This window comes from Periophthalmus magnuspinnatus, chromosome 16 (genome assembly GCF_009829125.3).
Source record: "Periophthalmus magnuspinnatus isolate fPerMag1 chromosome 16, fPerMag1.2.pri, whole genome shotgun sequence".
NCBI classification, from domain to species: domain Eukaryota; kingdom Metazoa; phylum Chordata; class Actinopteri; order Gobiiformes; family Gobiidae; genus Periophthalmus; species Periophthalmus magnuspinnatus.
The window spans coordinates 4345196-4417284 of record NC_047141.1 but is presented as its reverse complement, the minus strand read 5'-3'; the positions used below and the strand labels follow the sequence as shown (position 1 = coordinate 4417284).

General features: G+C 39.6%; 3 protein-coding genes across 3 annotated transcripts; all 3 read right to left on the bottom strand.

Moving 5' to 3' along the window:
- Positions 1-5028: 5028 nt before the first annotated feature.
- Positions 5029-16527, bottom strand: LOC117383584 (uncharacterized). The gene is made up of 5 exons (XM_033980784.2): positions 16360-16527; positions 16035-16174; positions 13147-13369; positions 11054-11223; positions 5029-8953 (listed from the first exon to the last, which is right to left on the bottom strand). Exons 1-5 carry the CDS (start codon positions 16517-16519, stop codon positions 8804-8806), a joined length of 843 nt encoding a protein of 280 aa, XP_033836675.2. The 5' UTR covers positions 16520-16527; the 3' UTR covers positions 5029-8803.
- A 10301-nt stretch (positions 16528-26828) lies between these two features.
- Positions 26829-36494, bottom strand: LOC117383582 (uncharacterized). The gene is made up of 5 exons (XM_033980783.2): positions 36423-36494; positions 36177-36316; positions 32544-32766; positions 31386-31555; positions 26829-29946 (listed from the first exon to the last, which is right to left on the bottom strand). Exons 1-5 carry the CDS (start codon positions 36448-36450, stop codon positions 29797-29799), a joined length of 711 nt encoding a protein of 236 aa, XP_033836674.1. The 5' UTR covers positions 36451-36494; the 3' UTR covers positions 26829-29796.
- Positions 36495-47567: 11073 nt separating this feature from the next.
- Positions 47568-71448, bottom strand: zgc:113232 (uncharacterized protein LOC541546 homolog). The gene is made up of 25 exons (XM_055227737.1): positions 71367-71448; positions 71222-71278; positions 70849-71003; positions 69689-69796; positions 69323-69376; positions 69161-69214; positions 68811-68864; positions 68681-68734; positions 68181-68234; positions 66062-66115; positions 65697-65750; positions 64772-64825; positions 63915-63959; positions 59626-59679; positions 58262-58315; positions 54166-54219; positions 53612-53683; positions 53395-53430; positions 50233-50277; positions 50124-50156; positions 49049-49195; positions 48608-48784; positions 48073-48163; positions 47920-47997; positions 47568-47776 (listed from the first exon to the last, which is right to left on the bottom strand). The coding sequence occupies exons 1-25, from the start codon at positions 71446-71448 to the stop codon at positions 47571-47573; spliced, it is 1926 nt and encodes a 641-aa protein (XP_055083712.1). The 3' UTR covers positions 47568-47570.
- Positions 71449-72089: the final 641 nt, after the last annotated feature.

Sequence of the window (72089 nt, the reverse complement as noted above, 5' to 3'; positions counted from 1 at the left end):
TGTATATATATAGATAGATATGTAGATATATAGATATATTATATATATATATATATGTGTAGGGCAAAGTAAAAGAAAAGGAATACTTGCTAAGCCATCACTGGGTGTTTCGCACAGGGTGATGGACCCCATTACATAAGCTTTACAGCTTCTTGGGGGTTCCATGTTTTTCACAGGGTCAACTGGGAATAGGTGAACGATAGACACTTCCATATGTAGCATATAAACGCAGAATTGTAGATAGTATGTTGATACATGTGTGTATGTATGTATGTGCCTTACTAAACTTTGACCATTGTGAAAAATAAATTGAATTGAAATTGAATTGAAATTGGTGGAAACACTTTTCCCATCATCATAACATATTTGAACAATCTCTTTGCAGGAAATATGGACAAGCTAGACAGTATGACAACTGAAGTGATAAACTATGATCTCCCATGTCACCCAACACATTACAAGTATACAATCAAAAGTGAACAAGTAAAACAAGAAACAAATTAAAAGAAAAAAAAAAAAAATCCCCCTCAATCCACCCTTGTCTTTTTGTAGGGAGGGGTAACATCCTTGTCATGTAACTCATCCCAGAGCAGCTCAGTTTGCATTACTGACAAAACGGATGCGATGCATTTGGGGTATGCAATGTAGACCATAATAGTATGCCACTGTGTAAATGTGCAATTGGACTAGATCCTGCACACACAAAGTACTCATCCTCATCTATGAGCAGCGCTGGTAAGAGGCTGCAGATAAACCGCTGCATCCTCCAAAGGCTAAAAAGAAAAACAAATTCTTTTTAGTTTTATGATCACTTTTGAATTATAATATTTTTCAGTTAAATGAATAACGCCCTTTGGAAGGGCGGCGTTTAGTGGAAACATCGTAGGAAGGCAGGTAAGCCATCCAATAGCTTGGTCCTCTGGGGAAAGAAAAAAGATTGAGTTCAAATAATGTGTAAAATAAATAAATATGTAAAAAAGATGTAACAACACTTGCCTTCAGAGAGTGAATGGGTGGCTTTCTTGCGTTCTTGAAAACAGCATACAATAATAATTTTAGCTTGACGACCTGCCACGGCTGTGCAGGGTGCACGATGGTGTAACTACTTGGTGCTTTCAGACCTGATGTTTTTCAGTCTTTTGTTGAGCCTCTTGTAGATTTGGGACCAACAGAAAAAAAAAAATCCATAATGCAATTTCAAAATATACATTTTAACTGTCCAATATGCATTATTCTAAATAATTTTGAATTCTTATGACCTGATATTAGCAGTACTGCATAGTAATTATACATGCCCATGGACAGTAAGAGTCTGCCCAGTCAAAGAGCAGTGGGTAATAGTCAAGGGTTTGCCTTGCCATGACCTGCAGCCCTCACTGTAGACACCATGCTCACTATAGTTACTATAGTAACTATAGAAGTACTATAGTATAGTACTTCTGATGAGCCTGCAGTTTAGCTCCTTTAAAAGCCTACAGTCCTTTTCTCGTCCCGTGCGTTTGAACTCAAAGTACTCTTTCCTGACATGATATAACTCACTGTCAGTGTAGACCACGTGTTGCAGACTTGGAAGCTGAACTATCTTGATGGGGCTGGTTTAAACTCCGTGAGAATTACCCTCAGGTTTGTTTCTGCTGTCTGCACAGACAATACATTACCATGAGAATATAGTACTTGGACAAACCAAAATTTCATTCACTCTTAGCAAATCTTACCACTGGGTGAATCAACTCCCAAATGACTTTTCTTTAAAGAAAATTTGTGGCACCAGGGAAGAGTTCTTTTAGGTCTTCTCTTGATAATATATGGAAAGAGACTGAATCAGTGTTTGCAGCTGACGAATATACAAGTGATAGAGTTGATAAATAACATAGGAAAAACATAGTGATAATAATAGCAGACAGTCAAAAATACATCAGAAGAGCAAGTCAATTTAATTAATTATGGGTTATTTTTAAAATTTCAACATATGGATTTATCACAATGGGGAAATGTTTACTTCATAGAGACAAGCAAAAGGCACGCAATGACCAGAGCTTCAATCTGCTGCCAACATCCACCTCTGGAGTTAAAAAGGACAGGTATGGAGAGAGCAACAGTGATAATCGCAGAACTGTGTCAATGCAATAAACTAATGTCACATTCCCACCAACTGAAGAACCAGATAAACACCGTCCCGTGCATAACAAACAACACACCTTACAACAATGCAGAGGCTTCAGAGAAAAAACACTGTAGGAACGAAAGACAATATTAAAGCAACATAAAATCTGCTTGAAGTGCTGTGCATCCAACGAACATGTGGCTCGTGACTGTGAAGCAAATGTTCAATGTTCTCCTCGCTTCCCCAAATCTGACAACCTCCAGCCGAGACAAGGCAACTTTATTTGTACAGAACAATTCGTACACAAAGTAATTCAAAGTGCTTTACACAATAAGAAAGACATTAAAATCACAAAATCCAAAACATGAATAATCACAAATAATAATCATATAATTAACATTAAAAAAGAAGAGTGCAGAATAAAAACCTTTATAAAAAACATTCAGTCGTATGCACAGCTAAACAGAACCGTTTTGAGCCTGGATTTAAACATTGTCAAAGTAGAGGCCTGTCTCACATCTTCAGGAAGACTGTTTCAGGTTTTAGCTGCATAAAACTGAAACGCTCATTCCTCATGTTTAGTCCTGACTCTGGCACCAGCAGGAGGCCGGTCCCTGAAGTCCTCAGAGTGTGAGATGGTTCATGTGGCTCTAACATGTCAGAGATGTGCTTTGGTGCTGGTCCATGGAGAGACTTATACACAAGCAGAGCTGCTTTAAAGTCTATTCTCTGAGTCACAGGAGCCAGTGCAGAGACCTGAAATCCACTGGTCCATATTCACCTGCTGCCAGTGACACATAGATCTTCATGCCATCCACATAGTTGTGGTAGGACACATTATTGCTGCGTATTAGCATTTGTAGAGATTAAACAACAGGGGTCCCAAGATTGACCCCTGGGGAACTCCACAGATCATCGATTGAAGATGTGTGCTTAGGCAGCACTAAGCCTTCACACGTCACCACTTTCAAAACTCACATTCTGACAGATGGGAGGCCTACCCATTTTCCCCCCATGTAAAAATGACTTTACGTTCAGGCCACACGCCAGTCTCTCAAACAGACAATAATGTTCAGTGACTCAAACATGAAAGGCAACACACAATGAAAGTATGGGAAACAATCTGTTCTGCCAGACCAAAGATGACAACAAGCTTGCACCTTCAATGGAAGATCTGCTGTTCCTCAAAATAATGGACGAGTGTTTCTAGGACGAATCACAAAGCTGGGTAGCTCCACTACCATTTCATCACCGAAGGGCACTGCTGCCAAATACTCGCCAGTACGTGATCAGCCGCCTCAAGTCACTTGAATGAACTCTAAACAAAAACCCTGAAATGAAAGCTCACCTGATAGACTTTATGCAGAAAATGTTGGACAATAAGCATGCAGAGCTTACACCTGTACAAGAAGATAAAGAGTACTAGTACTTGCCCTATTTTGGAGTATACTGCCTACAAAAGCCATCACAGATACAAGTCGTATTTGATTCAGTGTGCAGTTTGAAAGTACATCACTAAAAACTGCGCTGCTCTCAGGGCCTAATCTAAGCAATAGTTTATTACGTTCAGGAAGCCCGCAGTCGCAGTCACCGCAGACATCCAGCGGATGTTCTATTGCTTCCTGGTATGTGAGGACTGCAGAGATATACTCAGGTTTGTCTGGCATACGACCCACAGAAAGAGCTTGTAGAGACAGGCTTGTAAAATTTGTGTGCAGGGGACAGACGTCCGCCTCCTCAAAATGGCATCAAACAAGGTTGAGGTGATGGATGCATTTTCAGTTCAGGACTGAGCCAAACACCACAAGGATCTGGATCTGTTCAAGGACAACCTCCCATATCAGTGCAGCCTTGGAGTAAAGTGGAACTTAATGAAGGGTTATTTCACTTTTTACAGTCCTCACACTGAAAAGCTTTACTGAAAAGCTTTACACCTGCTAGGGTTTCTGTCCCCAGTCATCATTCAAGGATGACTGCTTGTCAGAGAACTATCATTACACACAACAGAGTGGGACTCACCTCTTCCAGAGGATGTGAAAGGCGGCTGAGTAAAATGGCAACTGTCCCTTCAATGCCTCAGCAAAGTCCATCTCCCACGCACATACACTAAAACATCACTGTGTCAGTCTAAATGTGTAGAACTTTGTATCTTTTCAGACAGTCTATGAAGGGGATATGTGCAGTTTCAAACCTCAAGGTCAATGCTCATGATAGCACAACAGAGGTTGGTTTCATCTTGGGTAAGGCACGACTCACTCCACAACCAGAGCTTACAGTTATTAGGTTTGAACTCTGTGCCGCAGAAATGGCGGTCGAAATGGCAGAGGTCATAAGTTAAGAGATTGACCACCATCTACACTGATGGCAAGGTGGTCCCAGGTTATATCCTCAACCAGTCCAGGCGCTTTTATGTGTATGTAAACAATTGTGCGTCTTATTAGAGAGTTAACTACTCCAGAGCAGTGGCAATTTGTCAATACAGATCAGAACCCTTTTGACAACAGCTCACGGTCTGTCCCAGCTGCAAAACACAATGTGACTCACAGGTCCAGCCTTTCTTCAACACTCTTCAGAGATCCAGCCAGTGTCCACTGGATTTGTTCTACTGGACCCAGGTAGTGATGCAGAGTTACCCCCAGAGGTAAAGACATTTGCACTAACATCTCCAAAAGCATTATGGGCATGACCCAGACATGATTTCCTTATGTTTGAACTTTACAAACATATCTGCTGCTAAACAGGCACGTGTCGCCAAACTTCATGACCTCATTCATTCAAAATATATGATTCAGTATCTTAGCAATGTTATTAAAAGTACTTTAGCTAGTTTAATTAGCCTTCAAATGATTTTAGTTTTGTATGTGACAAAAGTTAAATGTTTGTCTTATCTTTAGAGATTTTATGATATTCAACAGTTTGGACTACAGCTTTTTACTTCTTTATTCAATTTATTTATTTGTTTACTGTGCATTTTGACCAGTCCTGGTTTAGTCCTGGTTTAGTCCTGGTTTAGTCATGGTTTAGTCCTGGTTTAGTCCTGGTTTAGTTCATATAGCGCTTTTCCACCTTACATCAAGGAACCACTCACCCATTCACACACACGTTCATACACCAGTGTACACAGACACTGGGTTAAGTGTCTTGCCCAAGGACACAACAACAGCATTCATCTGTGAGAGCTGGAATCAATCTTCTCTCAAACAGAAAACACTCTGTTCCACCTTGTGATGTCATGTGGTGATACAGGAAGTGCTCCACTGTGGTTTTAAACTCCACACACCTTCACTAGAATCATTTGGATCATTTCAGTCTTGGTATTGTCCATCTCTAGTGAACAAAAGGTAAAAGGAGCTGTTAACTTAAAAAAAAACTATCTCTTCATGACATCACAAGGTGGAACAGAGCATTTTGAGCTTTGGAGATGTAGACAGACTAATAATAAAGTGTTACTCAAACATGTGTGAATGAAACAAAACACAGGAGGTAACAACATTATAACATTGCTCTATTTTTCTGTAATATAGGATCTCACACAGTGCACAAGAGATTTCACAGGGTAGCTTAAAGGCTAAAGGCTAAAATATAACATGTGAAAATCATAAAAGCATATTCAGAAGATAGAGCTCAATGCTGCCCTCTGCTGGCCACTGAACACACTTTCTTTATTTATCTTTATTTATTCCAAAATGTTTTTTCTAGTCTAGAGGTGGACATGAATTGTTTAAGAAGGGGGTATTTTAATAAGTCAGCAATCATTTAGGCAAAATACTTACAGAAAAGATACCACCAAGGTTCTTTCAAAAGTAACTCTCCCATTGAATTAAGAATATTTGCTTGTTGTTATTTTGAACAGTGGGTGAGGAGGTGGTAGTAGTAATAGTAGTAGTAATGCTGATGGTGATCACCAAAGAGAAGTCAAATAGAAAATTGCCGACTCTAAACAAGCCGCTGAACTGTCTGCGATTTGGATTTCTACAAACTAGAAATGAAGATGTCCCTGTAGTGATGAGCGTTTTGTTGTATGGATCAGAGACATGGATCATAAAGACAGCGCTACGTGACTGAAGCATTTCAAAACTGTCTGATAGGATCACGGGGGTTCCCATAAGTGCTCATCTAACATCAGAAGAATTAAAACTAAGATGCATGTGCCCAACAATATTGAGCACCATCTCCAAAAGATCAAACAAGTGTTGACGAAGAATAAGAAATATGGAAGATTCAAGCATTCAAAAGGTCAAAAGGTCAGACTTCACTGGAAATCAAAAGGGAAAAAACAGGAAGCCAGGCAACGAAAGCAATGGATAAAACAAATGGAAGAGGAGCCAAGGCTTGAAATGTGTTGCTAAACATCTCAAAAAATCAAACAAATGAAGAATGGATCACATTTCTTTAAGAACTGTAGCAGAACCCTAAGCCCGATCCATAGAGCTACTCCACAGAGCCCCAGTTTTTATTAGCAGGTGAGGCCATTTAAGAACTCCAGGCCAAGTCCTGCGTATCCGGGCTGCTGCCCCTCCACGGGACTGCTGCCCCTCCATGGGGCTGCTCCTCCACCAAGCTGCTCCTCCACCGGGTTACCCCTCTACCGGGTCGCTCCTTTACCAGGCTGCTCCTCCACCGGGTCGCTCCTCCACCAGACTGCTCCTCCACCGTGTTGCTCCTCCATCGGGTCGCTCCTTCACCAGGCTGCTCCTCCACCAGGCTGCTCCTCCACCGGGCTGCTCCTCCACCGGGCTGCTCCTCCACCGGGCTGCTCCTCCACCGGGTCGCTCCTCCACCAGACTGCTCCTCCACCGGGTTGCTCCTCCACCGGGTTGCTCCTCCACCGGGTTGCTCCTCCACCGGGTTGCTCCTCCATCGGGTCGCTCCTTCACCAGGCTGCTCCTCCACCGGGCTGCTCCTCCACCGGGCTGCTCCTCCACCGGGCTGCTCCTCCACCGGGCTGCCCCTCTACGAGTTTGCTTCTTCACCAGTTCGTTCCTTCACCAGGCTGCCCCTCTACTGGGTTGCTCCTTCACCAGGCTGCTCCTCCACCGTGTTGCTCCTCTTCTTCTGGGTCACCTGTCTAGAAGCTCACACCTACATTCCACTTGTACAGGTGAGCAAGGGGGGGTTCTTTGGCAAACTCTGGGCTAGGATCTTAAAAAAATAAAAAATTGTAGTAATAGTAATAGTAGCAGAAGTAGTAATAGTAATAGTAGTCGTACTAGTAGTGGTAGTGTTGGTGAGAGTCTCTCCAAGAACCATGAACACTAAAGTTGTCAAAAATGTGAAGTCAGTAAATTTTCACTTTATTAAAAATATAACAGAATAAAATGAAAAATTCCACATTTAAAACCACTTCAATGTTCAGTTTAGACCAGGTTAGTCTCTGATTTAGTCCTGTTTTAGTTCTGGTTTGGTCCTGGTTTGGTCCTGGTTTGGTCCTGGTTTGGTCCTGGTTTGGTCCTGGTTTGGTCCTGGTTTGGTCCTGGTTTAGTCCTGGTTTAATTAAAAAAAGGTCTCTTATATTGCTTTCAATGCTTCATGCAAAATCTCAAAATTCAGTTATGCCTCTTATACCTCCACCTATTCATATTTGCTTTTTTAGTATAATGTCAAAAACAGATTTGGAGAGACTTATCCATGCATTAGTCTCCAGTAGATTAGACGACTGTAACAGCCTCCTCACTGACTTCTCCAAAGACAGCTGCAGTAGATCCAGAACACTGCTGCTAGAACCAGTACTCAGGACTTCACACATGTGTCCTGTGCTCAGGTCTCTGGCTCCTGTGGCTCAAAGAATAGACTTTAAAGGAGCTCTGCTTGTGAACAACTCTCTCCATGGACCAGAACCAAAGAACATTTCCCACATGTTAGTGCCATATGAACCATCTCACACTCTGAGGACTTCAGGGACAGTAGGGGAAGTATTAAAAACAAAGTACTGAGTAGCTATGACTCTTGCTTCGCAGCAAGAACGTTCTTGGTTCAATTCCCAAGCGTTTCTGTGTGGGGTTTGCATGTTCTTCCTGTGTCTGGGTGAGTTTCCTGAGAGCACTACAGTTTCCCCCATCAACCCAAAACATGCACCATAGGTGCAAATCCTCCACCTAAGGTAGTCCTAACCAAGACCAGCTCAAGACCTGGAGATGGGTCCCACTGCTCCTGGGAAGAGTGACACTGAATGGGTCAAATGCAGAGAATGCATTTCCCTACAGGGACAGTAACGTGTACCTTAACCATAATCATTTGGACGTAATATCAAATATATGTTTCAGTACAACTATGCCCTACTTATTAGTATTCTCTTAAGAACAGACCACAAAAGTGAAAACAAATAAGCTATCTCAAAGTCTTCTTAAAGTCCTCGTGGTCTACAGATTTTACACTGGGCTGTTAATTTAAGTCACTACCCACGTTAATTTAAGTCACTACTACCAACCACCTCTAGGAACTGACAAAGCCTGCAACACGGCCCTGGTTTAGTCCCTGGTTCTTAGATTACTCCCTGGTTTAGATTTAAAGTGCTTTTACAGCGATAATAGCAATACAGCTATTAGCCAATGCACATTTTTTTAAGAATGTTATTAAGTGCAAAATACTTTGCAAGGGCAGCATTTAAAATATGCTAAATTAAAAGTGGGTGCCTGGCGTTATACATTTCTACTGTAGCAGTTTGACAGTAAAGAAAAGTAAAGTTCAAATTTGGCGCCTTTAAGCTGCTGTGGGTTCTAATTTCTTTGGCGGAGGACCCAGCATCCGGATCCAGAGTAAATCTTGCTTTTCCGGCAGACAGTTCGGATCCGGGTACAGCCCTTTTCCCGGAGTTTTGTTTTGGGTCCATAATGTTTTCTTCAGGCTTCTCTGTGGATGACAAAATAAAGACCATTCATAAAAACAGAAACAGCTGCTAATGTGTCAGAGGAGAGTTAATATCTTAAAGGGGGAAAAAGCCTCAAAACATTGGACTATTTATGTCATGAGTTGAGTGGAAAGATCTTACACCAAAATGATGTTAAAATACTCAAATGCTAAATTAGAATCACAACCAAATTGAAGACACAAATTCAAAGTCTTCAAAGTCCGCTCTGGTTCTGGAAGCTTATTTTCCATAGATTCTTCTCATAGACCTTTCAAAAAATTAAAATATTAAGAGTTCAAAGACCTTGCAGAAGCTAACCAGCTACGTGCTAACTAATATCTTGCCTGGTAAATCCAGACTCATCAATCAATCTGTATAAAAATACAGAGAGATATAGCTCCACATTCGCTCTTTCGCGTCTCGAGCCAGAACCAAATATGATCGTCCAATCAGATTAGTTTAGATTTGTTTTTCAGTGACACATGTGAAACAAAGGAGCTCATTGGTCACCATCATTTACAAATACATTAACAGTCCACTCCTCAGATTAACAGAGTGTAGTGCTTCGCTCATTGATTCTGCAGAAATCCACCATGTTTTCAGTCCTGTGATATTTTTGAACTTTCTCTTCATAAGCAGCCATATTTATGTTGATACAGACCAAGCATGTCCCTGACTGGCTAATCCACCTGTCAATCACAGCCATCTGAATTCTGGGAGATTCACCAGTGACCAGACATTTTCTTAAAGTAAAGAAGTGTGTATTATGGATCCCTGGCAAACTAACATCCATAACGTGGCTCTTTTAAGTCCAAAAAGCAGGTATAAACACAAAATTCTGCTAAATGTTTTAATAACTTTAAAGTCTGTTTCTGAAACTTTATGAACTGCAAATACAATGACAGATCATTAGTTCACACAGAACTGATTAGCCCAGAGCTTTCAAACTTTTTAATTTTTAATTTTTTTTTTGGAAAGTCAATGGGAAAAATAAATGGGGAATTTACTTCTGGAACCAGGGGTGGATGGTCAGATCAGTCTGGTCACCTTTTCCCTTGTCTTGCCTCGAACCAGAGTCAAACACACCCATCAAATCAGATGTGTGTTTTTCAGTGATACAAGTGAAATAAAAGAGCCCAGATTAACACAGTTTAGTTCTTTTTCTTTTCTTCCTCGTAAGCAGCCATATTTGCTTTGATACAGGTGGACTATGTCACTGTCACTGATTGGCTAATCCATCTGTCAATCACACCCAGAAGTGTGTATTCTACATCCCAGGCAAAGCAAAGAAGTAAGTCATTACAGTAAGTATTCTACAGTCAGTAGTCGTAGTCGTAGTCTGGTGTTTTTTATGTGATCTCCTGTCACATTTGAGAGCTAAAGGTTTCTGTGTGTCAGATGCCCTCCCTGTGGTTTAGACCTCTACAAACATGTTCTGAAACGCATAGGATTCTTAGAACCTGGAGTTGTGTTTTGTTTCATTCACACATGTTTGAGTAACACTTTATTATTAGTCTGTTACATCTCCAAAGCTCAAAATGCTCTGTTCCACCTTGTGATGTCATGAAGAGATTTTAAGTTAACAGCTCATTTTACCTTTTGCTCACTAGAGATGGACAATACCAAGACTGAAATGATCCAAATGATTCTAGTGAAGGTGTGTGGAGTTTAAAAATACAGTGGAGCACTTCCTGTATCACCACATGACATCACAAGGTGGAACAGAGTGTTTTCTGTTTGAGAGAAGAACTCAGCCTAAATATGCAGGGTTTGTGTGTTAAACATGTGTTAATGAAACAAAACACAACTCCAGGTCTGTTTGTGATGAGGAAACAACATTATAACATAGTTCAGAAAATTATGTTATTGTGATTTTTTGACTGATTTACCTTTAAGGGCCCATATTACACAATTTTCTTCCAAAAATCATGTAGCACTAATAAAAAAGCAGGTAAGGCCAATGTATAATCAGCCCCGCTCACACTGCTGGTTCTGTTTCTTTAAAAATGAAACTCGTGCACAAAGCGCTGTGTGTTTCTGAATGAGGGAGACTCAGATCATTTAAATGCTGGTTAAATGGATTCACGAGGAGCTACACTTACGAAGCTGAAAAGAGCAACCATGAGAGCAGAGAGCAGCAGTCCCATGGCTCCACACAAGATGAGGTTCTCTCTCCTTAGCAAACCCTGTGGCTCCAGTGGGGTGCTCTCTATGTGAGTGCCTCTGTGCTGCTCTGCTTCTACTGTGTGGGCTGGTTTAACTGTGGGGCAGCCTGAAACATACAAGAAATATGTGTTAAACAGGAACTGGAGCTGAGCAGTGACCCGCTCTGGTTCCAGAAGGACATTGCCCATTCATTTTTCCCATAGACTTTTGGAAAAATTCAGATATTTAGAGTTCAAAGTTTTAATATAAAATTTTTTCAGAACCTCTATATGGGAAAAATTAATGAGAAACTTTACTTCCAGAACCGCAGGTAATTTCCCACCAAACCAAGCCATAATTTAAAAAAATACATGAATCTGTCAAAAGCACTATAAAACTGTCCACATGCAGTATTATTTAAAGGGACAATACAATTCTATGTATCCACGTCCCCAGATAAGAGCGAGGCATGTCCAAATCAAATATAGCTTTTACTGACAACTATTGAAATGCAGATTTATTCTTAATAACAAAAACACCAGGCAAGTTGTTTATGAACAAATTAGTCATTTTTGCTTCTCAAGATGATTATCCAATCAGAAAGCAGAATGAGCCTCACATGAGTCTCTGAAATCTGAAGTTGGTTTAAACCTAAAAGGATTCTCTCTAATCTGAATGGTCTAAGCCCCAGCACCTGCAGCCAATCATGACTCAGTGCTAGTGCAGTCTCTGCAGCTCAGTGAGTGTCAGTTTATGGACAGGCCTCATGTGAAAGAACCTCCAAAATGCAATGATACTTATATGTGACTCTATCTGCAGGCTCAGGACACACAGGTTCAGTTGTGATTGTAATACCTTCTTCAAAACTGTAACAACTGTAGTTCCTTTAAGTGCATTTTGATATTTATAATTTAAAAATGAAAGACAACAACAACATCAAAGTCATGAGGAGAGAGGCTGATGCATGCCATGTGAACCATGTGACCATGTGAACCATGTGACCATGTGAACCATGTGACCATGTGAACCATGTGACCATGTGAACCATGTGACCATGTGAACCATGTGACCATGTGAACCATGTGACCATGTGAACCATGTGACCATGTGAACCATGTGAACCATGTGACCATGTGAACCATGTGACCATGTGAACCATGTGACCATGTGAACCATGTGAGCAGAGCCTTAAGTAAATCCTGTGACAGTCACAGCATGCTCTCATAATTTAAGGACTTTTGTTTGTTATAAATATCTTCTTGTGGTCAGGTTTAGGTAAAGGTCAAGACCTTCTGACCATAGCTATGGCTACGGTTAGGATTATGGTTTGGTTTAGTCCACAGATAGCCCTCACCCTCATCCTAACCCTAAAGTTTTGTTTTGGTTAGTTTGGTGGATTTTTCTCAGTGATCAGTGATTTTCTCCCCTGATCGACCCCTTAGTCCCTCCACTGAGCAGAACAGAAACTGTGTTTTAAAGAACAATTTAGCAAAACAGAGCAAAATTAAGAAACGAAGGATATACATTAACATAAACATAATGGGAGACAATGGGGGTGGTGGGAGCTCCATGGAAAGAAAGGACTGATGCAGAGAGAGTAGGGAGGGACGCATCCATCCCACACTGGAGTCAGATATCAGAGCCAATATTGAAAGATCTGCTGAATGGGACTTCACCAGGACTACACCAGGACTACACCAGGACTACACCAGGACTACACCAGGACTACACCAGGACTACACCAGGACTACACACAGGGAATCAGTGTTTCAGTTTTGTGCAGCTAAAACCTGGAACATTCTTCCTGAAGATGTGAGACAGGTCTCTACTTTGACAATGTTTAAATCCAGGCTCCAAACAGTTCTGTTTAGCTGTGCATACGACTGAAAGGTTTTTATTCTGCACTCTTCGTTTTAATGTTCATTTTATGATGACTGTTTAAGATTATTTATGTTCTGATTTGTTGTATTGTGAATGTAATGTATTTCTTATTCTGCAAAGCACATTACTTTGTGTATGATCTGTGCTGTACAAATAAACTTGCCTTTACCTGTTACACTGAGGCGTACTCTCCCCTTCCTGTTCTGTTCCCCCACAGGTGCGGCCAGGTAACACTGGTACACTGCCTGGTCAGAGCACGTCACTGTGGGCAGCCGCAGGTTCAGAGTCTCCTCCTCCAGAGAGACCCGCGTGTCTGCGTCCACGTACCACATCATCTGACCATCAGGGAGCGTTTTGGACACCAGCCCGCTCAGGCGAGGGACTCCAGTCTCCTGCAGAGCAAAAACTTTAGACCCGGAACTGGGCAAAACTGGCAGTGACCATTCAGAGAAAGTCATTTTAGGTTTAAACCAACTTCAGCTTTGAAACTGGCAACCCAAATGAGAGACTCGTGTGAGGCTCATTCTGCTTTCTGACTGGATAATCGTCTTGAGAAGCAAAACATGAAATAAATGGGAGATCATGTCCAATGTTTTTGCAATTAAAAATAAATCAGCATTACAACTGTTATCAGTAAAAGCTGTATTTGTTTTCAACCTTGTATCTGGAGACACTTAGAGGTCAAGTTTATGAAACTGAAAATCAAACTCTTACTTACAGTTCCTTTAACATATTTTTCCTACGCCATATCTGGTTTTACAGAGTGTTTAGATATAGATGCAATGTGCCGGTGTGTTTGTCTGAGGTTGTGACATCAATAGTAAAGTGGGCTATGGTCTTTTGTGTTAAATGTTGGGTGTGTAATGTCAACAACTGTCATGACGCCTGTGGAAACAAATGTCTCTCTGGCACAATAAAGTCATCTATCCATCTATATGGATTTATATAGATCTATCTATAGAGCCCCAGTTTCTTAATGTACCTATATGTTGATTTATTCACATTTATAAAAGCCTGACGTAAAAGCACAAACACTATTATCTGCACAAGCAACACAAATTACCCGATGGCCAGACACTTTCTGGATTTCCATAATAACAGCCCAGCTAGCCACCAAGCACAAGGAACAGACCACATATCGCACAAAAAGTGATGGATTCAAAATATATATTCAAGTTATATTATGTTATCTCACTGTTCATTTTAAAGGTACTGTAATGTAATGTTCACTCTTTATTATAATCATTATATTCAGCTATGTAAACTATGTAATCTGCACTAATGTTTGTTCTTGAGTCTTGCAGAAAATATCTTTTGAAAGTGCAGGATCCCACGGTTAGAAGGTCACTGTGAAACCCTAAAACAGAAACATCATGGGAGAATGTTTGTGCGAAGGGGAAGAGTGACCTTCTAGAAATGCAAAAACAGAATATATTTCTCTGTGAATTTCGTCATATGTTTTTTACACTGCTTGCAAAGTGTATGTCCCCCCATCCCTTGAGAGTAAGCAGTGCATTTGTAACTAGGGTTCCTAAGTTAATAAAGGGAGGAGAAAAACGGTGGGGGCCTTCAGAAAAGAGGGTGCGTGGTGATTTGTAACTGAAGGTTTTTTGCCTCCCCGCTCTTTCTCCTCAATATTGAGACAAAATAATCTCTCTTGTCTTCTCTTCTCTTCTCTTTTGAACTGTAATATAGGTTAAAAAGGGTGAACCTATCAAAAAGAATACACTTAAAAAACTCTACAATGAGGAACATTATGGATCTACACATTTCAAGCCACTAAACACCCTGTACTGAACAAGCACCTTCGTTTGAATGTTTTTGTATCATATTTTATACTTGTTTGTATTATTCACTGTCTTTTTAATTGGGCCATTTGGTTCTGGGGTCAACACCGCCATCTAGTGGTGTTTTTAGTCACTGTTCTCATAGATTCACTTCCCACACTCTCACTTTTATGTGTATATTCTGTCACTGAGGTATTTTTGAATTGTGTTTGTCCCCCTGATTAAGGCCAGTGGGATCAGGTCTATTAAGACATGTCACAATAAATAAGGCACTGTCTCATGAATTTAAAATGCCCTGTTTTTGGTATTTTTGTTCATATGGTAAAAGTTATTTATCTTTACAGTTCTTCAACAAAACAAGAAAGTGTAATGAACTCCGCCCTTTGGACTGCTTATATGACTAAAACCAATTTGCAATAAAACAAAAGAGGCTCTGTGTTGTTTGTGCTGCTGGTGCTTTAAATGATAGACATGTTGGGATCCGCCCCTTTTTTGCACACAGCCAATCCTCCTTCTGTGGCGTATGTTTTTATTCAAAGAGCCAGGTCCCTTGAGGAGATGAGTATCTGCAGAGTAATTCTACTTAATCCTATTACAGTGACAGCTGTTATTCAGAAATTATAGGTGTAGTCATCCACAAGGACTTAAGTAAAAAATACAAACAAATAAGAGGCAATGTCTATTTTATAACAGAATAATAAGCGTAACTATACAACAACAAATGATACCAAAAAGATCTGGTAAAGAACTCCACTTCTCTACTTCTGAAACTAAGTCAGGCAAAGACAAACTAACTGCTCATAACCTAATCCCAATCATAACCATATATATGTCAAAAATAGACATATGAACAACTAGAGTACTAAGCTTCAACTCCATAGTGAGCACACACCAGCACCTGAAAACATCCACACTCAAACTGCCTCCACCATAACATGTCTGATGAAAGCAGTCACTGTTTTTAGCCTTATTTTAACTGTTTTGGCAGCAGTAAAATTGTGAAAAACATTACAATTGTACAAAAAGGTCTAACTATATTTATGCACAACAGAGGACACGTGAGGAATTTTGTGACGTGCCACCTCCACAAATGCATACTGCAGCTTTAAAAACTATTTAATATGTCAAAAACAAACACACAGACCACATCCGGATTCAAGGGTTTTGTTTTGACTCTCAGAGGAAAGAAGAACAGGAAGAGAACAATCGTGAGAGAATGTAAACAAGAGTGGAAAAAAATAAAAAATCCTGCAGAAATATTGTGTTTTACCTTGTACCAACGGACTGCGTAGTACTGGAGCCCCGGCTTCATCTTTGCAGCGCAGTTTAAAGTCACGTTCACGTCAGGAACAGATGTTATAACAAAAATGTTCTCTTGGGCTGCAGCTGGCGTCCACAAATGGCTCACCACTGAAACGCAAAAAACAAGACACTAAAACAGACGTAACAGCATAACAGACATAAAAACAAATACATTCCAACATAAAAATCCGCAAAATGCATGAAAAATGTGCAGTCATCATGATGTTTTTGCAGGTTTCTATGCATACATGGTCGTCCTGTCCTGTTATCCAATGGGAAATCGGGTAACTTACGCGAGACAACGACAACAACAAACATTCTGCAAAGTGTCAAGCGTCTGATTAAAAAAAAAAACGGACTGCACCAGAAAAACGTCAAAGCTGCAGCTGTAGTTGCAGTTCTCGTTTGTTTTTGCTGAGGGCCACAGAGCTCAAATGCGCCCCACCCCCACATCCTGGAACTAAGTCAATGTTTTGTTTTGTTTTTTGGTGTTTTTTTTATTTTATCGGTAATAAAAGTATACAACATTTGTGGCATAATAGAACAGCTCCACAATTAAAAGTCTGATTATTATGAAGTAATACAGAAACAAATAAAAAAAGAAAAATAAATAAATAATAATAATAATAATAATAATAATAATAATAATAATAATAATAATAATAATAATAATAATAATAATAATAAATAAATAAATAAATAAATACTAGCAATTCTCCATAAGATTTAGATCGTCTGTTACATTTTTTTTGTTTTTTAAGAACCTACACTTGTGGATAAAGAATTTACCCATAACAAAGATTACATTTAAAATCATTTCACATTTTTTTGTCATGCATAAGAGAACCAAAAATGATGTCCTTGCTGGTAAAGTCTCTTAAATTTGGAATCCTGGAGAAGAGCCATTAGTGTATATCGTCCCAAAAGGCTTTAGAAAACTAAGTGAAAGTTAAAGGTTTGAAAGCTTGCTCAGGGATAATCAGCTACGTGATAACTAGTGACCACAAGAGATGTAATTGTATCTAAAATCTGTTTCTGAAATATTATAAACCACAAAGCTATAAAAAAAAAAAACCATTTAATTAATGTGCTTTTTGAAATGCTACTGCAGTGCCATGTCCTGTGTCACTCTTCTGGTGATGTTGAGTTTTATATTAATGAGCTGAAAAGTAGAGGTAGGGGGGATCTATTTGAGGTTGTCTATGAGAGAATTCAGAACATTTACTCAGATTTCACTGCTGTTTGCACTGACAGTTCCAAAGATACTGGATCTGGGGAAACATTTTTATAAGAAGCAAAGAACATTGGTTCACCTGGCAGTATATACTGTAGAAATAGTAAAAGCCAAATTTAAATCTGTCAACTGGAAAAAAGCTGTAGAAGTGAAGACGTTTCGTTGCTCATCCAAGCCCTGGACTATTTGAGCCACTTCCCTCTGCCAGGAGGCTGCAGTCCACTGGAACCAGAACATCTCATCATAAGAACAGTTTCTTCCCTTCTACTGTTGGTCTCATGGACACTTTATAATATCTGCACTAAACTGGACATTTTACAATACCAGTCACCTTAATAAGCCTTGTTTGCACTGTTGTTATGACGTTGTTGTATATATCTACCTCTAAGTATTTTAATCATATCTTTTTTAACTTTGTGCATGTCCTTATTTGTACTTATTCAGTGTTTTTATGTTGCACTTTATAACCAAAGAGACTTCCTAGTTTGTGAGCTGTGTTCACTGACAATGGCAACAAAAAGTCTTCTGATTCTTGTTCAGCTTCATTAGCATCACTAACTTCTATTCAGACCATTTCATCGTAGAGCTGGCCAGGCCTTCTCCTTGAAATATATCAAGTTTTGTCTGTGTAATCCCTCAGTCGTCCAGGTCTGATCCATAATAAAAGCCAGTTGACAGATTTAACTTTGGCTCATTATTTTATTTATGTGGGTTCCGAGATAGCCGGTAAGATAAAGAGGTAAAGGCCATAGTCAGAACTCAAATTACATTGGAGTGGCAGCTGTGCTGGGATGAAGGGCTCATAGATAGACACACTGTACCAAATCCAGAAGAGAGCAGGTAGGGATCACAAGACTCAGACTAGGACACACGGGATTAAATAGAACAATGTTTTTAATAGGTAAACATCCCTCTGGATTATGTGAGTGTGGACTACAGCTAGAAACAGTAGAGCATGTTATTGTAAACTGCAACAGGTACAAAGAGACATAATTTTAAACTAGAATTTCAAAAAGAGATAAGGGTTGTAAATAATTTGAATAATATACTAAATGATTCGCAGGAGATTTTGGACACAAATCTTAAAAAAAGTTGCTTCACTACAATAGTTTATAATACCCTGGCCCACACTCCAGCACAGTAGGTGACGGAAATGCACCTAAATGTAACGCCCCCTGCTTGCTTCACGGGGAAATGAGCCGTGGCGTTTACAAACAAACTCAAAACTCGTAAAAGCGTAATTGTCATATGTGTACGTGTAAAATTAGTAAAATTGTACATGTAAAATGATATTTGTAAGTGTAAAACGATATTTGTAAGTGTAAAAAAAACAAATATTTTTTTATTTACCGGTGTACAAATCAAAATTTACACATTCAAACGTTTTGGAACAATTGTACCTTCATAGTGTGCCTTCATAAACTTCAAACGTATTAGATTTTCTCAAGACCAATTTCGAGTACGATTTGAGATTTTACCGGAAGTGACTTATAGACCGGAAGTGATGTATAGACCGGAAGTGCCGTACAAACCGGTCGCAGCTGATTCATTCGGGCTTCAGTCGGTGTTTAGAGAGGCTGTTTCACCCCAGAGCCATGTAGCAGACCCCTCATCCTCTCTACCGGACAGCCACATCACGACGAACGATCAACATGCGTCTTCTTCTTTGGAAAACTCTTATGCTCCTGTTAGGTACGTTTAAGGTGATCATAGTTGCGGTCAATTCGTTTGCATCGTTTGCAGCGCAGTGTAAAGTGCGTCACATGTGTCCATCAGTCTCTCTGAGTCTCTCCTCGAGAGCATCTGAGCTCTGAGTATTTATACGTAAATAACAAAGCTACGCATCAAAGCAGAGTGACTTTTGTTTCACAGCCATGAGTTAATCAGCTTTTACACTCAGGCAGGTAGAACAACACATGGTACGTTCACACCGGTGCGTCAGGTGCGTCGCGTTCACATGTAAAGTCAATGGTGGACGCGCGTCTTGACTACGCTGCGTTTAACACGCGCGTCCACCATTGACTTTACATGTGAACGCGACGCACCTGACGCACCGGTGTGAACGTACCGACAGAGTTTGTTGTGAGATGGGGACACTCATGTCTCTGGGACAGACTGACACAGGGCAAATGCATTTACTCAAACACATATGATAACAAGATTTTCCTCACAACATGTATATCCATCATAATGCCATGCTGTGCAATATTCTAGACAAAGTAATAGTAACTCAGTGGACACAAGCAGGTGACGGACTCTTTACCAGAAATGTTACATAGTACTTCTTTAAGTGTCAGCATTGTTGTCATTTGTCTTCTGTCTGTCCACAGTGAGTGTGTGTGGTGTGGACTTCACTCCGGGGGTCCAAGAGTTCAATCGCACGTACTGCTCCAGGAACCCCACCATCCACATGAACCCCCACTGTGACAACAGCTTCCTCATCGGGGACGAGGTAAGACCTTTCAGAATACTAGAGAGATGCAGTACTAGAGACAGAGAGATGCAGTACTAGAGACAGAGAGATGCAGTACTAGAGACAGAGAGAGATGCAGTACTAGAGACAGAGAGAGATGCAGTACTAGAGACAGAGAGAGATGCAGTACTAGAGACAGAGAGAGATGCAGTACTAGAGACAGAGAGAGATGCAGTACTAGAGACAGAGAGAGATCCAGTACTAGAGACAGAGAGAGATGCAGTACTAGAGACAGAGAGAGATGCAGTACTAGAGACAGAGAGAGATGCAGTACTAGAGACAGAGAGAGATGCAGTACTAGAGACAGACTGATGCAGTACTAGAGACGGGGTGAGATGCAGTACTAGAGACGGGGTGAGATGCAGTACTAGAGACGGGGTGAGATGCAGTACTAGAGACGGGGTGAGATGCAGTACTAGAGACGGGGTGAGATGCAGTACTAGAGACGGGGTGAGATGCAGTACTAGAGACGGGGTGAGATGCAGTACTAGAGACGGGGTGAGATGCAGTACTAGAGACGGGGTGAGATGCAGTACTAGAGACGGGGTGAGATGCAGTACTAGAGACGGGGTGAGATGCAGTACTAGAGACGGGGTGAGATGCAGTACTAAAGAGAGATACAGTACTAGAGAGAGAGCGATGCAATACTAAAGAGAGAGCGATGCAATACTAAAGAGAGAGCGATGCAATACTAAAGAGAGAGCGATGCAATACTAAAGAGAGAGCGATGCAATACTACAGAAGGAGAGATGCAGTACTACAGACAGAGAGATGCACTACGAGAGAGAGAGAGAGATGCAGTACTGGAGGGAGGGATGCAATACTAAAGAGAGGGAGAGATGCAGTACTAAAAAGGGAGAGAGAGAGAGAGAGGACAGACCCTCAAATTCAGTGTTTTTTATTTTTACCACTTTCTACATTTTATATACATATGGAAAGAAAAGTTTCTCTACTAAATATTTTTTAACAAAGCACTGTTGAAAACATTCAGTAGATTTATTTGACTTTTTTAACTACATAATTCCATATATCTTCATATATTTGATGTCTTCTCTGTGTATATTAAATGTAGAAAGCAGTGAAAATAAAGAAAAAACAAACATTGAATAAAAGTGTAGTGTACAGCATAGTAAATATAATACCTTACCTTTATGGACCTTGTCACTAACAGAAATGATCAGGGAAACATCTGTGAATTTGACATTTGGAGATTTGTGATGCAAATCCCACAGACAGCATCCTGTCTCTGTTCCATCTAAACGGTGTGTAGTCTCAGTTGATGTGGCGTTTGTTTTAAAATGGTTAATTATCCTTATTCATACAGGTTAGCCTCTTGAAGGGCCTGTTGATCAGCTAATCACTATGGCAACTGTCCTAGTTTCTCATTATTCTGTTTGTGCTTATCACAAGGTCCATGTAACTTTTAATGTTGACTACATAAACTACTGTGAAACAATGTGTTTCTCTTTCTTATGCTGCAGAGATTTATTCCAAGGTAACTTTATTTTTGTTTAAACATACTTTTTTGTCCTATTTTCTTGTTTGAATCCCACCTCAGTGTACGGCACAACTTCACGTAGCATCTACTCTATCGAAGCCAGTGGTCGAAACCTGGACTAAACCTGGAAAAAAAATGTGAATGTTGACCTAATGACTAAAGAGTCCAATCTTTCCAAAATCATCAGGCAACTTCTAAAAGCAATCGGTTGCATTCAAGAAAAAGGGGGCTGAATATTTTTGCACGCTGCACTTTTAAGTTTATTTTAAAAAAATTGGGAAATCTTGTAAAATATTTCCTTCCACTTCACACTTGTGTGCCATTTTATGTTGCTCAGTCACATAAAGTGCTAAGAAAATGTACTTAAATTTATGGTTGTGATGTTGTGAAAAAGTTCCAGGGGCATGAACACTTTTGCAAGCCACTGTACATGTACTCTGCCTGGCCAAAAAAAAAAAAAGGTCACACTCTCTAATATTTGGTTGTTCCGCCTTTAGCTTTGATTATGGCACATATTCACACGCTTCTGCAATGTCACAAGATTTATTTCCATCCAGTGTTGCATTCATTTTTCACCAAGATCTTGCATTGATGATGGTCGAGTCTGACCGCAGCAGAAAGCCGGTCAGTCCTGGTTTAGTCCTGGTTTAGTCCTGGTTTAGTCCTGGTTTAGTCCTGGTTTAGTCCTGGTTTAGTCCTGGTTTAGTCCTGGTTTAGTCCTGTTCACGTGTGGTTTTGTCTTCACGTGTGGTTTTGTCTTCACGTGTGGTTTTGTCTTCACGTGTGGTTTTGTCTTCACGTGTTGCTCCGTATTCACGTGTTGCTCCGTATTCACGTGTTGCTCCGTATTCACGTGTTGCTCCGTATTCACGTGTGGTTGTCTCCGCAGTGTCGTGCTCGGGTGAATGGACACGACACAGAGATCGTCCTAACGCCCTTCAAGCACGACAGAAACAAGGGGACGATGGAGGTGCTGCAGCCTGTGAACTTCACTCACCACTCACTCTGCTGTCTGGGGGTAAGGCACTAAACATGGTTCAAAACACAACTGGAGGTGGTTTTAATTAGTTTAAAATAGTTTTGCATTATTTTGCTTCTCATTTTCATACTGACCGCTGAGTGTATTGAATAAACTAATTTTGTATCATTTATTTCCAAATTATATCCTTTTCTAAACAGTCTATTGTTTCAGGATGACAAAGAGATGGAGAAAATCGAGAACTACAAGCCAATAAACTGCACTGAACCGGACTCTGCTGCTGCCACTCAGGGTAAGTGTGATTGTGGCAGAGTGGTTATCCTGTCTCCTCCCTCTCACCAGGAGGTTGTGGGTTAGACTCCTGATCTGGAGTGTGCATGTTCTCCCTGTGTGACTGTGGCAGAGTGGTTATCCCGTCTCCTCTCTCTTTAGGACCTCCCCTGTTCATCCTGCTGACCGTGGCTCTGGTTTATCTGATGAACTTGGGACACTGATGCCTTCAAATCATCAGCACTTTCAGCAGTTTTAGATTTTACTTGCACCTTGAGCGTATGACCAAAGTATGTTTTTGTGTTGGGAGAGTGGAATGTTTGGTTTTTACTTATTTTACATCTGTTGTTCCATCAAAATCAGGTCCTCATGAATACCAGGGTACAACTTGAGCCAAATCATTTATTCCATTTATTGAATTTATGAATTACCATATTTTCCGGACTATATGTCACTAAAGTCATACCAGCGAAAAAATGCATAAAAATGAAGAAAAGAACATTTATAAGTTGCACTGAACTATAAGTCGCATTTTTTGGGGAAATTTATTTTACAAAATCTGAGACCAAGAACAGACATCTTTAAAGGCAAGTTATAATAATAACAATAAAATAGAGAATAACAGGCTGAGTAGCAGTACAGCACGCTAATGTAACACATAGACAGCAAACTGTCTGGTATGTTTACATAAGATTAACAGTTAATCAGATACACTACGCTAATGTAGCATATGTGACTTGTCCACAAACACGAGAGACACACAGTTGTTTTCACTGATGTTTACTGTGGTCTTACTTCATCACAGTTCACACTGTAGAACAAACACATCAAATATAACATAAGCTCTGGCTCATATCACATATACACACAAAACTGCACATGAACACATGGAAAATATACAAACCACTTTGGACAGCTAGTAAACAAACCAGTGAACCCAAAACTTATATATTAAAACTATATTTTACTTTTCAATTGTTTCATAAATAGTGCTCTTCACATTAGCGTAAAAGGCTGAACCGGAAAACAGGAAGTCATTTTTGTGACCTTAACTAAACATTTGCAATATTGTTCCAAATGAAAAATTAATAAATAAGGGGAAATTAAATATGAAAAGTATAAAAGAAAACGAAACTTTTCTTACAGGCATTACAAACACACCGGTGCCATCTATTGGTCAAACAAGTGAACTGTAACATATAATCAACCGTTAGTTAATCAGAAAACTATGTAGCATATTTATTCAGCTACATGAAGCATGGACAGAACTGAACACGTGTCTGTTTTGTTAACGTAAGATTTTAAGTTAATCAGAGAACTAAAGCATAAAAAACAAGCTAACAAGTTTACTCTGGATCTCACTCCAAATCACTAAATCCATTGAATTCTTCATCCTCGGTGTCACTTCTCAACTCTGTCAACTGTGGAAGTAGATGAAGTGCCGCTTCTGTGTGGCTGTCACACTGGTACACAAACCTAGAGCGCCCTCACGACATTGTCAATGTGACAATAATGAGGATGAGAAATTATATATTTTAATAATTTCACATATAAGTCGCACCCCCGGCCAAACTATGGAAAAAAGTGCAACTTATAGTCCAGAAAATACGGTAATTTAAACTCATGCTGTGTACCTTTTTAGCCAGAAATAATAGTCTAAAATTAAACATGGTTGGTTTTATTGCACTGAAGAGCATGAGTCGTTAGAAAGTGTTTGCATCTCCACATAATGTTCCAAAGTTAGAAAGAAAATGAATCAGGACATCCCTGGTTAAAACCTCTTCTTTTTTTTTTGCTCCTGACCAGATACCTTTTTTTTTCTTATAATTGCAATTCCCGAAACAATCTCATCCCGATCTTCTAATATGGCTGAATTTAGCCCCAGTTGAATAAAATTATTACCAGATATAAAAAAGGCCTATTTAAAAATAGCCTTATAATTGGTTATAAATGTGTTAAATTGGTCCACAGCAGCTTCAGAACATAGTGACAGATGCGATGTTTTATCTCACGGTTTCTAAAGGCAGTGTTTTTCACCATATTATTGACCTTTGAGGCCTATAAAAAGCCAAAAGGATGAGGCACATGGCGACTTAACACATGTAAACATGTACACAGACGTGCATTTGTTCAAAGTTTGATTTTCAGTCTTAAGGGTCGCGACAACAGAGGTAACAAATAGTCTCTCTGCCATTAATAATGTTTTTAGCGGTTTTAGATCCTCCTCAGTCTTTATTTAACCCACTATGGAGGTTAGCTACAGCTTTAGCGAAATATTTTATATATATCAGTAGAAATTAATTTAAAGGACCTTGTTTTCAAATGATTTCAACATTCTAGAGGTCAGTCATATTTAACACCGATGGAGGCAGCTAAAACTAATATTCTTCAAATGCAGATTTATGTTGTTACAGTAAATTCTTGTCACGAAGAGAAATGATCAGGTTCAACATTAGTGAATTTTGCTTTTCTATATTTCATGAAGTACAATGTAATCTGACCCCATCTGAGAGTATGACGTCTTCACTTTCTACACTCTGAAAACCTCCAATGGAAATGTCTTAAGCAGAAGCACACATTCCAGACTGCATGACATTCTGTGACAGCTCAGGCTTGACTTTTAAATGTGTTGTAAGGTTAAAGCAGAAAAGAGCAGGACATTTTTTTTTCATTTTTTGCAAAACCAGCTGAATAAACTGTGACATGACCATAGAGTGTATACATAAATGGACATAGCTGCTAGCTTCTTCCAGACAGTGAGTATTACCTTCAAGAGCACCGCTCATGATTGGCTCTTTGATCAGAACTTGGTCAAAATTCCAAATATGGATCTCTGCTCTAAATTAGCTGCTGTAATGCTAGCCTCAAAGAGTTTCATTTGGCTGGAGTCAAACACTGGGTGACAATTTATTTCAACTATGCAAAGCAGAGCACTGGAAGTGTAGAAGCACTGAGACAGCCGTGAAGAGTTGATGAATAAAACTACAAAGTACAATATACAAGGAGAAAAAGGGACCTGCACCAAGACACTGGTTTTAATACGCAACTGTAAAATACAAAGCCTAAACCTGAACAAACCTGAACAAAAAGATTTAGCTCACAGTGCACCTTTTAAACCAGTCCAGAGTGTTCACAACTGAGAGAATATTGAAATCTGAGCTTTAAAGGGCCCATATGACACTATTTTCTGATTTATCTTGTTTCCTCATCACAAACACACCTGGAGCTTAACCCCTGCTAAACCAGGGGTTAAGCTCTGCATATTTAGTATATAAAGTTCTAACTCTACTGAACGAAAGTGAAACGGAGCCGTTAACTTCAACTACCACTTCATGACATCACAAGGTGGAACAGATCATGTTTAGCTTTGCAGATGTAAACAGACTAATAAAGTGTTATTCAAACATGTGAAAATAAAACAAAACACAACTCCAGTTTTTGAGGAGGAAACAGTATTAGAACATGGCTTAGAAGTCTCAAGTCAATTTTGTGTAAAATGAAGAATCTCATGTATTTCAGAACATGTTTTTAAATGTTTAACTACAAGACTTAAGGTTAGGGTCTTGTGAAATGAATGATGTGCACTTTTTACACTTTTCTGCTTAAACCAAATCCAAGCTCAAACTAAGCTAAATTTATTTAGATTTTATATTTGTGTGTGTGTTAAATATTTTATCTGTCTGTCTGCGCTTTATTTATCAATAAATTGACAAAATGTATAATTCATGTCTCCATTTCATTTTTTATCAACAAAATGTAAAATATGGTGTGTTTCACGATTCACAAGTTTGGTCTTGTTGGTCCCACTTTATACAGCAATTCATATGTATCCACTTTTATAGCAATGAAACAATTCAAATCAAAATCTATCTTTTGAAGAAATCAGATTTTAAGAGGACTTTCCTCATTCAATCAATCCTTTGCCTGAAAGCCGTCATGCCATAGTAGTTTTATCAATAATTTTATGGTTGTTGTTGCAAATACAAACATTTGCCCGAGTATCAGAATTAAACCAGTTTCTAGGAAAATATGCTCTTTTGAGTGTTGGTTTAATAACCCTCTTGTGTTAAAGTCATGAAAAGCCGCATAAAAACAGAAGTAATATGGCTACCCCGATATCTGTGTGTGTGTTTCAAATATTTTTATTGTTAAAAGTCATTTATATAACAACAAATAAGAAACGTGCCAAAGGCCAACTAATGTCAATTTTTTAAACACACATTTACAAAACACTTGTATAGGGCAGGTGTAGGCAGATGAAAATAAAATACAAAATAAATAATAAAAGCATCTAGAGCATTCAAAACAGTATTTTAAAATCAGGTAGGAGTTGGTTCTAGTGGTCTTCCAATGTTGGATCGTGATCAGAGAGCTATAGCACAATTTAAATTCTTGAATAAAACATGCAAATGAGGGCTTATTCATTAATAAAACATGCAAATGAGGGCTTATTCATTAATAAAACATGCAAATGAGGACTTATTCCCACAGTCTCACTGATGAATCTATTGTGTCATGACTCTTCTATTGCCTATGAAATATCTGGCCAATGGCAGGTCGAGCTGTTATTCATGTTCCAGCCATGCACATGCTCATTTCAATCCTGCTCACTATGGCAAATATATAAAAACAAACTTCTGCTGCTGTTTAAAGACTGAACATGTCTGATGCTGCTTCACTGAGAAACTGAACTGAAACAGAACTAAAACTTGCTGGGTCTGAAACTGTTCTGTGGAAGGGCTGCTCTGCCAGTCACACAACAATGAAGGGAATCAAAACACCTGTTTGTGCTGCTCCTCTGAGGCCCATCCACCCGTCTCTGCTGCTGTGTTTGGGCTGTGTACAACTGGCACCTACTCTCTCATCTACTCCACTGAAATAGTTAGCTTTTAATCAGAAGTTCACATACACTTAAAATATATATATATATAATATATATATATATACATACACACACACACGCATACATACTGTGTGTATATGTATTTGTGCATATATGTTTGTTTGTGTGCAAGTCTTATTTTTGTTATCTTGATTTAGTTTTGTTACTATACAAATAATTTAAAAAAATTATTTCAAAAAATAAGTTTACATACACTTTATAAAAAGACACACACACAACTCTTTCTCTTATTATTCTCAAGTTTGTGTTTGTTAACACTGAATAATGTGTTATGTGTTAGTTTGAGTGTAGTTAGCTCCTTCCTTCAGACAGATAAGACAGTGTCACCAGTAACCTGACCAGAACTGAAGAAACGCCACACGTCTTCACTCTAAAGCTTTGTCCAGTAAAAGATTTTGTATTTTTCTTTTACTATATTGTCAATTGTAACAAAGGAGCAAGATCAAAGTGAAAGGGATGGTACTTCTGCACTACTAGTGGTAGCAGTAGCAGTAGTAGTAGTTAGTAGCAGTTGTAGTATCTCACTGACACTGAAGTTGTTAAAAATGTGAAAAAACAATTTCACTTCATTAAAACAAAAACAAAATAAAATGAAATATTCCACATTTAAAATTACTTCAATTTCACATACTGAGTTTACTACTACTGCTATAACTATTACTACTACTACTACCACTACTACTAATACCATTAAAATTGTTGGAGGATATAATTTGCAGAACAGTACTAGACCTTGTTTAGACTTTAGGATCTAGGGTGGTCCTGGTTTAGTCCTGTTTTAGCATTTTTATATACAAATAAACAAGCTTTTATGTCTGGTCTAGTTCAAATCTGTATCTGTGAGCACCTGTCGGCTCCTGTCACAGTGAACTTCTTACCTAAAAAGTCTCGCTGTGTCAGATGCCCTTCCTGTCACAAAAACACCACATTTTTGCCTTAAACCCATAAAAAGTTCATCATGTCACTCCCAACTGAATATTTAGCTCATGAAAGGACAGTTTATACCATAATAGTAGAAGTCACATTTTATCTCTGAAAGAAGTATTATAAAACTTCAGAGATAAAATGAGATTGCACTGCACCATTATTGGTTAGAGGCCAAATTCACCTCCATGAAAAAAAACATATCACTGTGAAACTGTGCTTTTACAGAGAGGATGAGTGGCCACAGTGTGCAATCAAGACTACACATATACATGAAAATTATGTAATGATGATAATAATAATAAATTATGTAATGATGATAATAATAATAAATTATGTAATAGAAAACACAAGTTCAATTCTGTCATCCAGTAACTTGTTCCATATTCACTCAGTTGACAGAATTCAAACTTGTTAAATAAAAAGGAAATGTTTTGGGGGGGTTTTTCCACACTTCCTTCTGACATTTTCTATACAACTACTGAGAAACTTTTGTTATACAGTCATGTATGATTAGAATTCATTCACACTAAAACATACACAACTATGCATACACTCTGGTTTCCTCAAAAGAATAGACTACAACAGTTACAAAAAGTACACATGCACTGTGTACTTCGCCTTATGTCAGGGGTGTCCAAACTATGGCCCGGGGACCAAACGCGGCCCTCAGACCAGTTTTATTGGCCCTCAGTCCTCCCGCTGAACCGGCCCAATTGATCATAGGCAGTACTTTTAACAGCAAATTAAACTATTTCTACCACTATAACCTCAAACATCACATGCTCGACGTGCTCAATATGCTACATGTGTGTGTCTCTCACTCTATCCACAGCTCTCTCGCCGTCCACAGACACACACACACACAAACACAAACGTTAGGTTGTGTTCACGTGACATTTCAACATCTAAAGCTCTATCAAACTGAGCTGGAGACAGGTCAGGTCATCCTCACGTTGAGTTTCCCATGTAACTGTCAGATTGCAGATGTATTGACCTGGTTTATGGTTTATATCTCTGTGCCAACTTTAAGCCATAAGATTAATATGACAACACTCACGTCGTTGCGGCTAAGCAATGGCAACGCTTTTTGTGAATAGGTCCAGCAATTACAGTCATGTTAACCATAATCCAGGTTAACACATCTGTAGTCTGACAGTTAAACAACAAACTCCTGAGGATTCTGACCTGTCTGCAGCTCAGGTTAAAGAGGGATTCTATGTCATGTGAACTCAACCCATTAGCGTAAATACCTCCAGAAGCTTGCATGCTAAATTAAATTAAAAGTGCAGTGTGACAGGAGCTGAAGGCAGGTGCTCACTAACACAGATTTTAACCAGTCAGATAACCAAAATATAAAAATAAACCTCATATTTGTGCGTCTTGGGTTATACGTTTCTAGTATAGGAGTTTGACAGTAAAGAAAAGTAAAGTTCAAATATGGCGCCTTTAAGCTGCTGTGGGTTCCAATTTCTTTGGCGGAGGACCCAGCGTTTGGATCCAGAGTAAATCCTGCTTTTCCGGCGGAGAGTTCGGATCCGGGTACAGCCCCTTTCCTGGAGTTTTGTTTTGGGTCCATAATGTTTTCTTCAGGCTTCTCTGTGGACGACAAAATAAAGACCATTCATAAAAACAGAAACAGCTGCTAATGTGTCAGAGGAGAGTTAATATCTTAAAGGAGAAAAAAGCCTCAAGACACTGGACACTGTCATGAGTTGAGTGGAAAGAGGAAGACATCCTGGGATTGTACCAAATACTGTGAAGTTTACCAGATCAAGTGACTTTATTATTATATTCTGTGTAAAAGTTGTAGTTTAGACCTCTACAAACATGTTCTGAAATGGCTGGGATTCTTGGGTTCATTCTGCAGTTTAGATCAGTTTTCTCTTATTGTTAACGCTGAATGAACAATGTCTTGTTTGTTGTGTCTGAAATGAGCGTCAGAAAAGGCACTGCACACACTGTTGGCTCTGTTCTGTGTCATTTCAATGGTGACTTTATGATGAACAGCAGAACTTTTGGTTTCCTTTCAGAGAATTTTGTGTTGGGACACTGCACCGCATGTTACAGCACAATAAACATCACCAGTATCGGCTCTATAGTTATAATCTATGACACTGTGGATCATTATGTTAGAATTTGCACATTTTAAATCACAATATTCATCTAAAATTACTTAATAAAATAAACAAGTTCGGTGACTTCTGCGTTAGAAAACTGTGGGAGCTGACATCAACCGATGTTTTTTTTTTTTTCCTTTGTACCAAAATGACTACAAGATGCTGCTGAATCATATGAGTATCACTGGTTAAGAAAGTAAAACTGGAGAAGGAACAGCGCCACGTTTGTTGTGTCTGAAATGAAGTATCACATGAATCAAACATGAATCACTCCAAATACATCTTCAGAGGCTCAATGTTGAGGGGAAACAGCTATAACATGGTTAAAAGCTATTGGCTTTGCATAAGAACCATGTTTAGTCCTGGTATGGCTGTCAAAATAACAATACGGAGACACTAATCAATACTAGGTGTGGCTGATAGACAAAAGTTAAGCTCTCCGTATTTTTTTTTTGCAGTATCAGACAATATTCTAACAATGCATCAGGAATGTGCTAAATGTGCCTGAAAATGTCTTTGAGAAGCACAACGTGAATGGAGCACAAAATGAACCACTAAAGTACAGAAATATCCCTTTACGCTCTTATTAATAGGTTGAATTGCAGACAGTACACTGCATATTCTAATTTTGCCACAGAATCTTTTTTTTTTATGCATCTCCCACCTCTATTCGATGTCAAAATATTTTAAGCAGGGCTGGGCCAGGTTAATACTAGATGTAAGGCGTCACAGTGGGGCAGCAGCGGCAAAAACTGTTATTGATTCCTTCAGCAAGACGTCACCCACATTGACTATGAATGTGGTCAGTGAGGGCTGGTGGAGGTTGTATTGTAAAGCCACTGGAAAAGCACTTTGGAAGACTAATGCATCATCATCATTATCATCATCATTATTATTTAGAGACGGTGTTGAACTTACGCAGCTGAACAAAAAAAGCATGAGAGCAGAAAGCAGCAGTCCCACGGCTCCACACAAGATGAGGTTCTCTCTCGTCATTAAACGCTGTGGCTCCAGTGGGGTGCTCTCTATGTGAGTGCCTCTGTGTTGCTCTGCTTCTACTGCGGGGGCTGGTTTAACGGTGGGGCAGCCTGAAACATACAAGAAATATGAGCCTCGTTTCCATTGGTTCACAATAAAAGACAAATGAAGCAGATATTAAGACTATTACTTTTCATAGATATTAAAGATGCACCTGTTCATGGAGATCTTATTGCTTTGCCTGAAATGTTCCACACTATTGCATTAAGCAAGCGTATTGCGTGCCATGAAACTAAAGCATTATAATAATGCAACTGGGATGTAATTCACAGAACGGTACTAGGCCTTGTTTAGATTTGATTCAGGATCTAGGGTTGTCCTCGCCCGGGTTGAGTCAGGGTTAATTCCCGGTTCAGAACAAGGAAGTCATGAAACAGGCGTGATGTATGTGACTAAAGATGTGATCATAACATTTCCCCAATGGTTAAACAGTACAGTCCTTTAAGCGAGTTCAGCTCTGGGTGTGGCATTTAAAGGTTTAACAGAGCTTATCTCTCAACAACGAGGCAGGACTCTCCCATAAAAGCAATATTTACTATTACAACAACTGCTGCTGCTACTCCCAGGCCTGAACATGGGTTTAGTCCTGGTTTCTTTAAAAAAAATTAAAATATTATGCAAAAGTACATTATTAGAATAAGAGAATGAGGGACTTTTCTTTTAAATCTCTAGGGAAACCATTTGTTTTGGTTCCCACAGTCAGATCACAGAGACAAACTTATAAATGCACTCTTATGTAAATAAAATCAGTTGCGTTTCCAGTAAAGTCCTTTATAAATGGAACTGGAAGCACTACAGCTAAAAATGAGAGTTTAAACAAAGTCCAGTAACTTGAATAGAAAAATCTATCTGTGGTGGTTCCACTTATAATCTGCTGTGTGAGAAACTGAAATAAAACGATCAATGAGGATGTGGACATAGATAATAGGAACAGAAAGTGTACGGCTGCCCCACAGTAAGGCAATACCCTTCCTTCCCTGTTCTGCTTCTTCATTAAACTGTATATAAATGTTTATACATGCACTGTATATGGTTTACCTGTTACACTGAGGCGTACTCTCCCCTTCCTGTTCTGTTCCCCCACAGGTGCGGCCAGGTAACACTGGTACACTGCCTGGTCAGAGCACGTCACTGTGGGCAGCCGCAGGTTCAGAGTCCCCTCCTCCAGAGAGACCCGCGTGTCTGCGTCCACGTACCACATCATCTGACCATCAGGGAGCGTTTTGGACACCAGCCCGCTCAGACGAGGGACTCCAGTCTCCTGCAGAGCACAAACTTTAGACCCGGAACTGGGCAAAAATGGAAGCATCTGACCAGCCAATCCGCAGTGTCTTAAGGGAGTTGCCCAAATAACCAGAAGGTTGCTGGTTTATTTCCAATCCACACAATTATAGCTTCGTATAATCCTTGGGCTAGACACCATCATTTACCCATGATTCACTGTCCATTTCATGTACGTTTTAGCCAGTAGGAGACCGCAGTTGATGGTGTTCTGTTGTCACTGTGGCAAGGGTGAGGTTTGGTCAGAAACACCCATGTCCACTTCAACACACGTCTTTACGGGTCAACAACAACATCTGAAGTCATTAAAGGCTACTTCATCCCAGCGACCTCGTATGGATCCAGAGAGGAGACGAACCTCAAATGGGGCGTTACGTTGATGAGGTGGAGCTCAGGTGAAAGCGTCTCCTATGTTTTGGTGAACATCTAGATCCTCAGGTTGTCCGAGCTGAGTGAGGTGAAAATGCAGCAGGTTAAATGTATTTATGTAGACTCCACGTCCCCAAAGTCTACCACAGCTCTCATTTCATCTCATGGTTCAGCATTTGTTTAAACTGAGGAAGCACCACTCCGATAGTTGGAAATTTGTTGGATCAGATATTGGCTTAAAAATATCGGTTCAGTTGATATCTTGGTTGGACTTATAAATATAATAAGAATATTCACTGGTTGTAGTTGGCGTAGAAGGTCTCAATGTTTGAACTTTTATTTATACAAAGTTAGTTACTTGTGGAATAAGTAACAGCTACATAACATTTGGATCAGTTTTGCCTTATTTGAATTTGTTTAAAAGGAAATAAAGGCCATTTTCAGTTTCTTCACTGGTACTGATGGATCTTTGTGTCCCTACTTTAAATTATATCACTCAGATTTTGGAAAACCCAGATTCGAGTCCCGCCCTTCGCATCCGGCCCTTCGCGTCCATTTTGGTAGGTCGTGCACTAACATGCCCTTTTTTGTTAGAACACCTTTATCACAGTTTCTGTAGTGTACATAGAAGATAACATTACTAAAATTACTTGACTGACTCCTCCTCCGTGTATGCATCGTCTCTGGTTCAGTCCTTGTTTGGACATGAAAGCTGCATGGTAAATACACTTCCTTCTACTTTACAGAAAACAGAAAATGTTGGGGGAAATATCTGTGCAGTTGATATCCTGGTTGGACATAAAAATAATATATCTGTGTCCCTGATATCTTTTTACTAGTCTCATAATGTTTGAACTTTTACTTTCTCATCTCAAGTAACTACTGCACAGCTTTGAGTAACAGCTACATAACACATTTAGATCAGTTTTGTGTTATTTTCTTTAAAGGAAATAAATGCTGTTTTCAGTCTCTGCTCTGGTATCGGTTGATATCAGCAGATACTCAAAACCATAGTATCAGAATCTGAACAGAAAAAAGCTGGATCTTTGTGTCCCTATTTTAAATTATAACACTCGGAGTTTGGGAAATCCAGAGGGCAACCAATTCTTCCCATGTAGTCTTTGGTCCAGTCCATGGTCTATGCTCTGAATCTCAAATCTTGGTCCTCGTTCGGTCATGGTTCAGTTGGGTTTCGGCCCTGGTTTTGGTTGTAGTTTCTGTTCTGGTTGGTGTCCTGGTTCATTTGGAAATGAGAACTGCAGGCTCTGAATGCTGCTTTGAATGTATTTGAATAGATACTTGATACCGATTCTTATATCACAATGATAAACAAAAAAAAGTCCAAGTCAGAGGTAGGGCACTGAACTCTATTGTTTCCCTATTGAGAACAATGTACTTTTTCCATGAAATGTACAAAAGGGAAATTCACAAATGCTGAACCTGATCATCAGTGACTACTACTCATTGTTGATGGGCCCAGTAAACAGAAGTATACTACCACTAAAAACAAAGTAATGCATGTCGTAGTGCTGTCTGCTTAAGTTACTCAATACTATCTACAAGTTCCATTCAAGACCCTTGACCCGCAATGTCATTGATGGAGGAATACTTTATACTGCTGGGAACTGTGTACCTTTTATCTTCCTTCTAGGAAAATGAAACTTCCTGGTATCTTGAATTACTCGAATAATTTTGTTCTTCCTTTCAGTGGAGATAAGATCAGTTATTACACAATCTTTATTAGTCTATGTGTATTTTATGCTTTATATATTGTGCTGTGTAAGGATACTGAAGGCAACAAGCAATTAAATATAGGAAAAAAAATGAAACAATTCTGTGTATGAGACACTAAATGTGTTTGGATAAAAAAGAAAAAAAAAATGCATGAAATCTAATTAAATACGTGCAACTTCTAAAATTGAAATTCCAAATTCCACTAGAGGGGGCCAAGTTACACACACACAATTTTCAGACAATATAAGATTCAGGTCTATTTCAAACCTACAAACACTTTAAGGCAAAAACTGGTTCACACAAAGGACAAAACCCTGAGCCATAAACAAAGTAATGTGTCTACTCCCTTCAGTGTAGTGAAGAGTGCAGTGAGCGTAACACTGGAGAAACTAAACAGCCACGTCATAAGAGAATGTACCAACACCAGCATGAGAGCTCCTCTGGACCTCAGTCCGCCGTACATCTCCATCTCAAAGCCACTAACCACTCCTTTGAAGACAGTGGGGTACAGATCTTGGCCAGAGAAAAGAAATGGTTTGAGAGGGGAGTTAAAGAAGGAAAGACATTTGAAAGACAATCCGTCCTTAAACAGGAATGGGAACCTGAGACATAATCTCTCCTCCATCTATAACTCGATCCTCAGACCCAGAACAAATTCTTAAGTGTTAACGATTGTAATGATTTGGTACAATAACATCTGTCACACATTATAAGTTACTGCCAGATTCTTTTCATGAAGTACATATTTCAAACTCCTCTCTCTAATTTAACACAGAACAACGAAGGCTTTCATTAGACTCACTGTGACTCGCCCTGTGGGATAAACACAGTGGTAGCAGAGGAGTGCACTTGGACTGCACTCAGACTTCAGACTTGGGGAAAAAAATCTAATTGCGTGGTTTTTTTTTTTTGTTTTGTTTTTTAATTATTGTTATTAGATTTGAAATGTATCTTTTAAAAATAAGATTCTGTTCAAAGTTCAGTTTAAACTGTCCAGTTGCGATTTGATAATTGCATCCACTCTACTAACCCTCAACCCTCTGAACAGTCATAAAACTAAATTGGTATAAAAACTTGGACATGAGACTTTACTGACTTAAAGGACTTTGGCCCCACCTCTGTAGAACAAACACAGGATAAGCACAACTGGTTGCTGCGAAACTCGTTTGTTTTGTTTAATAAAAAACAGAGAGCAAAGGGAGTATCAGGCAGTAGACTATACTACACAGCAGGCTCTATGGGTGTGTGTGGAAAAACACTGAAAATCTTGCAGAAATCTTGTTTTACCTTGTACCATCGGACTGCGTGGTACTGCAGACCGGGCTTTATCTTTGCAGCGCAGTTTAAAGTCACGTTCACATCAGGCACAGACGTTATAATCAAAATGTCCTCGTTGGCTGCAGCTGCTGGGACCAACTGCCACATAACTACAAAAAACACACACACACATACACACACACTCAGCCTGTTTGCAGAGGAGCTCAATGCATGATCCACACAGTGACACGAAAGACAGAAAAAAACAAAACTTACGTAACATCCACAGACCAAAGCGCTTCATGGCGGAAATAGTGTACACCCAACAGTGGAGAGAAAAGACGACTTTTGTCCTCTCAGGCGTTTATATCGTCAGAGGCTGAGGGTGTACAAAGTCAGGCGCGTTTAGGGGAGGAGCTGAAATGATGAAAACCGGAACACATACACACACGAACACCGCCGCTGCAGCTGCGGTTGTTGTGAAGAAGAAGAACCTGCGCGCATCTTGTCGATTTTCTTCAGCAAAATCGGTCTGGGACACGTTAGTCTTCTCTCACCTCTTCATCGAGCAGCTAACACTACATCACGGAGTAAAATGAACCGTGACTCGTTTGTCCTTGTGCTAGGTAAGACTTTCACTTAGCTACAGCTCCACGTGTTCCATGTTTTATGATTTATTTTACGCTATAAGTCCGATTGGGTCATTTAGGGCATTTATTCAGATGTATTCAGAAACGTTTGATTAGACTTAACTGTGATCAAGACGTAGTTTTGTGGCGAAGCAGGGAAAAGTGGAAAACCCCGGCGGCTAATGCTAAAGCTAACAACAACAACATGGAAGCTAAGTGTCGCAAAGACTGAACATTTTAATACAGAGACCGACCATACTTTTAAAGAGAGAAGTGTATATATAAACTATGTTAACACAATACTGATTTATCATTTGCAATTTTGTTGTCCTCCGTGCTTCAAGAAATATGTTTGCACTTAATGAACTGTTTAAAGCCACAGTATGTAACATGTGGAGGTGGGCACCTGCGTGATTCCATGGAGGTAGAAGGTTAAATCCATGCTATAGAACATTGTCCATGGAGACGGTTGAGTATTATACCATAGTGTGGAATATTATAGTCAAATATAAAACATAAAATTTCAGAAACAGATTTTAAATACAATGACAGGTCTTCTGCTCATTCATCACCACAGAGCTGATTAGCCCTGAGTTTTCAAACTTGAAGTATAATTTATTTGGAATGTCTGTGGGAAAAACAAATGAGAAATTTCATTCCAGACCCAGAGGTGGGCGGTGACTGTTGAGATCCTGATTGCCTCGTTGTTCTGTGTCTTTTGTGTAGCAGTTCTGCTGCTTCTGAACGGCCCCCGGGCTGAAGGGGTCACAGAGGTCAAACAGACGTACAACTGCTGCACAAGCCTCAAAGTGCCCATCTCCAAAGGATGTGAAGACAGCTTCCTCATCAGGGACATGGTAACACCCAGCAGTTCAGTGTGGTGTCTCAGATGCCCTCCTGTGTGTCAGATGCCCTCCCATCATGCCTGTAGTTTTGGACTGAGATGGGGATAGGGCAAATGTCTGTATATGATGTGTTCTGGTGTGGTTGGGTAAAGTGTGGTTTACATACATCCTTTCATACCTCTAGAGAATAAAACAGCGGGGGTTACTTTTGATGCTCAGAAGTATGCAAAGGTAAAGGCTAAATTACAGGTCATATTTATGGAGAAATTACTTCAATCACAGTAAGAATCCATGTTATTGAAGGTATTTAAAATGCCCATATTTGGAAAAAATGCCATACTCTGGAACATGTGGCGCTGTGCCTTAACATAAAGTGAAAAATTAGGTTTTGTTTTTTGCTAAAGTAAGATTTTCAAAATACATGAGAAATTATGTGACCCTCTTAAATATTAGTCATTAAAACACTTTTGAAACCGGAATCTTTTAAAAATAACAATTTGTCAAGTGAGTAACGGACAATTGACACTGCACTTTGAAATGTTCTCAAAGTACCACACTTATGCCACATTTGTTTGAAAGGTTTTCGTCGTCTTGGCTCTGGGTGTAGTGTCTTTTTGGTGACAAATTTAAAAAGCAGAATACTCACAATAACTGAGCTTTATATTTCTGCTTAAGTTTAAAAATGACACATATATTATTATTATTATTATTATTATATTACTTATTTGAGTGATGCTCTGTGGTTGTATTGCTTAAAAATGACAAATATTTAAGGAATTATGGACCCAAAAAGATCCAAATTATATGGAAAACACCTTTCCACTGTTATAATGAGTTTTTTTTTTTATTTTGTTTGTTTATATCTATAGTCTATTGAGCATTAATGAAAAGCTTTAACACTTTGGATAAAGTAAGAAAAATGTAAAACAATCATGACTAAATCTCACCAATGTCACCTGGGTAACATTGATTTTATAATGGAGTCAATGGGAAGCGTTACACAGTTGAGGCGTTATGTGGTTGACGTGTTACGCAGTTGATATTTTGCTACATTTTACGATGCTGTATGTATTATAGAGCTCAAAGTATACCTACACTACCATGACCTATTCTTGTCATTAGGCTCATTCCTTTTCCATTAGTAAATCTAAAATCTAATGTAATTGTACAAAAATATGTTCTGTAGATATAGACAATGAACAGGAAATTTACTCCCCATAATAGAATCACCCAAAAGACAGAGGTTGTTTATCTTAAAATGTTTGCAGAGGTCCAAAGTTATTCCTCACTAACTTTATGCATTCTGAGCATCCTAATTATTCACTATGATGAGTTTATAAGTGATTTTTACAACTTTCAGAGATAAAGGGTAGTAAAGCCAACAACATGTAGCATGCTAACCACACTCTTCCTGTTTATTGGAAAGTAAAACTCTTTATAATTAGATATAGATAGTTGAGACAGTTATTTTGACCTCCAAGAGCTGCTTATACAACATATCTGTACTGGAGCAAGACCATAGACACCACATTCGTTTAGTCCACTTCTTTATACAGTCTACAGGCAAAGTCACATTTTGCTCAAATCCATGGGAATAATCAGGTACAGGTCTTTTTAAGTATAATGTAGGTTGAATGACATGACTCAGGGTGTGCTTCAGTGGGTCATGTGAGCTTGTTCTCTACAGGTTAAGGCTCGAGTGAACGATCTTGATGCTCAGGTGATGGACCCCTTTAATCTCAAAGACGGGGAGATGCAGGTGCTGGAGTGTGTGAGCTTCAGTCACCAAAGCCTCTGTGTGCGGGAGGTCAGTCACTCAAACATGTTTATCACTAAAGGTTTGGTCCATTTCTACTTAAAGGGCCCATATTACACTATTTTCTGATCTATGTGATGAGAAAACATTATGACAAACAGACCTGGACGTGTTTTGTTTCATTCACACACGTTTAACACACATATCCTGCATATTTAGGCTGAGTTGTTCTCTCTAAAAGAAAACCTCCTGTTCCACCTTGTGATGTCATCATGTGGTAATACAGGAAGTGCTCCACTGTGTTTTTAAACTCCACACACCTTCACTAGAATCATTTGAATAATGTCATCCCTGGAATTGTCAATTTCTACTGAAGCTAAAACGAGCTATTAAGTTGAAAACTACCACTTCATGACATCACAAGGTGGAACAGAGCATTTTGAGCTTTGGAGATATAGACAGACTAATAAAGGGTTACTCAGACGTGTGTGAATGAAACAAAACACAACTCCAGCTCTGTTTTTGAGGAGGGAACAGCAATATAACATGGCTTAAAGTTCACCAGAGTCCATTTTGAGTAATATAGGACCTTTAAACTATCATGGCACAGTTGAGATCATTTGAGACATTTATCCAGTACATGTTTTGGGTAAGAAAATTACTTCCGTAGGATTGTTTAGCAGTGATATTGGTTAAGTTACTTTTAAGGTTCCCTGACCCTAGGCTTACTCTCAAGACAACATTGGAGCTCAGAGAAGCTCCAAGGACCTCCTATGTCCTCAGAGATCCTCCGAGACTCAGGTGTGGGAGGAGATCACATAATTCAGGGGTGTTAGAGGAGGTCAGAGGTCACAGGTCACAGGAGTTCAGAGTAGGTCGTGGAGCTAATTTTTGGAGGATTTGTTTGTAGAATCTTGCAGGCATTCTTACTGGTCCAATGCTCCATTCACAAAATTGTCTTTTCATAGACGTTTAACCTGCGCTGATGAAGCATTTACACTAGGCTAAAATGAAGGTAAGGTAAACCTTCATTTTATTCTAGTGTAAATCCAACATTGTACCATAGCCACAGAAGCTGTATGTAAATGTTCTGTTATTTCTGTTGCCTGTATAACTATTATGAATGAGCGGCGGAGCTGGGAGCACGCGAACGGCAGTTTACAATGGTCCCTGTTTTATCGTGGGGGTTACGTTCTAAAAATAACCCGCAATAGGCGAAATGTGCGTAGTAGTCAGCTTTATTTTTTGCAATTATTATGTTTTGCGTCTGTAAAACCCCTCACCACACACTTTATACATTTTTCTCAGACAGGCTTTAACATTTTCTCACATTTCTCTCATTTAAAAAACCTCAAAGTTCAAACCTTCGTAAATTACATCCTTCTTCTGCAATGATCACTTTAAATATGTTGTTCTCATGCCTCTGCTCCAATGGTATCCACAGAGGCTCCTCTCCGTGCAGAGAAACACTTTTAAGTCCAAAGCGTTTCTGAAATTTGTCGGTGCAGAACGTTTCATCGACATTGTGGGTTTTGTCGGGGAGAAAACTTGCAAACATACATTCTGTCCTGTACAGGAGACACGGCACGGAGGAGACTGATGGACAATGGTCTACAGTCCCTTAGCCAATCTGAACGTATATTGTGCCCTGCGTCCTTACACTGTATAAAAAACATACAAAGTTGCACACAAAAAAAATCTATGAGGCCGTGAAAGGTGAACCAATATAGCAAGGGACCACTGTATCTGTGTACTTCAGGTTTCAGGTAGGAGGCTGCATTAGTCGTTACTCATTTACCGTTAGTGCAAAAAAGATGACTGTTACAAGTACTCAGCTCAAACCTCGTAGGAATAGTACTGTACCTGTATCTGTTGTTTTAACTCGGGTTATTTTAATGGGTTTTAATGTATTATTTACTACAAATGATGTGTTGTTTGCCATCAGGATCTTCACGTTGAGGAAAAAATCACTCACTATGAGCCCATACCCTGCACACAAGAAGACTTTTAATACCACTACTCCCACTGGGTAAGTGCATGTCCTCCCTGTGATTACCCTGGCTCTTCATTCACCAGGAGGTTGTGGGTTCGTCTCCTGATCACTGACTGGAGTGTTACTGTCTCCTCCTCTCTCTTTAGGGCTTCTCCTTGCCGCCCGGTTGACTGCTTCTAATGGATCATCATATAACCAGAAACGGCAGTGACATCCTAACATATTAACAGATTTCTTAACTTCTTCTGCACTTTCTCTAATTGCCTTAAGCTGCTGGGATTTTCTGCACTTTAGAATAAGCTTTTAAAACTATGCATTGTTGATGTTAGCAGGGTGGAATGATCAAATGTATTTCAAATCATGTTCTCAGGGCAGCAAACGAGCAAAAAATACTTCCATAATAGACCAACTGTCAGACGACAAATCTGTTTTTCTACAAACCCGAAGCTCATTTTTAATCCTCGTCTTCCTGGCTCTGGTTGAAATGCTGCAGGGCTCATGCGGTTTAAAACAGCCCAAATACTGCACTGTAAAGTTAATGTTGTTAGCCCCTCAAAAACAGACCTGGAGTTGTTTTGTTTCATTCACAAATGTTTGAGTAACACTTTATTATCAGTCTGTTACATCTCCAAAGCTCAAAACGCTCTGTTCCAGCTTGTGATGTCATGAAGTGGTAGTTTTCAAGTTAACGGCTACCTTTTACCTTTTATTTAGTAGAGATTGGCAATTCCAAGGCTGATAGTCATGCGAATAATTTTAGTGAAGGTGCATGGAGTTTAAAAACACAGTGGAGCACGTCCGGTATTAACACATGATGACATCACTAGGTGGAACAGAGCGTTTTCTGGTTTGTGTGTTAAACGTGTGAATGAAACAAAACACAACTCCATTTATGTTTTAGATGAGGAAATAACATTATAACATAAAAAAAACAGCATAATATGATCTTTTTAAGAAACAAATGAGCCATGTTTACTGTGTCCCACCACATGTTTACGAAGTTATGCTGGGTGCTGTTACACTGTAGTTTCATCAATGTGTAATAATAATGAGCTATATAGTTACTACAGATTTTATGTTGTTTACAATAGAAATGGAAAGTTAAAACCATAATTGAACATTTTCTATGGAGATGAGTTAATGCCCTATTATGATATCGGTTTATTTGAGTGTACTTTCGTCTTAAAGTTTACATACTGGGGCTTAAATAGTTGGAAGACGAGATTATTTTCCCCTTAGTATCAGGCCTGTCACCATATACTGATTAAACTGGAACTTTCAATTTTGGGGCTCAGTATATCTTGGACACATTTTGTTTGCACCAGTGGGAGATTTGGGGCATTTTTGTTGTAGCACTGATCATTTTGCTTCATTCGGCTATGCATTTTCTGTGGTTAAGGCCTTTTAATCATGTGTTACTGGCATTATCCTGCTTTTTTGCAATTGTGTCAGTAGCTGTAAGTACTGTCAGTATTCTTGTTACTGTGATAAATCGTGTTAAATACTAAGGATGTAACAATAACTGAAATCTCAAAATGACACCTTGGGCCATCATGGATCAAAAATCTTTGTTTGCTGGTAACGATGAATTTCAGCAAATGGGGAACTACATAGACCATGATCCTTTGCCATTTCTTCTTGGAAGCACTGAGCAGAGCAGATTAAGCACCTTTAAATCTTTATGACAAAACCAAATTCTTGTCAAGGCTTTTAAAAGGAAAAAAGTAGCATATTTGTTCTTCCGTTAGCCTAGTATCGCAATAAACATTGTAGCAGGAGATTTTGATATTGTTACATCCATTTTGTTTACACTGCCAAACTTGCTGCCATTTTTGTATGGATTTTAATGGAAAGGTAAAAGCAGAAAAGAGCATCTTGAGAATTGAAGGGATTTTATTTATTTGTATCTAATGCTAATTTAAATGTGATATATTTCCTGTATGTTTCTTGTTTTATTGAAAGAAGCCTCTTTAGCATAAGGTACTATCAGGAAAAAAAAACTCGTAAAATGATTTTTTTAAAGAGGGGTATTATAACATGATAGAAAACTTTTTATTTATTTCGTAACATCATCATTCCATAATCAAAAACATGTCTGAAGTGAATTTAGATGTCATCCATGCATGTCTGAGTAATCCAGCCATTTCTCCCGGAATATTTGCACTCTCCTTACATGTCATGTTTTTGTATATTTATCCATAAATATACAAAAACATGACACAAAACTGTACACAGCAACTTGACAAACCTGATGTGATGTGCAGTAGCTTCAATAGTGGGATCCAGCTCATTGTGTCGTGACAGTGCTCTGAAGGGAGTGACTTAGCACAGAGAGCAAAGGGAGGGGAGACTCAGAGTGCCAAAAAAAGAAAGCAAAACTTATAAAACATGTTAATATTTTGTTTTTGGCAATGAAAAATAGGACTTCCACATATAGGCACATTTTAAACCTCCAGAAGCATTAACATCTGAACTTCAAACTAATCCAAGATTCCCAAGCGGAACATGTTTTTTAGAGGTTTAAAGTACAGGAACAGTTTTTAATGCACTTTTTGCTCTTTTCTGCTTAAACCAAATATGAGCTGAAAGTTTCATCTGACTTTAGTTGAAATATGAAGATTAATCCACCAGTACCTGTGGTGCTAAACCGGGACTGAAGCCTTAAAATTTCCAGCAATTAAGATTGATGGATGTTAAAATTGAACACGTCATTTTTTGTGCAGACCCCATGTAAACCCTAAAATAAGCTAATTAAATAATCATATGCTTCATTTGTCACAGTCTGTTAATATATTTAAACATAAATATTGCACTTTTAAATTTTAGATTTTTCTAAACGGAACCTAACCTCTCCACAGACCAGACCTGTAACTTGGCCTGGTGATTTTATTGCCAATGTGGAATATTCCATGCAAAGCTACAACATCGCCATGGAGACAATCAGGTGTTGTTCCGCGCACCAGAAAAGTTGTAGGGCAGTTTTAACCTTTAACAAATGAAGCTATTGGTGGATTGAAATAAACAGTGTTGAGATAAAATGTGTAGCAAGAGTGACACTTTCAGCTCGGAATGTTTTTATAGTATAACTTAGTTTTCCTATTTCTCACAAAATAAAACTATGTGAAAATAAAAAAAAACAAAAACATTAAATTTATGTTTTTGCCTCATTTTTCACAAGTTTATGTGTTCATACTTTACACAACTATTGCAATATTCCTTTGGGGACTAGCGCTAACTGGAGGCACTGCACTGTCTGAAGTTTTGTTATACTTTTAATCTGAGCTTTGTTTTACACAGTCTGACCATAAAGAAATGACTGGGACTACAACAGGTTAGTTGATTTGTGCTGTTAAACTAAGTCCCTCTCACATAACATTACAGTCACAAGCTAGCTAGCATTAGCCAACAGTTTTTTCATTTAGTCACTTTCATCTTTTTGTTGAAAATCAAACACCTAAACAGGACCATGAACGCTCAAATTGATCACAGGCTAAAAATGGGCTCTTCAAATCTATTTTATACTTTTTCAGACAGACAACTTTTTTGGCCGTTTTTGTTGTGTGCGTTCTGTCATGGTAACTGCTTTCAATCAATATTCTGCCATAGAGATGCATGTAGAACACCCCAGTTGAATGGACTTTAAACCATAAAATTAATATGACAAGTTTGTGGAGCTGATCCCAAACTAATAATGAGAAGGATCAACATTTGTGCATCATAAAACAGTAAATCTCCCACATTTACTGATCCCTGCCCTCCATCTGAAACATGAGACGTCATCGAATTTTACAACATGACTCAGCCTAAGGACTAAATACATTAGCCTGTGTCCATAGAACTACCAAGATGATGCGAACCATGTTTCCTAGTCATTCAGTCTCCATACTGGCTTTCAGTTAATTATATTACAGTGAGCGCTAAGGCTGTGCAATATGACACAGTATAAATTTCTTATTAAAAATGACTTAAAATAAAAACCTAAAAATCATGTGCTTAATTTTTTAATGTATTTATTTTAAAGGTATGTTTTGGTTTTTTTGCATTATTGTGGTGTGCTCTCCACAGAGCAGACCTGTAACTTGACTTGGTGAGAGAGATTTTAATGGTATTCTGTGGGTTACATAAGTATGAGTTATAAAGAGGAGCCATGCATTATGCAGTTTTAAAGCATAATGCGGAGTCATGTTCAGACTGCTGAAACTGCAAAACGCACAGCGCCAAGTTGTTTGATCTGCTGTTACTAAAGCAACAAACTGAAATATCTCACCTGTGAAGGTGAAAAGCCTCTTCACTAGTCCCTACATTCTAGACGGAGCGGCTGAGCATATGTTGCTATGGTGATGTCATGGTGATGGCCGCTGAGCAGTGATCTGGATCAGCGATTTAATCGTTGCCGGACTACTTGTGTGTATGCAGGATTAATGCACAGCAGTTAGTCACTAGAATTCTCACTGAGCGTGGTATAAAGTTTATATATTACACTGAAAACTAATACTACATAAGGGCAATATGACAACAAGATAATGGATTTGACCAGTTAGGATGTTCCATTCTCTTGTCTTATTTATTTTCAGGAAATTAATTTTAAGTCATTTTTAATAAGACTAAGACGGGATCAGTCAATTTTTTCAGGTGCTCAAAGTCACTCTACAATTTGGTGCATTCTTCATTCATTCCACACTGGTGTTAAAAATATTATTGTAGCCACAGCCAAAAAGCCTGATCTCATCTGATCTCAGAAGCCAAGCAGGACTGGGCCTGGTCCGTACTGGGATGGGAGACTCCTGGGACTGTCGGGTGCCACAATGGCACACCGGTGGCTCTAGTATGCACTGCAGTTGTGTTCTTAGGCAAGACACTTAAGCCACATTGCCTAGTATGAATGTGTCATGTGACTGTTCATGGTGGTGAGAGGGGCTATTGGTGCATATTAGTAGCGTCACTTACATCAGTCTGCCCTAGGGCAGCTGTCGCTACAATAGTATCTTACCACCATCGAGTGTGGAGTAAACGAAGAATGAATGAAATTATAAAAAGCCTTTGAGCATTTGGAAAAGCGCTGTATAAGACTAATGCATTATATTATTATGATTATTATTATCATGATTATTGCAGGGGCAGACAAACAGAAGTGAGGCTGCACAGCTGCTCTTCAAAGACCTGATGAAATGAAGCTTTCACACGGCTGCCCACCTGCTCTTTGGATAAAAGGTGAATGAGCTTTACAGTCTAAACATAGGAGAGACGGGGACTTTCCACTGACGTCCGCAGCACCACCATCATTTACCACTGGTGTAAATAATAATTATATTTTACTTGAGTCATGCTAAAACATTAGACATCTTTAGTTTAAAAAAGCTTTGAGACAATTTACAAAATATTTACAAATGTTTATTCTTTTTCCTTTTATTTAACAAAAAAACACAAAGCCTAAAACATACAAATGTGATTTCAGGATTTTATCTTGTACCAGATATTGTGAAGAGTTACAATATTTACTCTTAAACTAAGAATTCAGACAGTGGAGTTTCCCAGAGTCCTGTAATAAGACTGAACCAGGACTAAACCAGGACTAAACCAGGCCTAAACCAGGTCTAAACCAGGTCTAAATCAGGTCTAAATCAGGTCTAAACCAGGTCTAAACCAGGTCTAAACTACAGCAGAACAAGAATTAAATGGTTTCTAAACCACGACTAATCTAAGTCTACACACACCTGCAGTATTCTGGGTCAAAACTAGATTTAGAACAGCACTAAATGAGCACTAAACTAAACAAAAAAAAGATTGCCAAACACACAAGTAGGCCATTGTAAAAATGTACTCTATTTTATGACAAAACTGCAAAACCATCTGTTTTGCAGTTTTGTCATACCTTGGAAATGGAAAAACTTTCAATTGATATATACAGTATTTATATCTGCACATGCTACAGTAATCCAGAAACCAGGAAAATATATCTAAAATAGGACAGAACCAAGGCTAAAATCCAAATATAAACCAGGACTCAACCAGGTCTAAACCTGGTTTAAACCAAGTCTAAACACAGTTCCAAACCAGTTTTAACCCAGCATTAACATCGGTCCATACCCACTCTCAACCAGGTCTAAACCCAGTAAAAACCAGTTCTAACCCTGGTCTAGACGTGGTCTGAACCAGTTCTGAACCAGTTCTAAACCAGTTCTAAACCAGTTCTAAACCCATTCAGATCTTGGTGGCCGTATGGGACTTGACCAGCCCCTGCTCCTTGCTCATCACTGGGGCGTAGATGGTGCAGTCTCGGGCCTCGCAAAAGCCTGGGACTCCAGTGACTCCCAGGACCCCGATTTGACCCACCGGCCCGGGGTGACCTCTGGGACCACGGGGACCCTCCATACCCTCCTTTGGCTCTGCTGTGTGGCCTGGGTCACCTGAGGAAGAGGAGGAGGAGGCTTTAAACCGGTAAGGATTGGGAAATAGAAGAATCTTACACCTTTGGGCTTGAATAGGGCCTGAGAGAGATTTGAAGTTGATTTATTATAATATGGTAACTCAACTTCATGGAAAGTGTTACCTCTGAATCCCTGGGGTCCGTCGGGTCCAGGGAGGCCTGTTCCTGGTTCACCGGTTGCTCCTTTGGCTCCTTTTAGACCTGAGCACAAAATCTCTTTTCTTTAAACTGACCACTCTGTTTACATCTGTCTATTTGCGTGACCATGTAAATCACCTGTCTCTCCATCCGCTCCCTTAGGCCCCTCCAGTCCTCTATCGCCCTGAACTCCTCTTGCTCCTTTAGCTCCAGCTTTACCAGGTTTACCCTAAAAACACACAAAGAATAATCAAGTTTTATTCTTGTATACATTTTAAAATCTAGTTAGCAACAGCACAATCTTTCACACCAATGACAAAAGACACAGGGAGTAGACCCAGAACTGAAAGAATTTAGAATGATAAACCTCAAACATCCCATTTTGACCACTTTTTCAAATTTTTTAATGTTACATCATTTTATTTGAAGGGGCTGTACCCATTTTTTTCATGCAGTAAAGTAGAATTTGTTTTGCCACAGTGCAGATTCATTGTAAAAACAGCTATACCAAAATGAGACCGCTCTATATTACCTGCATCTAATCTAAGAGAGGAAGTGAGGCTGGTGCACTGTTAGCATGCTAGTTGTTGTTTGGATTACATGTACAGCACCTTTAATTTCTAAGGCCTTGTTGCTAATCCATGGACAGGGCAGAAAAGTTATGTTGTGTTACCTGTTTGCCGATGCTGCCTGGGGGTCCAGTGGCTCCTGGGGGCCCCATCAGAGTGCGGTTGTTGATGGGGCAGCCCTGAGAGCACTTAGCACGAATCGGTGCAGCATACTGGGACAACTGCGCCTCAACCACCCCCTTACAGAGCTGAAGGATCTGCTCGTCTGACAAACCGGGGCCCTAGAGATAAAAAAAAAAAAAAAAACAGGACTGAACCAGGACAAAACTGGGTCTAAACCAGGACTGAACCTGGGTTTAACCAGAGGTGAACCAGGTCTTGGTTTACCAAGACTAAACCCAAAACTGAACCAAGATTAAACCCTGAACCAAACAAGGACTTAACCAGGACTGAACCAGAACCGAAACAGGACTAAAATAGTACTAAAGCAAAGCAAAGCTAAACCAGGAAAGAGACAAAAGTAGGGCTGTTCAAATGATACTCACCGGAGCTCCGAGCACCCCCTTGGGCCCTGGTTTGCCACCTGGACCTGAGTCTCCGCTGGGGCCTCGCTCGCCTCTGGGCCCTGGGACTCCTGGAGGGCCGACCGGTCCTGGAGATCCAGCTGGACCCACTGCACCTTTAGGACCACGCTGAGATGGAGAGGGGATATGTGTATATATATATATATATATATATATATATATATATATATATATGTATATGTATATGTATATGTATATGTATATGTATATATATGTATATGTATATGTATATATATGTATATGTATATATATGTATATGTATATATATTTATATATGTATATATATTTATATATGTATATATATTTATATATGTATATATATTTATATATGTATATGTATTTATATATGTATATATATATATTATTGTATATATATTATTGTATATATATATATATATATATATATATATATATATATAATTATATATATGTGAGTGACAGACTCATCATTCTGATCTTAAAATGTTGGTTTTAACCCTCTCTACATCATCCTGAGTTTTAATTTCACTGTTTTCTTGCTAGCGTTGGTAACAGGTTTGATTGGCAGCGTTGCTAAGCACCTGCTCCCTGCTAAACCAGCGGGGAGGGATGGGACGTTACCTTCAACACCCTTGCTGAGGATTGGCTGTTTGGTTGCTACTCGTTGTTGGAATTCCAAATATGGAATTCAGCTCCAAATTGGCCCTACAACTGCTCTAGCATCGATGAGCTTCATTTGACTGGAGCTGAACACGTGAGTTCCAAACCACACTTGTAGTCTTTTTATTCTTTTTATTCAGTTCACAGCTCTGTGCTTTTGTCTCAGTGATGCTTTTACGGTGAACTTCTTGGGGAAAAACACAAATGTACTCACTAAATACCCTACAACAGAATAAAATAATATAATTAAAAAAAAAAACCTATGACTCAATGGGGCTTTACTTTCAGTACTGACATGTGTTTTATAATTACTATTCCAGCAAAGCCTTAGTTCCTGAATGTGAATAAACCAGTTCAAACTTTATCATTCTTTATAATTATACTAATAACATGTCACCTGTCCTTTGTCTCCACGGTCACCTCTTCCTCCCTGAAAGAACAACCAAAAATGAGATATCATATTTACATTTCAAACATTGACTGTTTTTAATACGTTATGATCTGACCTTCTGTCCTTTGGCTCCTTTGACTCCTTTCTTTCCAGTCGCTCCCTGTCAAATCATAAAAGATCATGTCTGTATTTACTCAGGGTTCACACAATTTGATTGTGGGACTTTTGAAGAGATGAGCTGTCAACCGATCACCACCTGGTGGTGAGTTGGATCTGCTGGCGGAGGAGGAAGCCGGACAGACCTGGCAGACCCAAGCGTATTGTAAGGGTCTGTTGGGAACGCCTGGCAGTAAGGGATGCCGTCAAGCTGAAGGAGTCCTATCGAGCCTTGTTGGCTCGTGGGACTCCTGAGGCAGCCAATGAGTACCGGCGGGCCCCAAGCATGCCGCGGCTCGTGCGGTCACAGAGGCAAAAACTCGGGGTTGGGAGGAGTTCGGGGAGGCCATGGAGAAGGACTATCGGACGGCCTCAAAGAAATTCTGGCAAACCGTCAGACGCCTCAGGAGGGGGAAGCAGTGCTTCACCAACACTGTTTACAGTGCGGGTGGAGAGCTGCTGACCTCGACTGGGGATGTTGTCGGGCGATGGAAGGAATACTTTGAGGATCTCCTCAATCCCACTGTCACGTCTTCCGAGGAGGAAGCAGAAACTGGGGACCCAGAGGCGGACTCGTCCATCACCCTGGCTGAAGTCACTGAGGTGGTTAGCAAGCTCCTCGGTGGCAAGGCTCCGGGGGTGGACGAGATCCGTCCCGAGTACCTCAATTCTCTGGATGTTGTGAGACTGTCTTGGCTGACACGTCTCTGCAACATCACGTGGCGGTCGGGGACAGTACCTGTGGAATGGCAGACCGGGGTGGTGGTCCCTCTGTATAAGAAGGGGGACCGGAGGGTGTGTTCCAATTACAGGGGAATCACACTCCTCAGCCTTCCCGGTAAGGTCTATTCCAGGGTGCTGGAGAGGAGAATCCGACCGATAATCGAAGCTCGGATTCAGGAGGAGCAGTGTGGTTTTCGTCCCGGTCGTGGAACACTGGACCAGCTCTATACTCTCCATCGGGTCCTCGAGGGTTCATGGGAGTTTTCCCAACCAGTCCACATGTGTTTTGTGGATCTGGAGAAGGCATTCGACCGTGTCCCTCGTGGTGTCCTTTGGGGGTTGCTCTGGGAGTACTGGGTCCGGGGCTCTTGGCTAAGGGCTGTCCGGTCCCTGTATGACCGGAGCAGGAGCTGTGTTCTCATTGCCGGCAGTAAGTCAGACCTGTTCCCGGTGCATGTTGGACTCCGCCAGGGCTGCCCTTTGTCACCGGTTCTGTTCATTATATTTATGGACAGAATTTCTAGGCGCAGCCAGGGGCCGGAGGGGGTCTGGTTCAAGAACCACAGGATTTCATCTCTGCTGTTTGCAGATGATGTTGTCCTGATGGCTTCATCGAGCCAGGACCTGCAGCACTGGGGCGGTTTGCAGCCGAGTGTGAAGCGGCTGGGATGAGAATCAGCTCCTCCAAATCCGAGGCCATGGTTCTCGACCGGAAAAAGGTGGTTTGCTCTCTCCGGGTGGGTGGAGAGTCTCTGCCCCAAGTGGAGGAGTTCAAGTATCTCGGGGTCTTGTTCACGAGTGAGGGAAGGATGGAGCGGGAGATTGACAGGCGGATCGGTGCAGCGTCTGCAGTGATGCGGTCGCTGTATCGGTCCGTTGTGGTAAAGAAGGAGCTGAGCCCAAAGGCAAAGCTCTCAATTTACCGGTCAATCTACGTTCCTACCCTCACCTATGGTCATGAGCTCTGGGTAATGACCGAAAGGACAAGGTCGCGGATACAAGCGGCCGAAATGGGTTTCCTCCGCAGAGTGGCTGGGCGCACCCTTAGGGATAGGGTGAGGAGCTCGGTCACACGGGAGGAGCTTGGAGTAGAGCTGCTGCTCCTACACATTTAGAGGAGCCAGCTGAGGTGGCTCGGGCATCTGCTCAGGATGCCTCCTGGACGCCTCCCTAGGGAGGTGTTCTGGGCATGTCCCACCGGGAGGAGGCCCCGGGGAAGACCCAGGACATGCTGGAGGGACTATGTCTCTCGGCTGGCCTGGGAACGCCTTGGGATCCCACCGGAGGAGCTGGAGGACGTGTCTGGGGTGAGGGAAGTTTGGGAGTCCCTGCTTAGACTGCTGCCCCCGTGACCCGGCCCCGGATAAGCGGAAGAAAATGGATGGATGGATGGATGGACTTTTGAAGAGAGCACCCAAATTGGAATTGTGTACAAAATTGGTGTAATTTCCTGCATTTTGGTGGATTTTAGATGTTTTTCAAAACCCCAGCTGCTGGATGCTCTAAGTCTGATTTGATATCCAATAAAAAGCAAAGTAGGGTACAGATGGTGTGCGTGGGAACCCTATGATTCATCATTCACTATTGTTCATTCACAAAGAAGGGATATCCACAGACCGGTGTGAGTAACGAAATAAAAACGGACTACAATAAAATAGACTAATCTTTAGATCATGTTTCATATGAGACAGTCCAAAGTTCAACACAAAAATTCTTTGTGTAGAATGAAAAGCAGAGATTGGTCATTTTAATTTGACACTCCAAAAAAGTGAATCTAGATGCAAGTGCTTTTTATCTGTTTGTCACATTAACTACAGATTAGAGGAATGGTTCACATTTTGTAGTTGTGTTCTCCTAACACTTTTGATAATCACGATACTAAAATTTCAAACTCTATTTTGGTACTAAGGAATAGACTCGATATCATGATGATAATAAAAAAAACACTCATTCTTTAGACAATATGCTGTGGTTTTCACTACTTAAATGGTAGTACTTTCTCTTCTGTTCCCATGTGTGTTATATGTGTGTACTCCCTCAGTGTCCAGTAGGTTCATAGTGGTCCATGTGTGAATACTAGTCTATGTGTCTTATACTTATGAAAGATACAACTCAAGATCATTCTAAAGATATTCAGGAAAGGTTCATTTTTGTCCTGTCAATGAGACTTTTTTAGTATCAATACCTACTCAAATATCAAGTATATATGTATCATCCTATATTAGATAATGGGAATTGCTGGGTCAGGGTGTCAGAATTATCAAAAAACATCACGATTCACAGTTACTAACACCCATCCATCCATCCATTTTTAATTCCAACACTTAAATATCAAAACTTTATATTTTTTTTTTTCTAAACAAAATGAATTTGACGTACTTCATAAATAAAGGCTTACCTTCTCCCCATCAGGTCCCACTTCACCTTTTGCTCCCTAAAAACAATGAGACACATTTTGCATTTTTACAAAACTACTCTGAAAAAGTAAACCCTACAACGATTACTACTGTGACTACCAGAACCAGGACTCAACCAGGACTCAACCGGGACTCAACCGGGACTCAACCGGGACTCAACCGGGCCTAAATCAGGACAGATATTTGGGCCTCACTCACCACTGACCCCTGCAGTCCTTTGGGGCCTGGTTTTCCATGGACTCCTGCGTCTCCTGGAGCTCCTCCAACACCCTAAAAAACACAATACATATAAAACAGTAGATATAATTATATACACAACCTCCCTCCCTTCCATCCCCTTCCTTCCTACCATTCTTTGTTTTGATGAAAAATTTAGCAGTTGTTTCACTTTTCCTTTGCTACATATATCTGATATTTTCCATGTGTATAAAATATAGAAAGTGTAAAAGTCACGGAATGCATATTTAAATCATTTATTTTAGCAAAATTCAACTATTAAGTAATCATTATCAGAACCATATCTGTGGGTACTTGGAAAGCTAAATATTATCTTAAAAATAGTGTGACGCGTCTCTGTTGTTGTTATCTGTTTGAGTAAAATCATCATGACCTTAAACACACAATCGTCATGACCTTAAACACACAAGGGAATTTCAGAAAAAGAAGAAGGTGGTTAACTTTCATTTCCCATTTCATATTAAAACCAACTTGACATTTTGAATTAATATTTTGAAACTGAAATTATAACTCACCACAGCTCCAATTCGTCCTCTCCTCCCCTTCACGCCGCGGTCTCCTTTGGTTCCCTGGAAAACAAAACTTACATTAAATCTGTACAAAAATCACTCAGGAGATCAGGAGTTTAACCCACAACCTCCTCACTGAGACTTACCTTTTGTTCATTGTAAACTGCAATACTGCCTGTTCTGAATTTGAATAATCATGAGTGTAAATTCAGAGCATGGACTGGATGGAGTTGGATGTGGACCCATGATCACTCCTTATTTGTAACGCGGCGGCTAGCAGGTTAGCTATGTCCATTTATATATATTGTACAGTCTATGTCTTCCATCTCCATCGACTCTGGCTCTAATTCACTTTACATTGAAAAACTGTGGCTCCTCTCTCTGTAACTGCTGCTGTCAGACTCGTCATTTTGGTCTTAAATGTTCGTATTAACCCGCTCTACATGATCCTGGGGTGTTTAATTTCACTATTTAGTCCGTGATTCAAGCTATGAACATTAATAAACAGACAAATCAGGCGCTTTCTTTCTTTTTCTTGGGTTTTCTTTCTAAAACAATGAATCTTCCAACAAGTTACATAAACCCCACCCTCCAACTGAGACTATGACACCACCACATTCCACATTTGCCTTTAACCTCATGATGGAGGTGTACACCATTTACATCTATGGTGGAATGTACAGCAGTCGCTATGGTGACACAACGTGCACATTAGCAAACACATCCAAAAAACTTTTAAGATTGTCTGAAAACTCAAGAAAGCATAGACACATTTTCAGGAGGCTGTGATCAAGATGTGGGTTCATGGTCTTGTTTAGGAGTTTGATTTTCAACAAAAAAGTGAGAGTGACTAACTGGAAAACTGTTGGCTAATGCTAGCTAGCTTTTGACTGTCATTTTATGTGTGAGATGCTTTTTTTAACAGTTCGAATTATCTCATCTGTTGTAGTTCAGCCAAGTCAGTTCTTTATGGTCAGATACTGTGACGTGATGTGCTAAAATAAAGGTGAGATAAAAGACTAACAAAGCCTGTCTGGGGCTTTGTTAGCATGACTAAAGTTAGCATCACACCCGCAAGGAATGTTGATGAGTCAGTTTCAATGAATCGAATGTCCTTTGTTAAATATTTTGACTGATAACAAATGTGTGTCTAAAGGGCCTTAGTCACATTTCACACATTTCAGTTTCTGTTTGACTCAGTCAACCCTGAAATGTTGTTCAAATGTCATGAGAATGTCATGTAAAGAGGCCCTATTCTCACTGGAGGACAAGTCATCTGCTTGTCTATGGAGCTGTGAAAGTGTTGCCTGAAATATTCCACTGTATGGCATTAAACTCATCAATCTTTACATAGACAAGGCCAACAGTTTAGCAATAAAACACATGTACAGTTGTCCCTCACTATATCGCAATTCGCCCTTGTGGATTTTTTTTATGCAACTTTGTATGCTTTTTTTTTTACAGTGTATGAACGTGCATTGTGTTCTGCGTCCTGATTGGTTAAGAGACTGTACACCATTGTCCATCAGTCTCCTCTGTGCCGTGTCTCCTGTCCAGTACAAATTTACATAAACGTTGGATCGCAGTGTGACTCTGAAGTGCTGTATGTTTGCAAGTTTTCTCCCCGACAAAACCCACAATGTCGATGAAACGTTCTGCACCGACAAAGACGCCTACGAAGGTTTGAACTTTGAGAGTGTTTAAACGAGAGAGAAATGTGAGAAAATGTTAATGTCTGTGTGAGAAAAGTGTATAAAGTGTGTGGTGAGGGGTTTTACAGCCAAAAACATATAGAATAATTGTAAGTTGACAGACCCTATTTCAGTGAGTTTTGTGTGTGTATTGTTGTGGAAATAAGACTCCTTTTGTAAGCTCTGGTGAATGTTGAAATAAAGACAAAGAGTTTATTTCTTGCAAGAAATAGGTCTGACATCATCTCCCCCTAAATGTCAGACACTGAATAATGGAAATCACAGAGTTTATGTAGTTGATTTCAAAGTAAGAATGTGACACTCCTACTGAGATGTGCTTAGACAAGCTCCTGGAGATGTTCATGAGCTGGATCACCTCAGGATGGAACATGTGGAGTTAAAAAAATACAAGATCTGGATCTGAAAGCCAACTGTCTGGTCTGACTGGACCAAAAGGGTTTACATGAAAGCTTTTCCATCACCAAACCAAATGAGTTTTAGTTACAAGACCAAGCGATTACTAAAAGGTAAAATAATCACACAATATTTTTATTTCCTTTACAGTATATTCATCCATTCATTTAAATGTATAGAGAACAGTGTGGTGTTTCTGGGACAGTTCCGGTCGAAGCAGAGTCAATGTTTAATGTTCTTAATAGTCTAGATGGAGACTCTCAACGGTTTATCTGCACTCTCATAGCACTTAGCACACGCCTTTTCCTGCTCCAGAGCCAGTCAATAAGACAGTCATAAGATTCCAGCTCAGCTGCCATCCTCTGTTCTGCAGTTACTTATTAATAACAGGATAAGGCTGGACAATTCATTCATTCTAATCAAGACACAGTCATCTATAATGGTCTACAGTCATTAAAAGCATGTGGTTTGGAGCAGACAAAAGACTTTGGGGAAAGAAATTTGACTATTTTCTGTGCTAAATAGCAACAGACACTTACATAAAACCTAAGTATCAATATCTGTATCGGAACTGAGAAAGCCAAATCGGTGTACCTCTAGTCTACATCGAACTGCATGAAAATGTAAAGAACACATACTTTAAGTGATACTTTAAACATTCTTTTGATTGCTTTGGGATCAGTATTTCATATTTTCTAAAGTTAAATAAATCTAACTTAAATTAAGTCCTTATCCCTAGTGAATGCTATGCTAACAAAGCCGTGTGTTTGTTGTGAACACAATTTGCCCTCACAGTGATTCCAGTGATTGTTTATGGGCTTGAAAACTGTGCAGGAGATTTATCTATGATGTAACAATCCAGACAAAATGTGAACAGAGCATTTTTGAGGCTCTAATGGAGTAATGAAACAAGTGTGAATGAAACAAAATAAAACTGTGGTTATGTTTTGATGAGGGGAAAACATTAGAACATGGTTAAACTGGTGCTCAAAAAGTCGATCATACACATTCATAACATATTTCTTTGGCCTCCACTTTCTCCACAGGTTTCACTGGATGATTAGGTCAAACAACATTGGGAGGAGGAATCTTAAAGATCAAATGGAGACATGCATACAGGACATTACGACAATAAAATCATATGGTCCAGAAATCAGATTATAATCAGACACGTTTGCATGTGAACGAGGCCACTGTGCCCCACCTTTAGGGCTGTGAGTGATTGTGAAACTAAAAGGGCATCAGAGGTTCAAAGGTACTTAGTCATTACAAATACTCACATTACTGTACTTGAGTTGATCTTTTTTTTAAGAAGATTTTTCAACCTGTACTTGTAATTGAGTATAAATCTATCACTGTAATTACATCACTACATTTAAAATCACAGAAGTTACTGAGCCCAAACATCTGTGTCACCCTTGACTCTGCTCCTTTCTCTACAAACTCACATAACAGCATGGCCTGCTCTGATTGGCCGGAGCTCAAACAATATTCAGGGAAGATTTTTTTTATGAGTTTTAACCAACAGTGTTCTCTCATTATTATCTTACTCAGAGTTGTATTAAGAGTGATTCCTGCATGTTTGAGTAATCCTGTAATTTGTGTTTTCACCTACCCCCTATCCCCACCCACCCCCCTGTCCCTGCTGGGCTCAGAAATATCAGAATACTTCCATCAATAAAAATGTTAATTAAATTTTGGCAGCAGTACTTGCAATCAAATACATTTTAGCCAAGTAAGTAAATTTCTATTCATCAATTATGGCAACTCCAGCCCCTGTCCTGCATTGACCAACCCAGCCATAGACTGTATATATATTTATACAGCTATGGTCCCAGCACAAACAGACAGGGGTTTATGGCCTCAGTTATCAATCCAGGCTCTAATCTGAGAGTGTAAACTGAAAAACAGCATGTGCAGTTTGTGGGAATGTTGTTACGCTTAATAAATGAGGCCCTAAATGCCACTGTGATATTTGTGAAACAGTCTGTGTTTACCTTTGGTCCAAAGGGTCCTGGCTCTCCCATGAGCCCTGGGACTCCGATGGGGCCCTCAACAAGACAAAAACATATTTATATAAAACATACAAGACACAAATAACACAATATATATTACACTGCAAATAATGGACATCTAGGTGACTTCAAATGACTTAGAATAACAATATTTAAGAACAGATTTACACGATTTTGGCCGTCTGTGCTGAAACATTTATGATTGCAGGGAAAATCTTGAATCGTAGATCTCAGAGTATGACGGACTACAAGGGTCACATTGAAAAAATAAATTATGTGGGAGCTACGAGAGAAAAGCTTAAATAAAAACTTATGTTTGATTCACCATTGATCTGTTCCTTTGGCTTTGAGCCTTTTACCCTTCTATACAGCCAGGCAGTGGCGGCTCACGTTTAAGTGCACCTGGAACATCTACGGATATGGGAAGAACGCAGTGCTCTAGACCCTCACTGGGGAACAGCGAGGACAGTATGCTGTGGTTGAATAAAGAATTTGGGATTAGGGATGGAAACCATTTCCAGCTCTGTGTATTGTACTAAACTGTACACCTTTGGAGAAAGAAACAGGACAGTGGAGTGGCAATAGAGACTAGGTTAAATTATAATTGGTGTGTAAAACCAGGGCTGCCACGGCTCCACAAGCCCATCACAGGGAGCTGAACTTATCCCCAATGAGCAACTCTTTGACCAGTGATTGTTCAAAGTGCCCATGTTTAGAACAATAGAGAAGAGAAGCTAAGCGGAGTGGAGTATGGGTAAAGTTAAGACTTCATTCTAGAAAAAGTTCGACTTTAATGTCACAGTCTCATGACTTTATTCTCATAGCGCTCGCATTATTTATTTTTTCACTGTGACCCTTATACTCCGTCATATCAGAGTGAGATCAGGACAAAGATCAAACTTAGACCCGTCATATGACCAAAGACACGGAGCCTGGAGCCTGATATTCACTCAGACAATTTGGTGTTTTCCACGACTGCCTGAGTGCACCATCACACAGTGTGTCTGTGCTGTTGTACCATTTGACCTCATTTTGTTTGGTGTGACTTCAGCAGATCATGCAGTGGACACTTCATTTTACTTACATATACAGAACTATATAATTCAGTCCAATCTACTCAAATCTAGTTTAATATTCACAAAAAAATACTCATGTTTTTCTATTGTTTTGTATTACCTTTTGTGAAAATCAAAATACAGCCATTTTAATTAAGTTTGTTAATATTCTGCCTCCCTAATGCTAATGTCTCCTATGAGGACAAATGATAACACGTGTTCTGTCCATCTGTTTTGTCCAAGCACTGTAATTATATTGTGCAAGTAAAAAAGAAATGTAGTTCTACTCACATCCTCCCCTGGGTCTCCATCGCTGCCTGGTAACCCATCATTCCCCCTGCTGCCCTGGAGGAAAAACAACATAAAGCTCAGTTTAACAGCATTACATCGTCATAGCAACATTCCCTTTGAGCCCAAGTACAAGTCTGAGTGTATTATTTAATGGCACTATAGCTGATTATCACCGTCTTAAAATGTGAAAAACAAAACTGGTTCATTTTAAACAGTTTGCAGTTGCCCAAAGTTATTTCTCACTTACCTTATACATTCTGAGCATCCTAATTATTCACCAGGATGAGTTTATAAACACTTTCTAAGCTTATACAATATATCTGGACTGGGGCAAAACTGGGTACAGGGCCTTTATGTAGTGAAGGGTCCATCGCCTGCATATCTCCATGGTAATGTCATTGCTTTGCCTGGAATGCTCCACAATATGGCATTAAATCTATTCGATCTATCACCAGGCCAAGTCACAGGTCAGATCTGTGGAGAAGCGATGACGCTCACAGAAAAAAAAAATGCATGTTTTTTTTCATTTTTAGCAACAAGCTTGTAATTTTATAAATACAAGACATACAGGTTTAATGCCATATAGTGGAACATTAGGGAAACTAATCAGTAGTGTAGTGGCTGTTATTGCAGTGGTATTACTTCTAGTTCCGGTGTAAATTCTCTGAACACAGTAACAGTTAAAATCTAATCTAATGAGCTGTTTCTGTAAGTTACTAAACTTCTTTCACATGAACAGATAACAAAAACATCAGCATTTCGAAAAGCCAGAAAGATAACTACAACCACAATGACACAGTTGCATGAAGATGAAGCAAGAGAAACTAAACTCTTCAAGACTTTCGGAGCAACAAAACATATGCACCACTGGTAGTGTTGTCAAAAGTGTCAAAAACCAGATCCTAATTGATACTAAAAAAAAAATCACATTGACAGGACAGAAATGAACCTTTTCTGAATATCTGTATCTTTCACAGGTATAAGACACATAGACTAGTATACACTCATGGACCACTATGAACCTACTGGACACTGAGGGAGTACACACATATAACACACATGGGAACAGAAGAGAAAGTACTACCATTTAATATTGAAAATCACATTCTGTTGTTTAAAGAAAGAATGTTGTTTTAATGTTTTATTGATTCCATTTCATTGATCTGATGTAAAATAGCACAAAGTCCTCGAAAGCTGTGAGTCAAAAACATTTGAGGAACTCTGAGCCTTATTCAAACTTTCCTCAGCACATTTTATGCTTTCTTTAGCCTCGCTCTGTGACCTGTGTTACTTGACTCAGCTCAAAAGAGAGCTGAGGGCAGCAGTATAAAGCATGGCTCAAATTCAACTTGCAGAACTTGTTATGTTTTCAGTAGATGTATGTTAGCTAAGTAATTGGACTTGGACCAACCTAATTAAATGTGATTACAATAATTGCTCCAATCAAACATTCCTCTAAGCCACAGAAGCTCCAAAACACAAAACACTGACGTTGCATTTACACTTCAGTATCTACGATAGATTCTAGGGGTGATTTTCAGATGATCAAATGTGATGAGATATTCCCAGACGGGGACAAGAGCCAGTTTTCCCAACAGAGGTTATGCAGATGATGTCACAACTATCTGAAATTTTAGATTGAGCGGTAACATTATATGAGTGTCAAAGGTAAATAATGAGATTTTCTCCTGTAAAAGCTCAACAAGCATCTAAAATGTGAAAGAGCTGCTACGGCTTAATAACAAATATAAAAGTCAACTGTGATAAATATTTAGTCTATGCCTGACTCTAAAACCAGAAACTCAGGTAAACCAGTGTAAACCCAGAGAAGAGTGAGAGAACAGAGACACTCCAGACACATGTTTATCACTGACACAGACTCTGGATCACACACACACATCAACTGAACCTTTCACTCCTTAAATCCCATGTTTTTGAGTCTGTGTGTTGAGGACATTAAAGGTTGAACTTAAGTGTCCTTTATCTACCACCTTCATTATCTAGCTATCTTATCTAACAACAGAGAAAATACTTTTACTTTCCATTTAGCTGTATAAGGGTCATTTGAGCTAAAACAAAACAAAACAAAACAAAACCTCCATGGACAAAAATTAGGCTAAAGTTTCTGCCTGTTCTGTTGTAATGTTGAGGGGCATTTATCAAATAAAAAGATGCCACTACATAACCTCTATTGACTGCATTGTGCTTTGTCATGAAATATCCAAAAGGTAAATTCACAAATGTTGAACCTGATCATTTCCATTAGTGACTAAAGCCAAGAACTCACTGTTACAACACAAATCTGTATTTGAAGAGTATTGTTTTGAGCTGCTCCATCGGTGTTAAATATGAGTGGCCTGTATAATGTTATGGTGTCATCTGAAAACACAGGAATTACAACTACAAGAACAAGTACAACTAATACTACTATATTTAATGTATATGCAGGGCTGGGCATGAAATATTATTACAATACTATATTACAAAATAGATTTGCAATTGATCTTGCAATTTGAATGGCTGCAAATAGCAAATCACTAAGGCTGCAGTTTTTGAAGTATCATTTCCTTAAATACTGTATCCTCCCTTTTTCTTGTGCAACTACATCTCGTCTTATTCTGCATAAAAACTGATAACTCAGCCATGGCAGCTCGACAACATCCAGAGATTTAAGATACTTAGGATGATCTCATCCACCTCTGGAGCCTTGCCACCGAGGAGCTTGCCAACCACCTCAGTGATGGACGAGTCCGCCTCCATGTCCTCAGTCTAGACGTGAGGATGTGCTTGAGGATATCCTGGTATTCTTTCCACTGTCCAACAACATCCCCAGTTGAGGTCAGCAGCTGGTGAAGCACTGCTGTCACATCCTGAGGCCTCACAGTTTGGCAGAATTTATTTAGGCCAACTAGTAGTGCTCCTCCATGGCCTCCCGAACTCCTCCCAACCCTAACTTTTTGCCTCTTCGACGGCTGCGGCACGCTTGGCCTGTCAGCTGCCTCAGGAGTCCCACAAGCCAACTGGGCCTGATAGGACTGACGGCTGAAAAAGCAGTCCTATCAGTCCTAATGTCATGTTATTACTTTATTGGCCTGTTAAGTCACACTTTTTTCATATACTCAGATGCGACTTATATGTAAAATTATTAAAATATATAATTTCACATCTTCGTTATTGTCACACTGACAACTGTGTGAGAGCGCTCTAGACCTGTGTACCAGTATCTACTCCTGTACCATGGAAAATTTAAAATTTCAACATTTCAACAATTTAAAAGACTTGTATTCTGCTGAATCTGATGACAGACACACAGAAGAGGAAACAAAGACGAAAAACAGAACTTCCTCATTAGTGGGTGGAGTTGTTCAGAAGTGACACCAAGGATAAAGAAGTGTGAACTTGTTGCTTGTTTTTTCTGCTTTATTTATCTGTTTAACTGTTAATATCTTACGTTAACAAACCAGACACGTGTTCAGTTCTGTCTGTGCTTCATGTGGCTGAATAAATATAAATGTGTTACGTTAGCGTGTTGTACTGATATTCAGCCTGTTGTTCTCTATTTTATTGCTATTATTATAACTTGCCTTTAAAGATAAAATGTCTGTTCTTGGTCTCAGTCTAAAATGCGAATTATGGTCCAGTGCGACTTATATACGTTTTTTTTCTTCATTATTATGCATTTTTTGGCTGGTGTGACTTATACTCCAGCTGTTCTTATGTTACGTCGCTACAAGACTATTCCTCGAAATCAAAATCAAGTTTGAAGTTTTAGTATCGTGACAACACCAGAGTCTGACTAAAACGTTGCTTTTGCTTCCATAAGGTTGTGTCCGATATTACGCTCTGAACTTGTTGTTTGTGAAGTTGTTGTGTATTATGTTTTTGATTTAGATGATGTAGGCTTGCGGGTGGAGCACTGGAACGAATCTCAGAGGAGGGTTCGAAAAGCGCCCGGGAGAGATCGCTAGATTAGTCAGACATGCATGGATGACATCTAAAATCTCTTCAGGCAAGTTTTTGAAGAGGGGACAATGTTAGAACAGGGTAGAAAGCTAAAATTACAAACTCAAAATGAAACACCACAAAAAGAAAGTTCAACCTAGGACTGGATTGATGGATTAAACAAAAAAACAGTCACTCCACAACTGAAAGCAAAAGTTAGCAGTTGAAAGCCACACCCGACCTGCCAAACCCTGAGTCTGCGGTGGGAGGATTTTTGTGGTACATTTTTAATATACTGAGCTCATAACTGATGTAATATTAAAATTCATAACTCATTTTACACATACCTGTTCCCCAGTCTTTCCTCGACCACCGGGTTCACCTGGATAACCCTGAAAAATAATGAAACATAATACACATGATTCCACGGCTAGATTACAAAGTAGTAGTAGCAGAAGTAGTATAGAAGTTACAGAAGCAGTAGTAGTCGTAGTTGTAGTAGTAACAGTAATAGCAGAATTTGTAGTAGTAGAAGTAGTAGCAGTCGTCAAAGTCATAGTAGTAGCAATAGGTACAAGTTAAGTACAGCAGTAGATATAGCAGTAGTGTACCTCTATAGCAGTGTAGTAATAGTAGTAGTAGTACTATTGCAACAATAGTCTCTTTTTAATACAGTATATACCCCATTGGGCTAATACATAGTTTCATCAACCAAAGTCCAGACACTGAAGGAGGAGGATGGTGAAGTGTCTTGCTGAAGGACACAACAACAGTATGAGAACAGACATGGAAGCGGGAATCAAACCCTCCACTCACTGAGCTCCTGGTGCCTCCTGCAGGTCATAGTAGCAGTAGCAGTTGTTGTAGAAGTAATAGAAGCAGCAGCAGCAGTAGTAGTATAGTAGTAGTAGTAGTAGCAGCAATAATAGTAGTAGAAGCAGTAGTATTATTATTAATAGCAGCAGCAACAGTAGCAGTATTAATAATAGTAGTAGTATTAACAGTAGTAGTAGTACCAGTAGTAGTAGCAGTGACAGTACTAGTTGTATTAGCAGTAGTGGTCGTAGTAGTACTAGCAGCAGTAGTACTAGTAGTAGAAGTAGCAGTACTATACCCTATACTTGTGTACTCGTGTTAGGAGAGGTGATCGTTGTGATAAATGTGTGTTTTTTTCTATTTATACTGATTGAAATAAACTCCTCACGTTGTATCCTCTGTCGCCAACGTCGCCTTTGAATCCTGGAGCGCCGCTTTGGCCCTGAAAAAAATTAACATTAAAGAGGAAGAGTTACACATCTGTGGGGTATTAACTGCTAAAACGTAACATTTAGATCAATCAGAGTGTATCCCGCTAATGAAACTACTGCACATCACATCAGGTTTGTGAAGTTGTAGTGCACAGTTTTGTGTCATGTTTTGTAAATTTATGAAGAATTGCCATGTGGGAGCATGAGTGATATCGGCCCGGGACAGATCGCTACAACATAGAAACGTGCATGGATGACATATAAAACCAAAAGGCATGTTTTTGATGAGGGAACAATATAACATGGTAGAAAGCTAAAAAAAACCCAAACTATTTTGCATAATATCTCCTCTTTAAAGGGTCAGCATTACAATGTGTTCTGATCTGTTCTAATGTTGTTTCCTCATCACAAACAGACCTGGAGTTGTGTTTTGTTTCATTCACACATGTTTAACACACAAACACCTGCATATTTAGCCTGAGTTCTTCTCTTAAACTGAAAACACTCTGTTCCACCTTGTGATGTCATCATGTGGTTATACAGGAAGTGCTCCACTGTGTTTTTAAAGTCCATACACCTTCACTAGAATCATTTGGATAATTTAAGATCCTGGAATTGCTTATCTCTACTGAACTAAAGGTAAAAAGAGGTGTAACTTGAAATCTGCCTCGTGACATCACAAGGTGGAACAGAGCATTTTGAGCTTTGGAGATGTAAACAGACTTGGGTTACTCAAACATGTGTGAATGAAATAAAACAAACTCCAGATATGATTTTATTATTATAACAGCATTATAACTGTATTACAACATGGCTTAAAGCTCAAGAATTCATTTAACGTAATATACGACCTTTAAATATTAAACAAATATTAAATCTCACCTTTTGTCCCTCTTTCCCCTGTGGACCCTGCTCTCCCTCGTGTCCATCAGAGCCCTGAAAGAAAAACAAGAAGTTCATTTGGGTTTCATAAAAAATAAATAAATAAATAAATAAAAACACTGAAAAATATGTATTACTCAAAGACTAAATAATTTTCCAGTCTTAAAGCTGCTGTACCTCATTTTAAACTGTAAAAAACAGAACTAGTTCATTTTAAACTGTTTGCAGATGCATGATGAGTTTATTAACACTTTTCACAACTTTTTTGCTGTTACAGTAATGCTAAAGGATGCTGATAGTGCACTTCCAGTAAAAAAAAAAAAAAAAAAAGAGCGTTTGTGTTTAAAATCCATAATTTCTTTTACCTTGACACCTTTGGTCCCCTTTGGTCCTTGGGTTCCTGCGTCTCCTGAGGTGCCCTGAAACAAGACGTTCTTAAAAACACTGCAAAAACAGGACTTTTTTTTCGCTTTCCTGAGCTTGGATCATTTCAGCAACATGGTTTTAATGCAGATATCTACAGCCACAGTTACTCAGAGCAGACAGATGGAGGACACTATTTTTGTGAAATGAGACTGATTAAAAGTCTGTATTTTTTATATAAAGGAAATCAATGTGTTTGAGACACTTTTGATTAGTTTTTAATAAGAATTGAACATTTGACTCATTTAGTCCTGTTTTTTTTTCTTTTTGCAGTCAGAGGACAGTCCCGCTGAGATTGAGCCCAGAGGTGAGGGACATTGTTCATGTCTTTAGTGATAAGAAAAAGAGAGGAAACCGGAGCAGACACAAGAAGAACAAACTCTACAAAGACTCTGCACCGCCCAAGAGTCCAACCCACGACCTTCTTGAGGCGAGAACGACAACTGCTGTTTCACTGTGCCACAGGTCTAAACCAGGACTAAACCAGGTCTGAACCAGGACTGAACCAGGACTGAACCAGGGCTAAACCGGGACTAAACCAGGGCTAAACCAGGGCTAAAGCAGGACTAAATTAGGACTGAACCAGGACTGAACCAGGACTGAACCAGGACTGAACCAGGACTGAACCAGGACTAAACCAGGACTAAAGTAGGACTAAACCAGGGCTAAACCAGGACTAAACCAGGACTAAACCAGGACTAAACCAGGTCTAAACCAGGACTAAACCAGGACTAAACCAGGACTAAACCAGGTCTAAACCAGGACTAAAATAGGATTTAAATAGGATTAAACCAGGACTGAACCAGGACTGAACCAGGACTGAACCAGGACCTAGTATAAACAGCAGATATTCTTGTCTGATGAAATCTAAACTGGCCTTCAGTCATCTGCCCCGACTCATGCTGTTTATACTCTGTCATTAAAGATAAAAGAGGGAGTGGAGGGAGTGTCAGGCATTTTTCAAGTCTAATGAGGCGATAATATTGAAACTTATTTAAACCACTGACGCAATAACGCAAGAACAGATTTAAACTACAAAAAATATTCTAAATCTACAATACTGTTAAAAACACACATGATGTACTAAATAAAGAATCAAACACTTTAGTCATTAATTTGCATTTGTAATAAGTCACAGAAGTTATTAATTCAACCTTCTACAGCTCAGATTTATCACAGCCAAAAAATGAACAATGTCCAGAGAAAATGTCCACATGATAAATATTGATCCAAAAATTAGAGTTTCATCTGTCATATATTGAACGATAAGTCGATATTGTGATTCATCAAAGGCCTAGTGGTGATGGGACTAAACCAGGACTAAACCAGGACTAAACCAGGACTAAACCAGGACTAAACCAGGACTAAACCAGGACTAAACCAGGACTAAAGTAGGACTAAACCAGGGCTAAACCAGGACTAAACCAGGACTAAACCAGGACTAAACCAGGACTAAACCAGGACTAAACCAGGACTAAACCAGGTCTAAACCAGGACTAAAATAGGATTTAAATAGGATTAAACCAGGTCTAAACCAGGAATAAACTAGGGCAAAAATAGGACTAAAGCAAAAGTAAAACAGGACTAAAGCAGAACTAAATCGTCTTATCTCAGGACCGGATGTCTGACTCTGAGGGCAGTTGCAGTTTTATGGTGACTTTTTGTGGAAATATTTCCTCTTTTTTGTAAACTGTTGTACTTTCAGTTTTGTTGATAATGGGAATTTGTTCTCAAACATCTTACCTGGTTAAAAATATATTTTGTAAATAATAATAATAATAATAATAATAATAATAATAATAATAATAATAATAATAATAATAATAATAATAATAAATACATACAAAATAAAATAACATCAAATTACATTAAAATTAAATATTGAAAACATGGATAACAGTGACCAGATGACCACTGTTGAAACCATCTCTACATTGAATCACTCCTGGATGAATGAGGGATTAAGTCTGTCTCAAAAGTAAAATCTAAATAAAATAAATAATACATAAATTCAAATTCAGATTCACTCTTTCGGATTTCCATTGAGATTTTGATTCTCACCGTTTTTCCTCGAGATCCCACTCCTCCACGAGGCCCTTCCATTCCCAAGTCTCCCTGAAAACATAAGTGAAATAAAATATTATAAATTATCAACAAAAAGGATCAAATACAAAGTCAAGATTTTTAACTCCATTTAGCATAATCCCCCCTCTTTATAAAAAGTGTTTGATAACCATAATTTTTTATTTGAGCAAAGGATCATGGTCTATGTAGTTTACTCGCTTTTTACAGCTGCTTTTTTCAGTCCATCTCATTACAACAATATTAGTGTGACATCTTTGATATTACAGCGTTGGTTTGAGATTATATAGTTGTTACATCCCATTAAAAAGAAAGCAACAAATTCCAGTGAAAGAGACAATTTATGACACCTTCTGCATTCAGAGCATCCTAATTATTCACCACGATGAGTTTATAAGTGCTTTTCACAACCTGGACTGGGACAAAACACATTTTGCTCAAATACATGAGAAAAATGTGGTACAGACGCTTTAATTTACCTTTACTCCCAGCTCTCCTCGTTCACCTGGATCTCCCTGGAGCCCTGGTTCGCCCTAAAATAAAAACAGACAGAAGAGTATTTCTAAATATGTCATTTTTCTGACATTATGACCGTAGTTTAACTCTCACCATTCCTCCAGTGAATCCAGAGCCCCCATCCTCCCCCTCCAGGCCTGGGTCGCCCTGGAAACAAACAACACAAATATAATTATGATCTCCACTCATTTATTAAACTAAACAAAATGAAAAGAAGTCGATAGAGACATGATTCTAACAGACCACCTGATGACATCACAAAGTGGAAATGAGTGTTTCAATTGAATATGAAGTTGGCCATCAAATAATGTCTGAAAACTTAAAACTACAGTGAAAAAGTTGCACACTGTGGCTTTAAACATACATGATTGATGGAGATAAGTGTAGTAGATGTAACTGTGCAATTCCCATTAAAGGTCAAATTATGTTTTAGAGTGACTCACCACTGGCCCCGGGTCTCCTCTGCGTCCCTGCACTCCTTTGGTCCCTTTATATCCCTAAAAACACCAAACACAAACGGAAAATAATTTTTAATTTTTAATTAATTAATTTTTAATTAATTAATTTTTTTAAATTTTAAACTCAAATTCAAATTCTTCTCTCACCTCTCGTCCCTGCAGACCGGGCTCTCCAGTTTTACCCTGGAACCCCCTGAAACCCTGAAAAAATTAAACAAACCAGTGATAAAGAAAATAATGAACAGACAGACCATAGACAGACTCTCTGTAATTTAATTCAATTTATTTATTTAAACCTTAATAATCCTGAGTAAAAGCAAACACTTAAAGGCTGTTTTAAAGCAAATGACTGGGGTATAAGTTTCAGTCTCTCATTTTTAGATTTATATTTGAACACAATTCTTCTTCTTCACAAAGAAATAACCTGTACTGTCAACAGTTATGGTGTTGTAGCGCCCTCTACAGATCTGTAAATGCAGCTGCATGAAAACAGTGCTACAGTTTAAATCTCACTTTAGGTCCATTGAATCCAGCGAATCCCGGCTCTCCATTCTCACAGTCACACTCTGTAGGCCCCTCCTCCAGGTCTCCAGACTGCTCCTCCGAAGAGTCCAGCGTCACCTACAGGACAGCACAGGGATTACAGCCTGCCCTGAACAATAACACAGTGTAGAGCCAGTTTATGCTCACAATACAAAAAACTCTGAAGAAAACTGTGGTGTCAAAGCTGTCAGCTCTCTGAAGCGTGGATGAAGTACTCGAGTACTTGGATGGGAGACCGCTGGGAAAACCAGGTGCCACAGTGGGGCAGCAGTGGCTCTAATGGAAACTGCTGTTGTGTTTTTAGGCAAGACACTTTATTTACATTGTCTAGTGTGTATGTGGAGTGTGAGTGTTGGCAGTTGTGGGAGGGGCAGCCTCACTTCTGACAGTCTGTCCCAGGGCAGCTGTGGCTACAATAGTATCATCAACGGTAAAGCGCTAAACAAATCCAATGCATTAGTATTATTATTACTCATTGGTTTCATCTTACAGCCACACACACACGCGCACACCCCCCCCACACACACACCCCGACACACACACACCCCACACACACACACACACACGCACTTATTCTGTGTAAAAGCTGCTATCCCTGTAGTTTAGACCTGTACAAACATGTTATGAAAGGTCCCTGTGTGTCAGATGCCCTCCCCGTGTGTCAGATGCCCTTCCTGTGTGTCAGATGCCCTTCCGGTGTGACAGATGCACTCCCTGTGTGTCAGATGCCCTCCCTGTGTGTCAGATGCCCTCCCTGTGTGTCAGATGCCCTCCTTGTGTGACAGATACCCTCCCTGTATGTCAGATGCCCTCCCTGTGTGTCAGATGCACTCCCTGTGTGTCAGATGCCCTCCCCATGTGTCAGATGCCCTCCCTGTGTGTCAGATGCACTCCCTGTGTGTCAGATGCCCTCCCCATGTGTCAGATGCCCTCCCTGTGTGTCAGATGCCCGCCCTGTGTCTCTCTGGGGTCTTCAAAGCTGCTATGCTTGTAGTTTAGACCTCTACAAACATGTTCTGAAATGCCTGGGATTGTTGGATTAGTTTAAAGTTCAGATTTCAGTCTCTCTCAGATGTTGAATGCTTAGACTGAATTAAAATATTAAAACATGTGCTGTAAAATCCGAGCACCTGGATGGTCTCTTGGTCTTCTTTGGCTTGGTGGGCCTCTGCCGTCGTAGCGAATGGGAAGGCTTCCTCTGTTATCATGGTAACCTGTGTGGGGGCGGGGCCAAAGCGCTCAAACTCTGGCCCTTGTGGAGGTGGTGTTGGCTCATGGGGGTACTCTGCAAAAAGAGGAGACAGGAATCTAACCCACAACCTCCTTACTGAGAGGAGGAGAGAGGATAACCACAGAGGAGAGAGGATAACCACAGCAACACAGGGTAGACATGCACAATCCCCTCAAGGACTAAACCACGACCACATCAGGACTAAACCATGACTAAACTGGTACTAAACCGGGACTAGAAAGATCAGGAGTCTAACCAACATTTGGTCTTACCTGGATGAGGAGCTACCAAACTGTCCATAGCAGAGCTTACATAACTGACATCTTCTCCTATACAAAGAGACATGACATTATAAAAAGGTTGTACAGATGATTTTAAACATGTAACTCATGTTAAAATGTTGTTTTGTAATCAGACCCGAGTTGTTTCCAGAAATCTCGTCCTGGCAGAAAGAGGAGGAGACACAGAGGAGCAGGAGCAGACCACAGTCGAGCCTCATCTGAAACACACAAAATATGAAACTATGAAAATACATCAGGACCAGATCTGAGCGTAATCCCAATAATTGAAGAGAATGTTAGATCTGAGTGTTGCCTTTGACACTGTGGATCATGGGATCCCTAGAGGACTAGGTGGACATCTCTGGTACAGCACTAAACTGGTTCAAGTCCTATCTAGAAAACAGGGAGTACTAAAATGTCCCTGACCTGTGGGGTGCCCCAAGGGTCAATCCTGGGACCCCTGTTGTTCAATCTCTACATGCTGCTGTTAGTCCAGTTAATACACAGTAATAATGTGTCGTACACAACTCTGCAGATGACACTCAGATCTATGTCTCACTGCAGCAGGTGAATATGGACCAGTGGATTCACTCACTGCATCAACAGATCAGTGTGTGGATGTGAAACAACTTTCTCCAGCTGAACTCAAACAAGACTCAAGTCATCATCTTTGGCCACAGAAACATAGAGAAAGTGTCAGCATCACCTCCAGTCTCTCTCTCTAAAACCTTCAAATCAGGCTAGAAATCTAGAGGTAATAATGGACTCAGACTTGAACTTTAACAGCCACATCAAATCAATAACATCTGCAGCTTTTTACCATCTAAAATGGACCAGCACCAATGCACATCTCCGACAT

Coding starts and splice junctions, on each gene's coding strand:
- zgc:113232 (XM_055227737.1), bottom strand. CDS start 71,448: ATGAGGCTCGACTGTGGTCTGCTCCTGCTCCTCTGTGTCTCCTCCTCT. Junction 71,279..71,366: donor GATTTCTGGAAACAACTCGG/GTCTGATTACAA, acceptor CTCTTTGTATAG/GAGAAGATGTCAGTTATGTA. Junction 64,826..65,696: donor AGGGGAAAGAGGGACAAAAG/GTGAGATTTAAT, acceptor AATTTTTTTCAG/GGCCAAAGCGGCGCTCCAGG.
- LOC117383584 (XM_033980784.2), bottom strand. CDS start 16,519: ATGTGGGGGTGGGGCGCATTTGAGCTCTGTGGCCCTCAGCAAAAACAA. Junction 16,175..16,359: donor TGTTGTTGTCGTTGTCTCGC/GTAAGTTACCCG, acceptor TTTGCGTTTCAG/TGGTGAGCCATTTGTGGACG. Junction 13,370..16,034: donor ACGCAGTCCGTTGGTACAAG/GTAAAACACAAT, acceptor TTTGCTCTGCAG/GAGACTGGAGTCCCTCGCCT.
- LOC117383582 (XM_033980783.2), bottom strand. CDS start 36,450: ATGAAGCGCTTTGGTCTGTGGATGTTAC. Junction 32,767..36,176: donor ACGCAGTCCGATGGTACAAG/GTAAAACAAGAT, acceptor TGTGCTCTGCAG/GAGACTGGAGTCCCTCGTCT. Junction 31,556..32,543: donor AGTACGCCTCAGTGTAACAG/GTAAACCATATA, acceptor TGTATGTTTCAG/GCTGCCCCACCGTTAAACCA.